This window comes from Peromyscus californicus, unplaced genomic scaffold (genome assembly GCF_007827085.1).
Source record: "Peromyscus californicus insignis strain IS unplaced genomic scaffold, ASM782708v3 Scaffold_3__1_contigs__length_106647218, whole genome shotgun sequence".
NCBI lineage: Eukaryota > Metazoa > Chordata > Mammalia > Rodentia > Cricetidae > Peromyscus > Peromyscus californicus.
In genome coordinates, this window is record NW_026294551.1 from 68,310,866 (window position 1) to 68,380,576 (window position 69,711).

General features: G+C 51.7%; 2 protein-coding genes across 4 annotated transcripts; one reads left to right on the top strand and one right to left on the bottom strand.

Moving 5' to 3' along the window:
• Nucleotides 1–284: 284 nt before the first annotated feature.
• Tnip1 (TNFAIP3 interacting protein 1) lies at nt 285–45,437 on the top strand. 3 transcript variants are annotated; one of them, XM_052757689.1, is made up of 18 exons: nt 285–398; nt 14,780–14,951; nt 15,941–16,078; nt 17,785–17,912; nt 19,675–19,758; nt 22,100–22,291; nt 25,437–25,531; nt 27,206–27,329; nt 30,211–30,300; nt 32,219–32,284; nt 32,430–32,561; nt 35,992–36,120; nt 37,803–37,934; nt 38,469–38,594; nt 39,017–39,082; nt 39,341–39,535; nt 40,756–40,846; nt 44,642–45,437. In XM_052757689.1, the coding sequence occupies exons 2-18, from the start codon at nt 14,816–14,818 to the stop codon at nt 44,674–44,676; spliced, it is 1,959 nt and encodes a 652-aa protein (XP_052613649.1). In that variant the 5' UTR covers nt 285–398; nt 14,780–14,815; the 3' UTR covers nt 44,677–45,437. The 3 variants fall into 3 exon arrangements, with proteins under 3 accessions (XP_052613649.1, XP_052613650.1, XP_052613651.1); XM_052757690.1 differs by having other exon boundaries at nt 44,716–45,437; XM_052757691.1 differs by lacking the exon at nt 14,780–14,951 and having other exon boundaries at nt 377–398.
• A 450-nt stretch (nt 45,438–45,887) lies between these two features.
• On the bottom strand, nt 45,888–54,257 carry Gpx3 (glutathione peroxidase 3). Its single transcript, XM_052757692.1, has 5 exons — nt 53,990–54,257; nt 49,362–49,515; nt 47,624–47,741; nt 47,170–47,269; nt 45,888–46,844 (listed from the first exon to the last, which is right to left on the bottom strand). The coding sequence occupies exons 1-5, from the start codon at nt 54,074–54,076 to the stop codon at nt 46,623–46,625; spliced, it is 681 nt and encodes a 226-aa protein (XP_052613652.1). The 5' UTR covers nt 54,077–54,257; the 3' UTR covers nt 45,888–46,622.
• Nucleotides 54,258–69,711: the final 15,454 nt, after the last annotated feature.

Genomic DNA, 69,711 nt, shown 5'->3' on the forward strand with positions numbered 1-69,711 from the left:
TCCGAAGGTGGCCTCGAACTCAGAATCCTCCTGCCTCAGCCTCCCGAGTGCAGAGAGGGCAAGTCCTGCAGCTGGGAACTAGAACAGACCCGGCTCTTGCTTCCCTGCAGGGGCTTAGTCACACAGGAGGTACGGACCGAGCTGGACTTGGGAGGTCGGTTCAGTGCCCGGAGGCCGCCTAGGTTTGAGCCATGAACTGCTCCACCCAGTGGCGCCGAGGCCGCTGTTTACATCGCAGGCCACACCCCCAGCGCCCAGCGCGCAGCGCCATTGGACGGACGGCCCGTCGGTCTCCGGGGACTTTCCCAGGGGCGTGGCGTGGCCCCGGCATTTCCTGGTACCGACCGGAGCCTAGGGCTGCTGAGTCTGGCTCGGTGCCCCGAAGCTCTCGTCCTAGGGTGAGCGGGGCCGCCGGGGGATGGGCAGGCGGGAGGAGACGGGGGCCTGCGCGGGGCGCGAGGGTTAGTGGCGGGAGTCCCGGAGTCGTGAGGTGTCTGCGTCTTCGTCGTCAGGCTTCAGAGGCTCCCGGCCCGGGGAGCTAGCCGGGCGCGCATGCGCACCGCTTGCGGAGCGCGCCTGGGACCGGCCTGCGGACCCCAACGCCCAACGAGCAAAGTTTGGGGTAGCGGTGTGCAGACGTCATAATGACGAAAATCATCATCGTAGCCACGCTTATTGGTCAATTTCCAGATAGTCTTTTCTTGTTTGTTTTGAGACAAGGTCTCGCTGTGTAGTACTCTCTGGTCTGGAATTCGCGATATAGAACAGGTTGGCCTCGAACTCACAGAGACCCTCCTGCTTTATTCCCGAGTGCGAGGATAAAAGGCGTGCATCCAAGGGTTGATCTAAACTTTTAGTGTGAAACTCATCCGACTGTGACATTCTTTCCAAGCATGACTGTTACTTCTTTTAAAAATACATTTATTTTATTGTTTGCATGGTAAGGTTGTGGACAGACAACTTGCCCGAGTCATTTCTCTTTTTCCAAACCTTGTGGATTCCCGCCAGGGACTGAACTCGGGTGCTCAGGCTCTGTGGCCAGCGTCTTTACTGGCCATCTAGCCAACCCTTCTCCATGAATGTTACTTTGTATCTTCACCTCACCAGTGAGGAGCACAGGCAGCTTGCAGATCGTAATCACACAACTAGTGAATTGCAGAGTCGAGATTCGAACCCAAATGTTTGTCTCTAAAGCCCCCCTACTCCATCCTTAATGAGCTCGATTTTGCACAGCCTGGAAGGCATTTGTGTACACAGGTGCCGGGTAGATACAGTGAGTTTCTGGGAATGATTATGGAGGGATAGCTTTTATGCTTTGGGTTGTGTTTTGCACCGTGGGAAGTTTCTGTGCCTCTGTGTGAGATCATGTGTATGGAAGTGGTTTGCTGTGCATGTATTCATCTTGTGCCGGGCAGTGGGTGGGAATTTGGTGCTGTCAGTGAGGAACTGTTTTGGTAAAAGGGAGGGAGGGACTTTCAGGGATGAAGCAAAAGTCTCAGCAGTAGCCGTCCCCACCCCCTTGCTGAATGACAGTGTGGGAAACGTGTGGATTCCTGATGCATCATTTTGATTTCACAGTCAGTCAAAGTGGGATTTGATCAGCTCTTACTCATACTACCAACAATGAGGGGTGTGGTAGAGGGGAATTCAGACTCATGAGTGGACAGTCAGGGGACTCTCAGAATGGTTTTTTTTTGGTCCTTGACGGAGGACATTGTGTTAGGAGAGCGGAATACTCCCACTAACTAAGCAGGCTTAGTATCCCTTTGTCCCTAGCAAATGGCCTGTGAAACTAACCCATAATGATAATTAGTAACTTTATACTTAAGAGATGAGTTTTTAAAACTTTTTCTTAATTTCCTCCTTTCTTTCTTTCTCTCTCTCTCTCTCTCTCTCTCTCTCTCTCTCTCTCTCTTTCTTTCTTTTTTTTTTTTTGATAGAACCTTGTAGTCCAGGCTGACACTCTGTGGCTAAAGATGACCTGGAACTCCTGGTCATCCTGCCTCTACCTGCTGGCTTTGCAGGGGTGTTCCACCATGCCTGGTTCTCATTTGTTCTTCTGACCACCCTGATAGTAGTGTTCAGGTTTAGAAGTCATCCATTTTCAGCTAGGCCTTCGTTGTTGTTGTTGTTGTTGGTTTTTAGTTTTACGTTTGTTTGTTTGTGCTTCTATGGGGGTGAGTGCATGCTAGGATCCCCATGCCCACGTGGAGGTCCAAGAACAACTTGCAGGACTTGGCTGTTTCCTTCTCCCGTGGGGGTTTCGGGGCTTGAACTCGGGTTGTTGGGCTTGGTGGCAAACCCCTTCACTCACCGAGCCATCTCAACAATTCTAAACTCTGTTGTTTTAAGTTATAACGGGGTCTCCATAGCCCAGGCTGGCCTTGAATTTACTTGTAGCCGAGGATGACCTTGAACTTCTGGTCCTTCTGCATCCACTTGAGTGCTGGGATTAGAGGCCTGCCCTACAGTGCCTGGTTTATGTGGTACTGGGGATTGAACCCAGGGCTTTATTCACGCTAGGCAAGCACTCTACCAGCTGAGCTACACCCCTTCCCCCAAGGACCCTCTTCTTTTTCCACTAGCTTAGACTGTCATCATTGCTGTGTCCTTGGAAAATATTTAGGGCCCAGCCCTTTGTGGACGCATTTAATCTTGTCCCTCAGAGTGACAGATGGGAGTGTTCTGCGTACTTATGTGTATGATCATGTTGTCCCCTCCACGTGGGTGTCCTGTGAGTGTGGGTACAGTATAGCTGGGGGTGGGTGCCTGTCCCTGGATGCCCATAGCAGCTCCCTTGGGGCCCCAGGAAGCCATGGGTCTGACTCATTCCTTCACCCCCAGTGCTGCTGTGTCTCTGGCCCGGATGTCCTGGCTGGGTCAGGCCGACCTGGTTTGGGTCTGATGGTGCTCTGAGAGGTTGTCTGCCTGCCTCCCTCCGCTGGTTACCAGCTCCCTTCTGTGCCCACTGTGATTTGGCAGGCCGTGCTGCCCGCTGTTTGCCAGCTGTGTGTGCCCAGCTTGTTCTCATGCTGACTCCCCCCTCCTGCCTTCCCAGCGCCCAGAACACAGTTCCCAGCCCTTCCTTCCCATGGCTGCCTTTTCCTTATCTGTCGAGTCTCAGCTCAAATGTCACCTTCTCAGAGGGGGCCTTCCCTCTTCTTCCTATGCAAAATAGCCCCCCTTTCACTTTCTGTCATATTACTACGTTTTTTTTCATTCATTTATCATGATCTAAAATAAGTTTATGTGTGCACCAAATGTAGTGTGCTGGTGCAGGCTTTTGCTCCCTGGCCTCAGGAGGCAGAGGAAGGCAGGTCTCTTGAGTTCAAGGCCAGCCTGGTCCACAGAGTGAGTTCTAGGATGGATCACTGGAGGGTAAGTTTTCTGATGTTCCTGTGAGCTTTCAGCTGGGAGGTGTTCAGGCCTCACCTGTTGTGAGGGCCTGGCTTCGCCTTTCAGTCCTTCTGGCTGAGAGCTCTTCCTGACAGCATCAGGAGCCAGTGGACAGTGAATAAGGCTAGCCATTGTGGATATAGCTAGGATGCGAAGTCATTTGGGGGCACCTGAGGGTTAAGAGGGACTCCCAGAGGGCGGTGATGTTAAGGGTAGGCCCTGGAAAGATGGTGATGTACAGAGTAGGGATTGGGGTCTGAATGGACATGGCAGATATGGAGTGAAGCTGTGCTTAGTTGGTGAGTTGTCAGCTGGACTGAGCAAGACCCCCAGAGATCCCAGGCATGGGAGTGTCCATTTGGACACTCCGATGGCTGGGCTGCAGCAGCCGAGCTGATGGGTGCCAGTGTTGGGTGTAAGGCTGGTGAAGTCTCTACCCCACTGTGACAGCTCCTGGTGTAGACCAGGTGGGTGCTGTATCCCCTCGCTTCCTCACCCAACTCCAAGAGATGGCAGTATTACCCGCAACATGGTGGGAGATCTCTCTATGTGTACTGGCTGTGGTTATTGCTGAGGCTGTTGGAATCTCAGCCACAGGTGGCAAGGGACCCCACTTCCCAGGCTTCTGAATAACCTACCTCCGACCCTCTACTGACCTGTGTCTGTGCTCTCTGAATGACTTGTCCTTTGCTCTATCCCAGGTGTTGGGGGAGGGTGTGGTGCAGTTAGTGGACTGCTTACCTACTGTGGGTGAATTCTGCTTCCATTCCGTGCTGCATAAATCAGGTGTGTTAGTGAACACCTATAACGCCAGCTCTCAGAAGGTGGTGGCAGGAGAGCCAGAAGTCCAGCATCATTCTTTGCTAATGTTTTAAGTTCAAGGCCAGACTCTGTCTCAAAAATCCAAATGAAATGAAATGGTGAAATCCAGCCATTGGACCCTCCTTGTCCATTCATTGGGTGGTCCTCGTTGACTCCAGCTGGGCCAGGTCTTCTGCCTCCCTGCTGATGTCCCCTATGTGCCCCTTGCTCCCTGTCCACCTTGTCTCTCAGGAGGGGTGTCTCCAGCCACAGGCAGACCTTGGCAGCCAGCAGGCTGCTGCAGGAAATTAGTTTTCTGTGTTCTTCCTGTGACTTGCACTGGACGGACGGTCACCCCAGTGACTGGGAAGGGTGACTACTGAGGAGTGGCGGGCTCCTTTCTGATGGCTGTCCCTGCAGGGCTGCTTTCCCTCACTGACCTTGTCCCCAGGGTGTTCCCTGAGTTGTGGGACATTTTCTCTGCAGAGCACAAGGGTGGACAGACCACTGCCCCAGCCTTGGCAGGTGAGTGGGGGTAGAGATGAGGAGGCACTGGAGCCAGAGTTGGCCTTTGTAGGGTGGCGGAGCCTCTAAGTCAGGGGCCTCAGCTTGGTCCCCACCCCTTCTATAACTCCCCTGCGCTAGGTCCCTCAGCCCTGATTGATCTTTACCTGGCTAGCCTCTGCTCACCACCAGTCACTGTGTTTTTTGAGACAGGCTCTCTCCCCGTGGCCTGGGACTCACCAATTAAGCTAGACTAGCTGGCTAGTCAGTTCTGGGGATTTACCCATGTCCACCTCCTCAGCTCTGGGGTTGCAGGCTGTGCCCCAGGCGGCCTTGCTCTCATGCCAGGATTGATTGCTGGTGTGGGCCGTCATGCTGGGCTTCTGGCTTTTTAAATGTATTATTACATTGATTTAGTGTGTGTGTGTGTGTGTGACAGTAGAGGACAACTTATGAAGGAGTCCGCTCTCTCCTTCTGTCATGTGGGTGGAATCAAAGTCAGGTCGTTAGTTTAGGGAGCAAGCACCTTACCCACTCAGATATCTCACTAGCGGCTCCCCCGCCCCACCCCTACCCCCTGTAAATGTGTGTTCTGAGGCTCAAATGAAGGTTTTCATGCTCCTGTGGTAGCACTTTAATGACTGAGCCCTCTCCCCAGCCCTCTCTTGTGTTTCTTCCAACTTTAGCATGAACGTGTGCGTCTCTGACCAGTGTGTAACGTGGTTGTATGTTGTAAGATGTGCTCTGTGCCCCCTCACTGTCCCGTTCTCACACAGCTTGAATGTGAAAGAGAGCCATCCACGTTTGTGTCTGCTGCACCATTCATTTTCACTCCCGAGGCGTCTCCACCATGTATTGATCCGTTTTCTTCCTTTTGTGGGCTGTTTGCTGCCCTTGGAGATGAGCATCTGGCCTTCCTTTCTCTGGCCCTTTCCTAGCCATGGTGACTCCTGTTTGGGTTTCACGTTAAGGTTTGTAGACAGCTCTGTGGTTCCTACTTGGTTCACACAGCGTTTCCCATAGGGAAAGCAAAACGACCAGCCTTGGGGAGGCAGCAGAGCCAGGCTTGAGTCTGAAATTCTCTTCCCACCATATTTGGTATAAGGAGAATTCACAAAAACCCGCATCTTCCTCTGAGAGGGGAGTTACAGGGTTGCATAAGCCAGCTGTGGCATTTGGGTGCTGAGAGACAGCCTTCTCCCAACACCATCCTTTTTGTCCTAAGATTGGTTATTCTCAGCTGATAGTGGAGGCCACCCTGGCTCAGTGACATCCCTTGTCAGTCCTGGGCCCTAGCTGAGTGGGGAATGTGGGTATGAAGGTGACAGCATTGCCGAGGACACAGCCGTCCTTTAAGGAGGACAGGTCTGCTTTGCTGCACAGTTTTGGTGTTTTGGGCACTGCTCCTGGCCAGCTGTGATTGCCTTGGGCCTGTGGTAAGACAGCATAGCACATGGGCGGGGATAGAGAGCACGTGAGGAGGGTTACTCACCTCCTCCGTCAAGAAGCGGGAGGAAAAGGGAGAACGGGGCACCCTGGAATCAAGCTTTGTAACGTGGGGCTTTGGGGGACGTTCACTGTGCAACTATAGCAGAGACTTTTTCATGTATGTGTCCCAACTGTAAGAAACATGTGAGTGCCAGGGCTCTGTCAGCAGATGCATAGTATCTGAAAGGGTGGAAGCGAAATTGATCACGAGGCAATACCTGAGTGTTGTGTCCAGTTCCAGGGCCTGCTGCAGCTATAACAGCGGATTGGCAGATGATGGGACAATGCCAGGAACAAGGCTACGAGGCAAGCCCTGAGGTTTCAGACTTTTGGGGCTGGCGTGGGAGGAGTGACATCTTGCTCCTTCCCTTGGGACCCAGCATATAAAGGCCATCGGAGGTAGAATTGGGAACACCATTGTGCCATGTGCCAAATTCAGTCTTGCAGAACCCCGTCTCTGCTGCCCTCCAGCCCGAGATGCTGAGCCCAGGTGACTGCAGGTCAGGGCAGACAGAGATGGAAGCCAGGGCCTGGGCTCTTGTGGGATTCTGCCTCTTTCCTCCCGGGGCACTGGAAGCTGGATTATTTGTTGATACACAACAAACTGTGTATCCTCAGGCAGATAGCTTAACCCCTCTGAGTGTGCTCCCACATGCTATCTAGGCAGGTGGATTGACCTCCTTGCTGGAAAGCAAGAATAAGCACATTTAGCTCTGGGTGAGGTGATGTGTGTGATAGTTCAGCTAGCACTTGGCACATGGTGGAGCTGAACTAGCCATTTCGTTTCCTTACCTCACCCTTCTGAGTACTGCTTGTGTATGTCATTTTTACCCAGCTGACCTTCCAGCTCCGGTGTCAGGCAAGTGCTGTGAACCCTGTATCAAGGGACACTAGGGACTCCCTCTGTAGTGACTCAACACAGGAGAGGGAAGAGGGCCCAGGGAGGGGTGTGTGCTGCTGGAGGGACACAGTCCCCAGGTTTGGCTGGAGCCCGGCATGTCTTGCAGTAGCTGGGCCTGCAAAGAGCCATCAGCCCAAGGCCTTTGCTTCCTTCCTTTCTCTCTCTGTCTCTGTCTGTCTGTCTGTCTCTCTCTGTCTCTCTGTGTGTGTGTGTGTGTGTGTGTGTGTGTGTGTGTGTGTGTGTGTGTCTGTGTCTTGTGTGTGTGTGTGTCTGTGTGTCTGTGTCCCTGAGAATAAACTCATGGGTAGACTGCTGAGTTGAGAATCCCCCAGGCTACTGTAGAGGCTAGAGCTGGGGACAGATGATAATTCTGTTAAGGTCAGATAAGGATGGGCTGTGGAAGTAGTAATCCTGAACTGTTAGAACTAGAAAGAACTTTAGAGAATGTCCAGTCCAGTTAAGCATGGTGACACATGCCTGTGATCCAGTACTAGAGAACTGGAGGCAGGAGAATCAGGAATTCAGCATTGTCCTTGGCTATGTAGGGAATTAAGGCTATCCTGGGCTACATGAGACCCTATTTTAAAAAAAAAAAAAAGGCTAGGTATTGGTGGCACGTGGCTATATCCCAAGACTCAGAAGGCGCAGGGAGGTCTGTGAATTTGAGGCTAGCTACATAGTAAGATCCTGTCTCAAACACCAAGACCAGCTGGGATATATTTGAGTGACAGAGTGCTTGCTTGGCATGTGGGTTCCATCCTCAGCACCACAGTACCCTATAAATAGCAGGGCCCGGGGAAACAAAATGCTTGCTCCACCAACATGAAAGGGACTGAGTTTGATTTCTAGAACCCACATAAAAAAACAGATGGACACGGTGCCTCATACCTGTATTCCCAGTGCTGCAGAGGAGGAGGAGGAGGAGGAGGAGGAGGAGGAGGAGGAGGAGGAGGAGCCAGGCAGATCCCTGGGGGTTCCTTGGCTGCCCAGCCTAGCCAAATCATTGAACCTACAGGTTCCAGTGAGAGACCCTGCCTCAAAAAAAAAAGAGAAAGTAGACAGCTCCTGAGGAATGAATGACACAGAAGGTTGACCCTTCAGTGCATGCACACACCGGTACACACACACACACACACACACACACCGGTACACACACACACACACACACACACACACACACACACACACACAAAGGCAAAATAAAAAACCAGCCAAGGATGGAGTGTCAGGGGACAGTTCTGAGGTCAACTGGGCACAGTGGTGGGATCCCCTTGCCCTTTTGCTGAATACCTACAGTGTGCTGCATGCTGAGCTGGGAACCACTTACTCATTATATTGGGTATTTCATCGTGAAACATGTTTTCTTGTTGAGTAAGTCATGTTTGGGAAATAAAGTTAGAAGTGAGAACCGCTCACCACTACACACAGACACACCATTGAATGTCTTCCCCTTAGCCTGGTGGGTTTTCATATTCCTGTTTTGCAGATGAGCAGCTGGGTCCCAGAATGGATAAGTGACTGGCCCAGCATCTCACAGCTGCAGGGAGGACAGAGCTGGGCCTGGTACAGGTGAGGCCCCAGGATGCACTGTGATACACAAGAGCTTGCCAGTGCCTGGCCTGTGTCCTAGGTGAAATCTTCTTCCTGATTCTGCAGCTGTACAGCTGTACAGCTGTACAGCTGTACATCTTGTATTCCATCTCCTCTGCACTCAAACCTGCTCTTCCTCTCCAGGCTTGGGTCCTTCCCATCCTTTGGCCATTAGAATGGAACCCAGCTTTATCTAGTCAGGCAGCTTCTGTCTCATCCAGGCTCCCTCCCCTTGCATCAGAGGACAGGAGACCAAGGTCATAGAACAGAGGAGGAGGCAGGCTTTTTTATTCTTCTGAGCTTCCTTTGTCCCTGTGTTCTGGCCACACCTGCTGACATATCTCACAGCTCTGCCTCTGCTGAGGACATAGACCTTTGCCACCATGATGTGATGTGCTGGAGCCATTCCTTTGGTGCCAAGAGACCTTTGCTGCCTCCAGGGCTGTAGGGTGTAGCTGTCCCCTGATACAGCCAGAAACCAGAGACATTGTGGGGCTCAAGTCCCCAAGCTGAGCTTGGTGATCTTGTCCCTCAACCATGCCTTCTCCCCAGGGCTACTGGGACAGTCAGGTGAAAGAATGCCTGAGACTTCGTTCTTTATAAACGCGAGTGACTATGCAAATGAGCATGACTTGGGGGGTCATGGAGCCTTTCCCTGTGGTTCAGTACCCTATCCTTCCTGACCTGCTCCCACCTCCTCAGCCATTAGAACATGGCTGTGGCAAGGCAGCCTTAGACAATCAGGAGCTGAGTGTGAATTTAGCGTGGCTCTGGCCCTTCCAAACCTCTCTTCCAAAAGTGGGTCAGGAATGGGGTCTACTCTACTGCCTCAGCCCCGCTCCAGTCCCATGTATGCCCCTAGCTGCTCCCCAGCCACAGTGCGTTCAGAGTCACAGCATCACTTCATCACATGCTCTGTGCTTGTGGACTGACCTGTGAGTCTAGGTCCTGTGCTGTCCTCAAACCAGGCCTTTCTAGTTCCATCACTTAGCCAGATCTAATCCAGGGAGGGACATGGGGAGCTCCTTACTCACCAGCTCAGGGCTTAACTAGAAGGTGTGAGCTGGCTGCCTCTTTCTCAGTGTCTGTCTTTGGTTTGAGCAAGGTGTTGGTGGCACCTTGCAGGAAGGCCCCTTGCTGAATGATGGCATCTATATAGGTGGCCACTACAGCTTCCTCCTGGGCCCTGGTTAATAGAGAGTCTACAGCCAGACCCACAAGGAAATGGGCCTTTGTGTGGCCTTGGCCTCCCAGCTCCAGGCTCTGCATGGACCCAGAGGGAGAATCACATGAAGACAGGCTCTGATCTTCCTGTCTGTCTCCTGCTCTGGTCCCTGGGGACCACACTATCTTCTCTTAGGCAGCTTCTCAGTCTCCAGCAGTTCCCCGTGCCTTCTGCCTGGGGGTGAGATTGACTTTGTTGTATTGGGAGAGCCCTCCTGGCGCTAGTCCTTGGAGGCCCCTGTGGTGATAGATTGTGCATCCTAATAAACTTATCTGGGGATCAAAGGACAGAGCCAGCCATTAGATTAGACATAGAGGCCAGGCAGTGGTGGCACACACCTTTAATCCTATCACTCAGGAGACAAAGATCCATCTGCATCTCTGTGAGTTCAAGGCCATACTGGGAACAGAGCCAGGCTTGGTGGCACACACCTTTAATCCCAGCACTTGAGATCTCATATCTTTGCTTGGAAAGAACACACGCCTTTAAACCCAGGAAGTGATGGCAGGGCAGAGAAAGGTACAGAAGGCCTGAGGAAACAGGAACTCACCGAGGATTTTGTAGAGGTAAGAACTTGTGGCTGGTTTGTTCAGCTTCTCTGATCTTTCAGCTTTCACTTCAATGTCTGGCTCCAGGTTTTTTATTAATAAGACCGTTTAGCAATTCGTGTTTCATCCCCCCGATCCTTGCACACCATCAGAAGCCGTGCTGGAGGTATACTAGCCACTGGTCCAGAGCTTGGCTGAAAGCCCCTCAGCTCTCACCACTTTCCTCCTGGCATCTCTCAGGCCACTCCTTTCTGGGGTTCCTCCTGGGTCTGCTACCTTGCAGCGAGCCTGACCCCTGCCCCAGCTTGGCCATTCCTCTGTCCACTCTGGTCATGTTTCCTATGAACCCCTTGCTTGTCAGCCCCTATATACCAGTTTGCCACCTGTCTGGGCATCTCTGGGCGGCAGTGGGGGGAGTCTAGTTTTGATTCTAGAAGTGTTGGGCTGCCTGGCTGGTTTCAACATGGTCTCTCGGGAGGTGGGGTAAGTCCTTTCAGGCTCTGGGCCTTGAAATGAGCGGTGTGTGTTGGACCTGTGGGATCACTGCTTTCTGAAGAAGCCCTGGCCTTGGTCTCTGCCTCTGTGGAGTTTCTGTGTACTGAGAAAGCCACACGGAGAAGAAAGGGACCAAACTGCCCCATAACTGTGACTCTGAGTCTACTGTGAACCCTAGTGAGTGGGGCTAGGAGCCAGGCCACCTGCAGCTACTTGCCACTCAGGGTGGCTCCAGCCTCAGTTTCCCCGTTTCCTTCCTTTGGGATGACCCTCCTTCCTTTGCTGGTGACAGGAACAGAGATATGTAAAGCTTTTTTCTGCCCAGGAGGGTGTTAGGCTAATGGACAGACACTGGCTCCAGCCGGGTGCAGTCACGTGGTGGCACCCGTAGGTGAGCGGAGGAGGACCCTCATGTGGGCTGGTGGTCTGAGCGTCCAGCTGTCTACCTAGTACTTCACCCACACTGTCTCCTTTCGCTCAGCGGTGCATCAGTGTTTACCATTCTGCAGTGTATGCTGACCTTTCAGAAAAAAATCCCTCCTAGCCAGCGATGTGGGTGTGTGGGCAGCTGTCCTCTGCCTCACAGGGCCCAGCGGGGAGTGGGTACCTCTCGAAGTGGGTGTTCAGCTGGTGTTTGTCAGCCTTGGGGTGGGGTGGGGTGCTTGTCGCAGCTTCGTTTTTTCCTTTTGACCCAGTGTGTTCCACAGATACTCCTGGTAAAGGGAGCTGATGGCTTATGGGGCTGTGGGTGTGGCTGTGTTGGTGGTACTGGTCCAGTGGACAAGGCCCTGCTCCGTCCCCAGCATAAGGCTGATGGCTGCCAGGCATGGTGGTGCACACCTTTAATCCCAGCACTTGGGAATTTGGGAGGCAGAGGCAGGTGGATCTCTGTGAGTTCGAGGCCAGCCTGGTCTACAAAGCAGCCAGGGCTACACAGAGAGACATTGTCTGGAAAAACCTAAAGAAAAAAAAAGGCTGTTGGTTCGTACACTGAAGGAAACAGCTGGAGCAGAGCAGTGTTTTTTGCTGCAAGCCACAGGAAAATGTAATGGAATTCAGCTGCTATCACAAAAGCTACTACTTGGAAAGGTCAAGGACTTTTCCCAAGGTCAAGCCATGGCTTAAGAAGTCTTGGTGATATTTTAGCTTTTGTATATAAATTAATCGATTCCTGCAGTGATTTCCTTGTATGCTATGTATGCTTCCAAGAACTCATAACTGTATTTTTTTTTTTTTTTTTTTTTTTTTTTTTTGGTTTTTCGAGACAGGGTTTCTCTGTGTAGCTTTGCGCCTCTCCTGGAACTCACTTGGTAGCCCAGACTGGCCTCGAACTCACAGAGATCCGCCTGGCTCTGCCTCCCGAGTGCTGGGATGAAAGGCGTGCGCCACCACCGCCCGGCTCATAACTGTATTTTATCTGAAATACCTATCAAGCATCCAAGGCCAAACCATCTCCTGAATTAAGGCAAATTAAGCTCAGACCCTCCTTTCTTATACAGCCTTAGTGGTATTTATACTAACATTATAGACTCCTAACATTTACCTCACCACCTCTAGGAATGTCGTTTGAGCACATAAATTCCCTTTTTCTGATATATTAACAGATTTCAGCTCTTAGTTGACCTCCTCCTTTACCACGCCCCTTTTGGGTTGTAAAAGAAAGCTGGGCGTGGTGGTGCACACCTCTAATCCCAGCACTTGGGGAGACAGAGGCAGGCAGATCTCTGAGTTCGAAGCCAGCCTGTTCTACAGAGCGAGTTTCATTCAGGACAGGCTTCAAAGCTACACAGAGAAACCCTGTCTCAAAAAACAAACAAGCAAACAAAGTCTGGTGGTCACTGCCTGAGGAAAACTCTTGTCTGCCTTTATGGCCTTGTGAGAATTCAAGCCTGGTGACCTTGCTTTAGCTAGAGCACGGCTATTGCATGGGTATATAACTGTAAACCTCAGAGACTGAGGGAGGATTTTGACTGGAGAAGTTTTTTGACTTGAGAACTAGATGGAGAACTAGAAGAATGAGATGGAAGATGAGGAAGAGCCAGATGGGTAAGAATGAGATGAGAAAGACCAAGATGGGGCAGAGCTAAGATTAGAGAATTAAGATAGAACTTAGAGGGGACAGCAGATAAATGTAGAGAAATCAGGCAAGAAAGGAGCTAGGCATGAGAACAGAATTGAAGCTGTGTAGACAGAATTTTATCCCAGAGGAATAAAGTAGACAGACTAAAGAGCTTGGTGTACTTAGATTCTTTTCCCGAAAACAATTCGTGCTGTTCATAGCTTCTCTTCTGGGCCCCTGGGAAGAAGACTATTAAGGCTGGACCATAATAATATTCGAGAGATTCTCAACCTGTGGGTCATGACCCATTGGAGGCTAACAACTCTTTCACAAGGGTTACCTAAAACCATCTGAAGACACAGATATTTACATTATGATTCATAACAGTAGCAAAATTACAGTTATGAAGTAGCAATGAAAATAATTTTATGGTTGGGGTCGCCACAACCTGAGAAACTGTATTAAAGGGTCACAGCATTAGGAAGGTGGAGAACCACTGAGCTAGAGGCTATTCAGTGGCCTGAGACTACCCTACAAATGGGCTTGAACTCTGCCATTCTGGCCCGTGTTAAGGGAGCTATGGGTCATGACCACCATGTGTATCTAGCAGGGGTAGGAACTGTGGTCCTTCCAGGCAAAGCTCTGCATCTGATGCCCACACACTGGCCTTGCCGCCTGGCTGAGGTACTTAGGCTCAATGGCCTCTGTTGTTGATTTATAAAGTGAGGATTGCTGGGCCCCCAACAGAATGCATCAGACAAACATGCAGTTCGCACATGGTGGTGAAGTCACTGTCACCAGCCCTGCTGCATGCTTGCCTTTAGTGGACAGTGTGGAGGTCAAAAGGGCTGTTGAGGTTCTTACTGTGGGCTGATGATCTTGGGAGGCAGTTTCTTCAGTACCCCCAAATCCTGAGTTTCCCATTCCCCGTGGAAGTCTTTGGAGTTATGGCCCACCACCCCAGACTGGTAACTTGTACCCAGACCCCAGACCCAGACTACTATCCAGCACCCAAACCCCAGAGGTCGTTGTTGAATGAATGCAGGGATGAATGAATGAAGGCTGCTAAGCCACAGGAGTCTGCAGTACTAGCAGAGTGGTTTCAAACGAAATAAAGCTGATAAACAACAGCAACTTACAGCAGGAAATGTGCTCCACAGGGGTGTGATGGGAAATTCTTCTGCTTAGAACTGAATGGGACAGAGCAGTCATGACCTGAGACCCAGGGAGGAGGTTGACAGTGTGTTCGAACCTAGCCAGGGTCTCTTCCTTACCTTAGAGATCATTGTTTGAGTTTAAGGCTTTCGTTTCCCCTCCAGCAGAGGGAGAGGAGCTCCCCCAGCCCCATAGTGGGTTTGTGACCAAGCCATTTACTCAAGTGCTGTATGTTCTGGGTGTTTACTTTATCACTGGTATGTGATAGGTGTTGGGAAGGGCCAAGCAGGCGGCACTCAGGCCTCTCCTGGCTCCTTCCGGGTTCTCTGTCACACCCGGCAGTCCATGTTACCGCCGTCACAGGTGAGCCACAGGGCAGCGCACCTGCTAAGAGAAGCGGCTGCCGCGCTGCTTACTCTCCTAGCATCAGAACGTGTGTATCGGAGGAGATGTCCTATGCAGTGCTGTGCTCACACCAGCCTGACCTGAGTGAGGGGTTCTGTTCTGGGTCGTGGGGACTACTTTTTGGAGCTGTGGCAGACTAGAACATCATCATCCCCAGAAAAGATGACTTAAGGGCCTGGCCAGCCCTCTGATGTCTGCCATTGTCCCTACAGCCAGGTGGCCGTCTCGGCAGGGGTTGAGCTACCCTCATGGAAGGGAGAGGACCCTACCGGATCTACGACCCAGGGGGCAGCACGCCTCAGGGAGAGGCATCAGCAGCTTTTGAACGCCTAGTGGTGGAGAATACCCGGCTGAAGGGGAAAATACAAGGGATAAAGACGTTAGGTAAAGCAGACCATGCCCCTGCCCCGTCCCTCTTCCCGCAGCCTGCAATGCCAACCCCCTCACAGAGGCTGGCAGGTGCCTCTGCCCATCACGCTGCTGTCCCTGTGACCCAGTGGTAGCCCCTGCCATCTTTGCATTCTGTAGCCTGGTGATGGCATTCCTAGCCCTGACTTCTCCCACCCCAAAGGGTGGTGTCCTTGAGGGGCCAAGAAGGAAGCATGCAGGGGGAGAGGAGTACAAGGCCCAGTTTGTGGGCCTGGAGCCAGAATGGTCTCGACCTGTTGGAGAAGTGAAGTGTGCGAGATGAGGAGAGCCAGTGTACCAGGGCAGCCCCAGAACCCAGGGCTTGCATGCCAGGCTGGGAGCAGAGCTGGCCCAGAGCTCAGTGCAGCAGGGCCCTCGGCCCTGTTCCTCCAGCTTCTGCTCAGGCTCTTCCCCACTGTCCAGCCACCCCTCCCTCCAAGCTCGCCTACCCCTGATCACTGCACAGCATGCTTCTCCTTGGTGCAGAGCCTTCAATTACTTCCTCTCTTCACACTGTGTCTGGAAGTCACTTTCTCTGTGTTCACGCTTGGTGTGGAGGGCCTGGCACCCTGACTTTCCAAGTGTTTTCTCCTTGCTTGGCAGAACCCACATGGGATAGGGTGGGTGGGGGTGGGGGGTTTTCCATTCTCCACCTGCAGAAGGGAAAGTGAGGCCTAAGATGCAGGCAGTCCCTCAAGAAACCCTCACTTTCTGCATGGGGGGAGCAGATATGAAGGGAGAGGTGGGCAGGAGGAAGAGGCCAGAGGTAGGGCGTTTCCTTGGGCTCCACTGCCAGACTCTTCTTACGATGGCCTGTTTGGGGCAGGGGGACAGCACAAGCTTGGACTTAGAGCCCACGTAGCCCCAGTGGGAATGAAGTCAGTCCATGGCCAGGTTTGGGTCAGGGATGGGAGAGCCATGCACTGAGCTGGGTAAACCTGTGTGCTTCTCCACCTTGTCTCTAGGGGAGCTTCTGGAGGAGTCTCAGATGGAAGCGTCCAGGCTCCGACAGAAAGTGGAGGAACTGGTCAAGGACAGTGAGCTGCCTCCACCACCACCTGCCCCTTCCTTGGGCTCCTTTGATCCCCTGGCTGAGCTCACAGGTACCAAGAACATCCAGAACCCCTGCCTTCTCTGAATCTAGACCGCCCAGGCCCCAAATAGCCCCTTCTCCCACAGACCATCTTCCCGTGCACATCTTTTGGCTACAGCACCTGTAGATGGTCAGATCTATAAGGGACCCCAGAAGACTCTAGTGACTCAGCACTCCTGATGCCCTGGCAGGCATTAGTGATCCATCCCAGTGGTCCATGGCACCAGGGATATAGCCTTAGGACTCTATCGGCATGGTTATTGAGTCCACAGCTGCTGTGTGGCAGGCCCAGCCCCCAGGCATGGGAGCTGGATGTTCCGCCCCCTCTTCTCCCCGCTTCTGTTTCATAATCAGGAAGGCTGACACCCAGAGAAGAACCTGGCCTTGCCTCTCAGCCTTCAGCAGTCTGTCTACTACTACGCTGTCTGCTAAAGGAGAGGAGGACAGTGACTAAGGGTCGGTCTCTGTGTGATCACTTTGTGGTACTCCAGAGTGTCTCGAGTCCAGGGCGAGGTCTAGAACCAAGAGAAGATCCCACACACACACCAGACTTGGGCACTTCCTGCTGCTCCTCCTCAGACTCAGCCCAGGCCCCTGTGACACCTTCTTTTTCAAGGGTGATGGGACTTGCTGGACAGATGAGAAAAGTGGGGGTGTCAGAGCCCGTGGTACTGTTGTCAGAGGGCCATTCTAGTCCTCACTGGCCCGGTCCTCTGTTAACTCTCAGGGTCTGATTGGTGCCAGGGCCACTCCCAGTGCAGTGGGGAGACACTCATAGGCTTCTGCAGCAGGGGCCTCCTCCAGTGCAGTGGAGACACTCACAGGCTTCTGCAGCAGAGGCCTCCAGTGCAGTGGGGAGACACTCACAGGCTTCTGCAGCAGGGGCCTCCTCCAGTGCAGTGGAGACACTCACAGGCTTCTGCAGCAGGGGCCTCCTCCAGTGCAGTGGGGAGACACAGGCTTCTACAGCAGGGGCCTCCTCCAGTGCAGTGGGGAGACACTCACAGGCTTCTGCAGCAGGGGCCTCCATGTAGGGGAGTTGAGCCATTTTTGAGTCCAAGTTTTACAGTTTGCTAACAAGAGTGACTAGCCAAGTTGATGACCATGACAAACCTTGGCCTCCTTTCTTTAAAACGAGAATAATACAAGCTGTCATGAGGACACCATAGCGGGTGGGGCTGTAGTCCAGAGGGCAGAGTGCTCACCCAGCGCATATGAAGCCCTGAGTTCCGTCCTCAGCTGCTCTGAGTAAACTGTGTGGTGGCACACACCTGTCATCCTGGACTTTGGAGTTGGTGGCAGGAAGACAAGAAGTCCAGTGTCATCCTCAGCTGCGTTCTGAGTTTGGGGCCAGCCTGAGCTATATGAAACCAAGTTTGAAGTCAGCATAAGAAGCTACATGAGCCTCTCTCAAAACCCAAAAGAAAGCACTCGGTTAACTGAAAATTCTGTCTATATCCCCGAGGCAGGATATGGAGGGAACAGACGGCCGTGGACACCTTGGAGTTTTCCTAGGAAGGTCTGGGGAGAGGGTCTCTGCCCAAGCTCTGTCCCCATTACCCAGGCCAGTCATTTCACCTGGCTTCTTGTCTTAAAGGGACAGACCCCCTTTTCTCCAGATCAAGAGAGAACTCGGTCAGAGGGCTTCCATCCCTGTGGGCTGGGTTCAGGCTTCTTCCCTCTTGGGTTTCTTTAACCACAGTCTTGATTTTCCAGGACAGGATACACAGGTCCAGGTAGATCCTAATGCCGCTACCACCACCACCACCACCACCACCGCCACCACCACCGCCACCGAAAACTCCATGGAGAAGCCAGCACCAGCCTCCAAGCCTCCATCCAATGTGAGTTGCATTTGGAGTTGTGACTGGCTGCCTGAAGCTCTTCTCTCCTCGCATTAGTCTGGAGCGCTGGCAGGGGGCAGCTTGCCATTCTGAGATGGAAATCATAGTTAATGTGATCGGGAAGGCGAGGAAGTTCTCATCTACTGAGCTGTGTGATGTGATGTGCTCACCAGTGTGGCACAGACACAGACTGCCAAGAGGCTCAGAAACCATAGCCTGTGGGCTCAGTGGGGAAGGTTAGCTTGATGTCGGAGGATCAGTTCCTCCAGGGACCCTTCAGATATCTGGTCATGTGTGGAACCCAGAGAGTGGAGACTTGGGGGAGGTCTTCTCTAGCAGGGCTGAGACCATAGATAGGGTCATGGTGGCTGTGACTAGGTGGTGGCCAGCTGGACTGGCTTCTCCCATCTGTCCTTCCCCATCTTAGGGCAGGGAAAGCTGGATAGTCCCTGCAAGTCAGGAGAGTTTTGTTTTGTTTTTAGTTTTGTTTTGGTGTGTGTGGGGGTGTGTATATGTGGGTGTACACTGCATGCATGGGGGGAGTGTACACCAGTGTGTGCTTGTGAGGACAGAGGAGGACATCAGGTGTCTTGTTTTATCGATCTTTTCCTTGTCCCCATAAGTCTCTTCATTGGACCTAGAGCTTACTGTTTTCAGATAAGCCAGCTGGCCAGCAAGTTCCAGGGGTCCCCCTGTCTCTGTCCACTCTAGCACTGGGGTTACGGGTCATGGATGCCCAGCCATGCTTTTTACATGGGTGTGGGGGAATCCAAACATAGATGGGTCTTCCTGCTGGAGTAGCAAAGGCTCTACCCACTGAGCCATCTCCCTAGCCCCTGGTCAGCTTTGGGGAATCTTAGAGCCAAGTGCAGTTCAGATGGACTGTGGGCTCATCATGATTGAACAACCAGTAAAGTCTGCTCGGAATGTCTAGAGGTTTGAAAAAATAGAAGATTGGCTAGCAGATTGGCTAGCCACCACCTCAGTTTGGGGTGCATCCCGAGACACTTTCTGCGTCGTCTACCCATCCTCGGTGTTCTCAGAGCAGTTCTCTTGGGGACCCTTTGGGCGGGACCTTCCTTAGTGGTGGCTGTAGTGGCTGCTGTCACCAGGGGTGAGCTAGAGGCACTTGAGCCTAGGAGATGGATTGGCTGCTTAGGCAGGGTCTGTCGTCTTGTGCAGAGTCACGCCTGTGTGTTAACTGACTCTGTGGACTCGGTGTCTTCGTCTGTCCAAAGAGAACATGAACCTCGCAGCCACTCCATGAGTGACTGGGGAATAAAGCTCGTGAAACATTTTAAAACACAGAGTCCTTGGGCCCGTGAGGTGGCCTGGTGGGTAAAGGCGATTGCTGTCAAGTCTGAACTAGAAACTTCAGTTCTGGCCCCAGAACCCATCGGGGAGAGAGAAGCAACTCCCAACACTCTTCTCTAACCTCCACACGTGTGCTGAGGCACACACGCGCGCACGCGCACACGCACACATACACGCACATCAGTGAACAAATAAATAAGTAATAGTGGTTCAGGGTCAGCTCACCCCACACCCCTTTCACAGATAAGGTGACGGCCATGGAGGGGTGTGACCTCAGATCACAAGGAGGGTGGTGGCAGTTGTGTGGGGTCTCGGTGGTCTCATGTGAGTGGTGTGTGACTGGTCGCCTCTGGGAACTCTACACTCTTTGCCCTTCTGTCCCCTCACTGCTCTTCGTTGGGGGCAGAGTGCATTTCTTTTGGGCAGCCTCTAACTCTCTTTTGCACAGGGCGCCTCCTCTGACTTTGAAGTGGTCCCCACTGAGGAGCAGAACTCCCCACCCAAAACTGGCAGCCACCAAAGGACCATGATGGTGAGCACTGGCAGGCCCCCTGAGCACATCCTCTGCTCTCCTTTCTGTCTGTCACCTGCCCTACGTGACAGACCCTGGGGCCATTCAGATCCCTTGAGTCCCCTGGAGTTATGTGGGGGACACAGAGGGGCTGGAGCATGGGGTGCTTCTCGTTCTCATATGCAAATCCCCTGTTGGTGACTTCCCCGGCTTGGGGCACCCAGTACCCCACTGTTGTGAAAGCCTGGGCCATTGCCAGCCCCACTGGCCTCTGGGCCAATCACCTTTCTATCAGTTATGATGACTCAGCCTTTTAGGTCTGTAGGCTCCAAGCCTGGGGGTGTGGAAAGGGTCTGCCTGGTGCTTGTGGTGGGGGTGGGGGATGGGAGTAATTTACCCTTTTGTGCAGATCCTTGCCTCCCCAGGAGCATTGGGTTGGAGGTTAAACTTTCTGTTCACATGTGGGGCGGGGTGCACACACTCCTTCAGCTTCAGAGGGCCGCCCTTATCCCTGTTCCTACCCGTGCAGCGCTTGCCGCCTTGGTCCCAGCCATGTAGTCTTGTTCTTCCTTAAAACGCCAGACTTCTGGGAGAGCTATTGTGAAAGTTCTGGAAGATTCGTCAGAGACCTTCCGTTCCTACCTTCTCCTCGTCCCTCCCTCCCTTCCCATTTAATGTTTGCTTTATTCTGTTTTGTGTGAGAGAGAGAGAAATAAGGTCTCACTCTATAGCCCAGAACTCAGGGCAAGCCCCTTGTCTCATCTCCTGAGTCCTGGCAATGCCAGGCATGCCCCACTGTAGACCAAAGTTCTTTTTAGATTGTTGTTATGCTAGTGCTACATGACCTCGACGTCACGGATGCTGCAGCCTCTACCGCCTCCAGTCATGAAGGGTTGAGTGGCTGGTGCACTTTTGCTCACCCACAAACAGCAACCCACCTCCTGCAGCATTTAACCTTTAGTGCTGAGAGGATCATCCTGTCAGACGGGGCTGAGTGTGAGACAGAACCTGTGTTTTATCTCCTGGGACCTTATGTCTCGTCCTGTTCTGTCCCCGAGGAGAAGACACAACTGAGGAGGGAAGATTCCCTTGTTCAGAGAGGTTTCACCATGCGACCATGGGCCGGTAACTTACCTCTTGAGTCAAAAGTCCCTGCGTAGTCAGTCTGTCTTGCCTGTGCCAAGCCAGGAATGCACCAGCTCCTGCTGGTAGCTTGGGGGCTGGTTGGAGAAATTTGAGGGATCTGAAGAGCTTTATGAACCTTCAGAGAGCAGCCTTGGCCACCCCTGGCCCTTCGTGGGAAGAAGTGGTGGGGAAGGGATGCAGATTGGAGAGTGCCGCCTGTCTCCGAACATGGTGTTGACAGGGAACAGGCTGAGTATCCAGTTGCCACAGAGCTTAGTAGCAGGTCCCCGAGGCCTGGATTGCAGTCAGAAGACGCCGGTTGTAGGACTGGCTCTGCCGTGTACTGACTGGGTTGCTGTGAGCAAGTTCTGTCACTGTGCGTCACTGTCCCGGCCTGAACCCTGACGTCCCTGTAGCTCTGCTCTGATTCTCTGAAGTGTGGCAGGAGGTCTGTTGTGGGAGTCTCTGAAGTGTTTCGGGGGAGGGGGTCTGGAGGAGCTGAAGCATGGGAGCATTTGGGGTAGATGATCAGGGTACACAGAAATGAGGCCTACAGAACCCTGGGGTCTGGCACAGGGCCTTGGGCACGAGGAGGTTGGGAGGCCAGGATTGGTGCAGTGAGAAGGGAAGGCCCACTGGCATGGACCCTTAAGCCTGATGTGGGCATAACCAGGGCAGTGGCTTCAGTGGGAATGTTCTCGAGACAGTGCAGAGAGCAGTACTGAGCTGCTCTGCCCAGGCTGCTGTGTCTTGGAATACTGCACTGTGTTGTATTCTGTGGAGGGTTGGAGCTGTGGTTCTTAGAGTCAGATGGTATCGCATCCACTCCCAGGCAGACCCCCTCCCCCGTGTGGAGCCTCTCTGAGCTCAGGAAGCAGGGTGTGTGCAGCTAGAGACACTCTGCCTTCCCTGCTGCAGTAAAGGAGGGAAGTGATAGACACACTGCGGAGAGGATGCCCGGCCTGGGGGAGGGTGAACCGACTACTCTCGGGCACGCAGTAAGACTCAAAGCATAGGAGGAAGATGGCTCTGCTGCTTAGGCCAGTGAGTGGCCTGGAAGTTCTAGGTCCTGCCCTGTGAGTCAGCTCCAGATGGGGAACCTGTGTAACTGGAAAATTTCCCTGGGCTAAGCAGAGGCCACAGGGGAAACTGAGTCATGAGGAATGGGGAAGCAGTGGGAGAATTGACTGGCATCGCCTGCTTAGGCTTGGTGAAGATCATGCCCTTGCTCTCACAGGAGCTGGGGTCCCCGCCCCCGGAGGACGGCAATCTCATGCTCCACCTGCAGCGCCTGGAGACCACCCTGAGCGTGTGTGCCGAGGAGCCTGACCACAGCCAGCTCTTCACCCACCTGGGCCGCATGGCCCTCGAGTTCAACAGATTGGCCTCCAAGGTGCATAAAAATGAGCAGCGCACGTCCATCCTGCAGGTGAGGCAGGCCAGTGCCCCTCCCCGCAGCTGTTCGTGGGTCCCAGGGGTTAACTCCGGGGACTTTGGAGGGCTGGATTCCAGGCCTACATGGGGCCTCTTATTCACACTGGTGACTGCAGTACGGAAGTTGTGGGAAGGTGTGTGAAAAAGAAGGAAATGGGGAAATGGGAAGTGGGTGAACTCATAATGGGTGCCCTGCGGGCCGTGGCTGGCCAGCTGGGTATGGCCTGCTTTGTTCTCGTCTCTCTTTGGCTTTTTGTTTGTCTTTGTTGTTTTTGAGACAGGGTCTCGCTGTGTATCTCCTGCTGGCCTGTGCTTCACTACGTAGACCAGGCTAGCCTTAAACTTAGAGATCTACCTGCCTCTGCCACCTGAACTCACCCTGAGACTTGCTTTGCTGTCACTGTGGCTCTTTGTATGTTCTGCCCCCCAGAGTAAGAGCTGTTCATATGACCCCTTCCCAGATAGGCAAACAGCCCTCAAAAAAATGTCTTTTTTAAACCCCAAGGTCACCCAGCTGGTAAATGATGGGCTGATATTAGAACCTCAATTCTTATTTTCTTGCATTTGTTTGTTTGTTTGTTTATTTTTGAGGCAGTCTCACTCTGTAGCCCAGGCTGGTCTCAGACTCACATCATCCTCTTGCCTCAGCTACCTAAGTGTTGGGATTCCAGACATGAGCTACCACACCCCACTTTAATCTGTCATATTTTAAATCTCATACCCTTAGCCACCCTCCCTACCCACCTTCTTTCTCAAATCCCTCTTAAAAGGCTCCCTGTGCTGGGGAATGGTCAGATTTCTTTGCTCAGGTCAGGCCCTTGGTTCTTCATTACTGAGTGGTCTTGGACAGGTCACTAATCTCTGTCCTGGAGCTAACAGTGTCCCCCTCCTGGGGCTACTGCATCAGAGGAGGCCCTTGTGCAGTCTAGAACCCAGTGCTGGGAGAGGTCACTGTCAGCTTTGATGGTACTCATCCCCGTGGGCAGGCCGTCTTCACTTGGAGGGCTTTGCAGTTACTTATGGTCCACTTACAGTTAATTGGTAACCATTGGGAAGATGGTGAAAGTGAGTTCCTAGAGGGCCCGCTCAGGACTTGAGCAACCCTCCTTTTGGGCAGAGCCCTCACCTGAAGGCTCCCAACTTTTGGGGAGACTCCTCCTTCTGGGCCAGTCGACGCTGGTGAAAGGAGGGATCCACCCTGTGTGTTTGAGCAGCTGAAGTCTTGGCTGGTTCTATGGCAAGGAGCATGCAGGACATCCTTTCATTGGAGGCTGAAGAAGCAACGGGAATGTGTGGTGGAGGGCCCACAGGTCTAGGCTGGGTGAGGGGACCTCTTTGAGAGGCTGCCAAGGCTTTGGGGTTTTCAAGCTGAGCCCTGAGAAAGAAAATCTGGCATGGTATGGGGGCTGAGATCATTCTGAGCATCAGCTTTTCAGCACTCAGATGGGAGTGTGTGCTGGCTCCTGACACCCACCAGCCTCTTACACCAATTTCCTGATTATTCCCGTCTTGGCTCTAACAGTTCCCAACAATTCCATCTTATTAGGTAGTTGATTGGCTTAATCTGTTTCCCTGCTGAGTGATGTCTTCAGAGAGGGAGTGTACCCACCATGGTGCCCCAGTGCCTGGCACTTCATCCACAATTGAAAGAATGAGTGAGCAAGCCAGGTGTGGAGACTCACACCCAATAATGCCAGCTCTAGGAGCTGAAGCAGGAGGATCTCAAGTTCAAGTCCATCTTGGGCTATATAGCTAGATCCTGTCTCAAAAAAACAAAACAAAACAAAAAAAACCCAAACAAACAAAAAACAAAGTTGGAGAGATGACTTAGCAGTTAAGAGCGCTGACCTGGGTTTGGGTTTGGTACCCAGCACCCACATAGCATCCATCTCACATTCTATAGCTCCAGTTCCAGGGGATCTGATGCCCTCTTCTGGCCTCTGTGGGCCCTATGCACATATGGTGCACAGACATACATGCAGGCGAAACACCTGTATACATAAAATAAAAACAAACCAGTCTTTAAAACAAACAATAGAGGAGCTCACTGCTGTGCTCTTGGGCTCTCTGATGGGGAGTGCTGACCTTTGGCTGCAGCTGATCCTGCTTTGTATCAGGGCACTTACCTAGAGATTCCAAGAACAGCCCTCTGGCCCGGAATGACAGTGTAACAAATGAGCTGTCATTGTGGCCTTCCCTTAGGACATAGAACATTCTGTTCCCTGGAGTCCCCACCCAGAGCCACAGCAACTCCCTGTGTCTCAGCCTCTCAGTGGAGGAAGCCGAGTCCAGCTCCACCTCATTCTTATCTGGTTTGTGTCTGGTCCACACAACAAACACTGCAGGCTCGCACCTGTAATCTCAGCACTTGGGAGGCCGAGGAGAGGATTGCTGGAGTTGAGTGCTGAGAGGTAGAGTGAGTGAGTTTCAGGCCAGTCGGGCTGCGGGTGAGGCCTTGCCTAAAACAGAAAAAGACATATGTATATATATATATATATATATATATATATATATATATATATATAGAGAGAGAGAGAGAGAGAGAGAGAGAGAGAGAGAGAGAGATCAAATGTGGCACAGGGCCCTCTGCTGGACCTTGAAGAAACCAATAACAAGGTTTCTGTTTTCTCAGCCTTCAACCCACAGTGTCCAGCACCCGCAGTGCAAGGCAGCCCTCCCATCCATCCATTCTTAGGCTGGTCAGAAAGGAAGCCAGCAGCTCTGGTCTCCCTGGGTGACATGACACAATTTCCCTTGTCTTCTGTGTAGTAGGAATTCGTTTCTGTGCATACCATTCCTAGAGTGGATATAAGATAACTACTCTAGTTAGAAAAAGAGACCAGAGAAGTGAGCCAGGGAGGGCTGCCAAGGAGGAGCAGTCTAGGTAGGGAGAGCCATGAAGGGAAGAGGGAGGGAATTCTCACTGGGAGGACCAGGACCCCAGTGCATCCTCACTGCTGGCTCCCATGGAAGGGAAGCCTGGATGGATGGGCCTAGCGGCCTGGCTCCCAGATGTCCTGCCAATCAGGGGATACAGTATGTAGTGCTGCCTGGTCCACTCTCCGGCTGATACAGTATGTCAGCCTGCCTCGGGCCGTACTCCCTCCTGACCCTCACCCCGTCCACCATCTGCCCCACAGACCCTGTGCGAGCAGCTGCGCCAGGAGAATGAGCTCCTGAAGGCCAAGCTGGACAAGGGCCTGGAACAGCGGGATCAGGCTGCTGAGAGGCTGCGGTAAGTCCAGGCCACCTGGAGACTGGAAGAGGAGGCAAAGGGCAGGAGGAGTCATGTGACACACTGGTTCCCGGGATGGGGCCATGTCTCAGAGCTCTGTTCTGACAGCAGATCTCTTGGTCCTTCTCCTTGTATTTTGTTCACCTTGGGAGGGGATGTAGACAGCATTGAGAGCTGCCCTTCTCCATTGGGGCAACCGCTAACATTTGTTAGGAGCTGACTCAGGACTCCCATGCCCCCTGGTGGTCATTATCATTCCCTGCTCCCATTTTCCTGGGATCTTTGGAAGTCCCTCACTGGACTCAGGCCTATGGGAAGGCATACGTGTTTACTCCAGTGTCTCTGTCCTTGGCAAGACTGAGTTGGGATGTCTTAATGAACCATCTGAGTTGGGATGTCTTAATGAACCATAAGGTCTGCCCATCACCAGGATCTCTGTGACCACAATGTAGGAGGCCTGGGGAAACAGGAATTTGTGATTGCTGGATCTCAAAGGGCCTTTGTCCTCATATCGTACAGACTAACTGCCATTGAGGGGAGACAGGCCCAGAGAGAGGTGGGCTTCCTAAGGGTCTCACATAAGGACCTAGGCATTCACTGGAGTAACAACAGTTCCTGCTCACTGTGGTCCTGGGTAAGGGTGCTGGGTTAGAGCCAGGACTTGCCACTCTTGTTCCCTCTTGGTCATTGTGGCCACGGGCCATTTTGCATCAAGGTGCCTTGCTTTACTTTTGGATGGCCTGGTGGTTGGAGCTTTAGAGCCATACGCCATTATTCATGGAGGACATGGATAATGTCAAGGGCAACGATGCCCAGAGTAAAGGAAAGGTGAGTGGGTGAGAAGGGAAAAGCCTTCTCCCAAGGGCTTATGTATGGGTAAGAAGGCAGGAATTCAGGTCCTTGCTGAGTGGCCTGCGAAAAGCCATTTGACTCCATGGTGTTCCTGCAATTATGTGGAAGCTGAGGGAGTGTGTCCATGTTTCAGGCATCCTGAGACCCCAGCACTAGCTGCCTCATGAGCTTAGGATTTCACTCTCATTTAGTTAGATTTCTGCTTGTTTGGTTTGGAACAGTCTTGCTCCATAGCCCAGGGAACTCACTATGTAGCTCAGGCTGGCTTCAGCCTTCTGAACATTGGGGTTGCAGGTGTGAGCACCCACACTCAGCTTTGCTTGGCAGCTGCCCCTACTGTGAATTATAAAGGTCTCCCCTGGAGCGTCACCTGTATTCACCAGATGAATACCTTGGAGAAGCAGATACAGTGACAGGTGTATACAGATTCACTGACGGGTGAGAAGATGGTTCTGCCAGCAGCGGCTCTGAGGCAGGAGCCTGCTCTTTCTGTGTTGATGAAGGGGAGTGGCAGGTGCTAGTGAATGCTCAGGACCTACTATCACCACACAGGACGCTCGGCTGTAACCAGAGGGACAGAACTTTCTTAGGAGAACAAGATGGTAGGATCTGAAGACGTCCTGTGTGCAGACAACACACAGACAGGGAAACTCTGCTAAGGATTCTCAAGCTCGCACACCCTCTAGGTGGCTCGTGGATGCCCTTTCGGTCTTGTCACACTTCCCAGAACACTGCTACAGTGCCGGTGACAGCGGGTCGCTGGCTTCAAAGGCTCCTTAACCAGGGCTGACATTGTGACTTCTCCACTTGCCTCTTACCCAGGGAGGAAAACATGGAGCTCAAGAAACTGTTGATGAACAGCAGCTGCAAGGAGGGCCTCTGTGGGCAGCCCAGCTCCCCAAAGACAGAGGGTGCTGGCAAGAAGGGCATGGCCGGACAGCAGCAGGTGCGTGGCGGGAAGTTCTAGTGTCCCAGGCTTCTCAGGCCCGGGATCTGCTCACCTCCTCAGAGTGAGCCCACCTCCTCCTGCACAGTTCCAGCGGCAGAAGGTTCTAGATAGACCACGTTTCCTAGCTCAGCATCCGCCTCTGGGGTATGACCACTCCTTAGCCTTTTGTTCTGCCTTCACTCCCTGTGGAGTGTCCCACTCCCTGAGACACATGCTCAGAACTAATGGCAAGTCACGTGGCTCTGTGACCCCTCCCACCCCAGTGGCTGCTTCTCTTGCTTGTTAGCTCAGATATCCAGCTGCTGCTCATGGGAGTTGGGTTCAGTGTTTTGCTCATTCTGGGTACTAGCACCTTAATGCATACACCCTTTTTTTGAGGGGATGGGGGTCAAGGTCTCTCTCTTTCTCTGTCTCTGTCTCTCTCTCTCTTAAAAGGTGACTCCCAAAAGTCAGTGTAGTACCTCAGACACTGCATGGCAGAACTGAGGTGTCGGGCTGAATGAGATCCTTTGGGGATTGTGTTAAGCTTGTGAGATTGCACCTTGGAGCCTCTGCATGGAGAGGAAGACATTGGCAGCATCGTTATGGTCTAGGGATGCCACAGCACTGACCCACACCTCCCCACCTCCAGGCCCAGCCTTGCCACACAGCCAAGTCCCAAGTATCCCTTGCTCCACTTTCACCAGAACCTCCCGTCTCCTCTCACCCAGTCTTTAACAGAACATGCTTCCCCACCCCACACTTGAGTGAGTTGTCATCAGTTGTAGCATATAGAACATGCTTCCCCCTCCTCCTTACGTGAGTGTGATCAGTTGCAGCATAAACCCTAATGCTAATAACTTTATACTATGTAATGTAATTATCCTGGTCACTTACTCCTCTTCACTTGGTGGAGATGTACTTTACCCAGGACTTACAGAGCCCTGAGCTTATTCAGGCTCTTCCTAAAAGGATGTCTCTTCCATGTACACCTCTGGCAGGAGTCTTGGAGAGGTCATGTGCCATCATGTAATTAAGATTCTTCTGGCTGGGCATTGGTGGTGCACGCCTTTAATCCCAGCACTCGGGAGGCAGAGGCAGGCGGATCTCTGTGAGTTCGAGGCCAGCCTGGTCTACAGAACAAGTTCCAGGACAGGAACCAAAGCTACACAGAGAAACCCTGTCTTGAAAAACCAAAAAAAAAAAAAGAAAGAAAAGAAAAAAGAAAAAGAAAGATTCTTCCATCAACTCCCAAGCAAACGTGAGTTTGGCCAGCTGAACAGCAAACTTCCTCACTCCCATTCTCACTGGCATCTGTGGCCCCCTCTTTTAATTTTTTTAAAGCAGGATCTCATTGTATAGCTACAGTTGGTCTGGAACTCACTGTGTAGACCAGCCTGGTCTCCAGCTCACAGAGATCCTCCTGCCTCTGCTGGAATTAAAGATATGTGCCACCACACCTAGCCTTTAGCTGTTGCTTTTAACAGTAGATTTGGGACAGGGGTGCCTCTGTCTGCCAAGGTAAGGGAGTCCAGCACCCTCAAGTAGACAGTGGGCTTCCTGGAAGCAGGCATCCCTGCCCTTACTCACGAGGCCACCTTATACATACACCTTTTCCTCTCCAGGTGCCGTGGTGTGCTTACAGTTCATAGCCTGTAGGGGGCACTAGAGGCCCACAAACGCTGCTTCCAGCCTCTGCCCAGCCTGTGATAGGGAATAGAGAATGTGAGTAGGAGCAGCATGACTGCAGGGCGGATGGACTCACCAGGTGGGCTCCAGTCGATGGGCCGTGCAGACCCCACAGTCTTGGTCACACACTGAGGGCCTTGGTGACAGTCACTGCATCTGCACTCCCAGCCTTGTTCTGTGGCTGTCACCTCAACACTTACTAGTTGTTTAATTTCAAAATACTTTATTTTGAAGTAACTTGAAACTTAGGCAGAAATGACTTCTGTCCCCAAACTCCCTCTGACTTCCCTGGCCAGCTTCCATAACCGCAGAACCACTTCACCAGCCATCTTACATAACTCTGGTTCAGTCACCAAAGTAGGAGTTAACATCAGCATTGCAACACTCTTCAGATGCCACACGTCCTTCCCTCCTGTCCTTTCTTAGTTCTAGAACTGAGTCCAGGACCCACATGGCAGTCAGTTGTCACAGCTCCTTAGTCTCCTCATGCCTGTGACATTGCTCAGCTGTTCCTTGTTTTCATGACCTTGACGCTTTTGAGTTATGCTGGCCAGTTTTGCAGAATAGCTTTGGGTTTCAGTTAGATTGTGGGTGTAGAATTCGGAAGGAATCTCAGAAGTGGCTGCCACGTGCACACGTCTGCACAGTGCTGGACTCTCAGCACGTGCATCTGGGCTCCATGTCTGCCGAGCTCCATGAAACTTACTTTTGTCTACTTTGTGTTGGCGGTTGCATGTGTGCGTGGAGGTCATCAGGCAGCCTGGAGGAGTCAGTTTTCTCCTTCCATCACGTGGGTGCTGGAGATGGAACTCAGGCCATCAGACTTAGTTTCCTCACTGAGCCGTCTCACTGGCTCCCGATAGCTTTAGAAGTATGTACTCACACCTTCCAGGTCAGGGGATTTGGGGTTGTTATGGGGTTTGACCAGCAGTGCCTCAGAACTAGGACTCAAACCAGAAAGATGGCTGTGGAAAGATGGGGTTGGGATGCTGAGGCTGGCAGCCATAGTACACATCAGCAAAGGAAAGAAATCCTTATGGGCTTCCAGAAGGAGGTCATGGCTGTGACACCTACCTCTCCTGGTGCTGCTGCTGGGTAGGAGGAGCAGGGCGATTGGAGACAGGGCTGGGCCCTAGAAGGGCAGTGGGCTGGGGAGTGACACTGTATCTGAGACTTCGGTTCGGTGAAGGCTGTCTCTGTTTCTCCCCAGGCCAGTGCGATGGCGGGTAAAGTCCCCGAGGTGGGGGTCTTGGGTACAGCGGAGAAGAAGGTGAAGATGCTGGAGCAGCAACGCATGGAGGTAGGTGGCTGGACAGAGTGGTCAGTGAGCACCCTTCTCCCCTCCTGGGCCCGGAGGGATGAAGGCCCCACTTGGCTCTCTGGTTCCCACTGGTCCCGGGTCATCTTGGAGAGTTATCATGGAAACCATTGAACCATCTGCCCATGGGAAAGGTCTCTCTTGATCCACCACAGGCACCACTGAGTACACTGTATTTGTGGTACAGCCTGAAATTGTTTGAGCAGCTTAGGGAGCTAGCGGGATGGCTCCGTGGTAGGGGTGCATGCTGCTCTTGGAGAGGACCCTGGGTTCAGTTCCCAGGACTCCATAGGGCAGCTCACAACTCCACCTCCAGAGAGTCTGACCCCCTGTTCTGGCCTCCATGGGCACCCACACTCATGCAGGCGCACATACATATATAACTTAAAAGGGGGAGCTTAGGATGGCTAAAGTAAACTGAATAGCCTGGGGAGGTCGTGCTAAGTCAGGCCAGCATCAGCGTTGGAGACTCGTGCTGCAGTGTAGGGAGGGGCCGACGGGGAAGCAGCAGCACTGTGTGTCTCACAAGCCCCTCCCCACCTCCAGCCCAGGGCCGTAGTCTGTCCCTGTGCCTCTTCTCTAGGGCTCTTCTCACAGCTGGGTCCTTCCCCAGCCTGCCGCTCCGTCACACACATCTGAAAGCTTGCTTATGTGCATACTCTAGATTTATCTTACTCATATCTCACAACTAAAGAATGCTCACTGTAAAATGAACCAAGAATCTCCCTAGTAATAACTACAACTGACTTCAGCTCACTGCATTCCTGCGGGGTTGTTTTGTTCCGGTTTTTTGTGGTACTAGGAACTGGACCTATGGCCTCACCAAGTTGCCGAGGTGAACCTTGAACTCATAGTCCAATTTCCTCAGCCTCCTAAGTAGCTGAGGGCACAGAGGTGCAAACCCTGTATTCAGGGTTTTTAATGCAGAAAATAAAATGACACATACTGCTTTTCAGATTAGTTTTTTCTTTTAAGATTATCTCAGGATATCTGTTCAGATCTACAGCGAAGGCCAATTCCTTTGTTTTTTAGTACTTTTGTCTTTTGTGGTACATCTGAAATCAGAATATCCTCTCTCGTGGTCTGTCATTTTATTTTCTTAGTGATGTAGAGTTGTTTTTCTTCCCCAAGTAATTGCTCTGTCAAGAGTATGGCTTATAATTAGCATTATCTTAAAGCTGAGAGAATGTATTGTGTCTTTTATTTTCTTAATGACTTTGCATTATCTGTTTATAGTGTAATTTAATCCATGTCCTACACTACGCTGACCTTTGGGCGCACACACACACAAGAATATCATTTTATTTTTGGTTTTGTTTTGAGATAGGGTCTCTCTGTGTAGCCTTGGCTGTTCTGGCTATGTAGACCAGGCTAGCCTCAAACTCACAGAAATCCTCCTGCTTCCTTAGTGCTGGAATTAAAGATGTGGCCACCATGTCTGGCTAATTAGTCTTTGTTTTTGCACTTGTCTAAAGTGTTTTTCTTTCCTTTTTTTCTTTTTGTACCAGGGAATGAAAACAGGGCCTTGTGCATGCTTGGCAAGCACTCTCCTACAGAGTCACACCTCAGCCCCTGGTTTTAGTATTTCCATTGGTTACATTTTTCAGAGTGAAATTTAAAGTCAGGGAAAACCTGAGATTGTCACACCCCTTTCAGATTGCCCTTTGAAGAACCACGTTTGTCCTTCGCAGTGACTGTCTCATGGTCTGCGCTCCCTGTTGCTTTCCCAGCAAGGGTGAAATGCAGCTGGGGAGCTGCAGGGAGCTTTGGATCAGCGGCCATGGAGGCAGTGTTACAGCTCAGCCCTGCATGTACTCTGGGCACCTGGGGAGCTGGGACATGGGGTGGGTATCGGGCACCCCTTCCCCAGGTTCCTAACCCGGCACCTGCCTGCCCACAGCTGCTGGAAGTGAACAAGCAGTGGGACCAGCACTTCCGGTCCATGAAGCAGCAGTATGAGCAGAAGGTAATGGAGTTCCTGGGAGCCGAGCGGAGGATGGCTCAGGGAGGAGGGACGAGAGGCTTGTGGCCAGGCTGAGGTGGGGTGGGGGAGGGACAGCTGGGGCATGCTGCCCCCCTGCCCTCACACTCCCTCTCTGCCACTCCTCCAGATCACAGAGCTCCGCCAGAAGCTGTCGGACCTGCAGAAACAGGTGACTGAGCTGGAAGCTGAGCGTGAGCAGAAGCAGCGGGACTTTGACCAAAAACTCCTCCTGGCCAAGTCCAAGATCGAAATGGAGGAGGCAAGTATGACCAGGCTCCCAGTCTCTGAGGTCCCAGAGTCCCTGGGACCAGTGAGCCAAGGACAGAGCCAGGTGCTCTGTGACCTTCTTAAAATTGAGAACATGGGATAACTATTGCTTTTCAGTTTTTCATGCTTGCGTTTTGCACAGCTTTTTGATCAGTTGACTTTATTTTTAAGATTTACTTATTTTTATTTTATGTATATAAGTGTTTTGCCTGCATTATGTCTGTGTACCATATGTGTGCTCAGTGCCTGCAGAAGCCAAAAGAGGGCATCACATCTCTTGGAACTGGAGTTACAGACAGTTATGAACCCACCATATAGGTGTTGGGAACCAATCCCAGGTCCTCTGCAGGGACAGCCAGTACCCTTAACCACTAAGCCATCTCTCTATCTGCTGATAAGTTAAAATCTTAAATCCTAAAGAACTATACAAATAATATAAAAATATAAAAATGGGACATGGTAGGCTCACACCTGCAAGCAATCCCAGCACTCAGGAGACTGAGGCAGGAGAATAGAGTTACAGGCCAACCTGACACAGAGTGGAGCAGGCACTCAGTTGGTAAAGTGCTTGCCTAGTAGGCATGAGGCCCTAAATTCAGTCCCTAGTACTCTATAAATCAGGCATGGGAGTATACAGAGGGAAGTACAGAACTTCAGGGCCATCCTTGGCTACATAGTGAGTTTGAGGCCAGCCTGGGCTACATGAGACTCTGTCAAAATAAAATAAAAAGACCCTGTGTTCTGAAACAGATAAAAGCAGGCCTAGATGGGGTGAGGTGCTGTTCAGAGTAGAGTAGGGCCTCAGACAGAGGGGATTTGTTTATCCAGGCATCTTTCCAGCCTGCTCAGGCACTGTACCAGATGGAGTCAGGGGACACAGTCAGCTCTGCCCTGGCTGGAGAAGAGATATTGAGCGACTAGATGGAGGCTGATAAGGAAAAGTATGTTAAGTCCCACAGCAAAGAAGGGGCAGCGACCAGAGACTGGGCAGCAGAGACCTGGGCTGTGCTGTGCTGTGGAGCAGCACTCTGAAGAAATAGCATCTGCTCTGCCATGTGGGACTGGTGCCAGCCGCGGCCCTCCAAAGTCCTGAAGCAACTGAGTGAGGAAAGGCCACCTGCCTCCCAGACCCTTGGGGGTTTAGTGACAGAACCACTCTTGGTGGGAACTGTGCGCGGGCCGCTTTGCCTAGCTTTAAATCGGATATTTCAACACAGATTGCATTTCAGAGGCCCTCCACCAGCACGTGACACCCAGGTCTTATCTGAGCACTGTTCTGTGACTACCCCCTTCCCTTGAGGATTGGTTACAGAGACACTGTGTACTTGCTTCTGAGTTCATCAGCATGGCTCTCAAGCCAGATGTCCCGACTCTGTGGTTTCTTTTCCTCACTCATGTCTGCAAGGGAGCCAAATCCCTGGAATCTGACCTTCTATCCTGTCTGCTGGGGGAGGGCAGGGCCTTTCCAGGTTCAGCCTGGCCTTGCAGATGGGGACCCCGTGGTCCAGGACGTGCCTTGTCCTAGAGTCTTCAGCCTGGCCAGGACATCACCCCTGTGTCTTGGCCCAGGCTGCCCAGGAGCCACCTCCAGCTAGAAACCACTCACCCATTGATGTGTGGAATATTGACTGAAGGTCACACAGGAAGGGATGAGCACTGATCCTCCTCAGTCTGTCACTTGATCCACATGACACACTACAGATAAGCTAAACACTTTCCCGGAATACCTCCGCCCCCTCCCCAGACCCTGGTCCTCCAAGAAGTAACCATGGTTACATTTTTTTTTTTTAGATTTATTTATTTTATGTGTATGATTATTTTGCCTTCGTGTATGTGTGTGCACCTCATGTGTGCCTTGTCCCATGGAGGCCAGAAGAGGGCATCAGATCCCATGGAATTGGAGTTTTGGATGTTTGTGAGCCACCCTGAGTGCCACGAATTGAACTCAGGTCGTCTGCAAGAGCAGCGAGTGCTTGTAACCCCTGAGCCGTCCCTCCAGTCCCAGACCTTTTTTCAGATCAGACATCTGCTGGCATACAGTTTTTAGCTGTGCCTGCTCTTTATGCTGCACTGTTTTAATTTACTTTTGAGATGGGCTTCTTGCTATGTAGCCTAGGTAGCCTTGAACTCACTATGTAGACCAGGCTGGGCTTGAACTCAGAGATCCATCTGCCCCTGCGTCCGGGCTTTGGGGATTAAAGGTGTCCACTGCCACTTTCCCCCAAACACAGTTTGACACTGCCTAGCTGGCCCATGGTGCAGGCCTGCAGCACCAGATTCTTGGAAGGCCGAGTCAGGATAATCACCAAAACCCAGGGCCTCCCTGGGCTGCAGAACGAGTTAAAGCTTGCCTAGTCAATTTAGTAAGACCACGTCTTGAAATATAAAAATAACAAAAGTCAGGGGCTGAGGAGTTGGGGCCATAGCTCAGGGCTAGGACAGTTGCTTAGCAAGCATGAAACTCAGCCCCTGGAAAAGTAAACAGTTCATTTCCTGGCCTGGTGAGCAGCGTTTACTCTCACCCCTACAGCCCAGTTTGATTCCCAGTCAGGGAAGTATATTTGGGCCGGCGAGATGGCCGAATGGATAAAGTACTTGCCGGGCCCCATATGGTAGGAGGAGAGAACCGACCCTCATTAGTTGTCATCTGACCTCCATATGTGAATACCCACACAGACAATAAATAAATAAATGTCAGAAGTGAGGAAGCCCTTCCTTTGATGTGAATGGATTAGACATGAGGGCCTTGAATTCTGCCCTAGCTCCCTGTGTGGTCTGCAGGAAGTCACCGCACGTACACATGCACACATGCATACACACGCACATGCACACATTGGTTTCCCATTGAATAAAGGGCCTTGATGCCCTGCTCCATCCCAGCTGTGACTGTGATGCTTCCAGGTCTCTCTGCTCCACTCTGGAGGGCCTCCTCCTGTCCCATTTATGTCTTTGAGCATAGTCTCTTCTATTCTTAGAAGCTTGAGGTCCTTAAGGGGCTGAGTTATTTATTCTTCATACTTTGAGAATCTGGTGGAGACAGGGCTTTACTCCTGAATTTCACAGACAACATTTTATACCCAGTTTGGGGACTCACAGCTCTCATGAGGTCCCTCTGTGACTTTTGTTAAGGTTCAGTTAGTCCCAGGATTTAGAAAGCTTACTTTAGAGGGCCTGTGTGGTGCCTGCCCCAGGTCTCTGCAGTTGGTCTCTGCAGAAGCGAACATCAGAGTTGAGGGCCTTACACTCTGCCAGGCTTCTCTTCCTCGAGAGCAGGACCAATGGGCTCTCAAAGACACCAGCCTCTTCCCAGGTTCTGTGCAGAAAGCGCTAAGATGGACTGAGGGCAGGAGAGCCAGGGTGGGGAGTCAGACAGTCCAGGCCTCCTGGAGAGTCCCTGTTTACCAACCCTGCACTCTCTGCAGACTGGCAAGGAGCAGCTGGCAGTGGAGGCCAAGGAATTACGCCAGAAGGTCAAGTATCTGCAGGATCAGCTGAGCCCACTCACCCGGCATCGAGAGTACCAGGAGAAGGAGATCCAGCGGCTCAATAAGGTGGGCACTGAGACACGCTCCCACGGGGGAAGGCTATGGTGAGCTCAGCTGCAAGGCCCCCCCACCCTTCTGCTGGCACCCCCAGTTCAGGAGAGGTGACCCCTTTCAGTGGGTTAGAGGTCCAGTTCCTGTCTCCCCTGCCCCCACACACCCTGGGTGTCGCAGCCCCAATGGGAGTCTGGACTCATTCCTGCCTCCCATGTAGCCTTTGTACATGGTGGCCTCCTCTGAGGGCCTCTATCCCCTGACAGTACCTGGCCTACCCAAGCTTGAATGTCAATTGATGAGCAAAACTATCTCTTTTTGGTGGCCCCATTTTATGGTCCTGGGGTAGCAATAGCTGTCTTCTCACCCTGCTGATGGGTTGTCCTGTTTATGCATACATATACACAAACTTGTTGAAGGCAGTGTAAGAGACCTTCACTGAGAGTCCCTGGTGTCTAGGCACTGAAGTCCAGGGAGGCTCCTGTGGACAAGAAAGAAAGAATGAGAGGGTGTGGGTGACTAGGAGCACTTTGCTGGTTTTTGGTTTTTCAAGACAGGGTTGCTCCGTGTAGCCCTGGCTGTCCTGGAACTCACTCTGTAGACCAGGCTGGTCTTGAACTCAGAGATCTTCTGCCTCTGCCTCCCAGGCACTGGGAGTAAAGGCGTGCGCCATCGTGCCTGGCTCCCCCGCCCCGCCCCAGCTTTGTCTGCTTTTCAGGGTCGGTAGGTAAAATAGAGGCGAAGTGGGATTTGCCATCCAGGCTCATGTAACTAGAGACAAAGTGGGTTGCTGAGGCTGAGAATCCTGAAGAATCTGTCAGACAATGCAGCGTTTCTTGGAGAGCTAGGCTTCTTTCTAGGTCTTGGGTATGGAAAGTTGAGCCAGGCCTGTTCAGAGAAGGTCTTTGTACATGAAGAGCTCAGGTTAACCTGCAGGTTAAGAGCACGGACAGGCTGGGTTGAAGTCCTTGTGTTCACTCATTAACTGTCTCCGTTTACAGTTTCCCTCAGCAACAGAAACCCTCAGCAGTCTCCATTAGGGTTTCTGTTGCTGTGATAAATCACCATGACCAAAAGCGACTTGGGAGGAAAGGATTTATTTCATTTATAACTTTCAGGTCCCAGTCCGTTACTGAGGGAAGTCAGGGAATCTGGAGGCAAGAACTGAAGCAGAAACCATGAGGAGCACTGCTTACAGACTTGCTCCTCATGGCTTACCCAGCCTGCTTTAGTGTATACTCCAGGACTACCAGCCCAGGGGTGGCCCCACCCACAGTGAGATGAGCCTTCCCCTATCAATCACTAAGCAAGAAAATACCTCAAAGGCTTTGCCTATAGGCCAGTTTGGTGGGGACAGTTTCTCAATTGAAGTTTCCTGTCCTCAGATGACTCTGGCTTGTGTCAAGTTGACGAAAAACCAACACAGGACACTCAGCCAAGTCACAGTGGGTCCCTGGGCCTCAATTTTCACATGTGTAAAGTGGGGGTGAGGGTCTAACCTCTACCCCGTGGGATGACGAAGAGGCTTCAGTGCGGTGGCCCAGGTCCAGCCCTGCTGGGCAGTGAAGGACCACTGCTGCTGGGGTTACACTTAGAGTCACTGTGTTACCAGAAAGGCTCTCCAGGAGTGGTCTTCAGGGGGGTCTGACTTCCAGGGAGGCCTGCTAACGACCCTGTCTCTTCTCTCCTGACCCCAGGCCCTGGAGGAGGCTCTCAGCATCCAGGCCTCGCCATCCTCTCCACCTCCAGCTTTTGGGAGCCCAGAAGGGGCTGGGGGCCACCTGAGGAAGCAGGAGCTAGTGACGCAAAATGAGCTGCTGAAGCAGCAGGTGAGGCTCGGAGAGCTGATGCCTCCCTGGGAGCCAGCCGACCTTCCCCAGGCTGGCTCTGCTGTCCCTTCGCTGTGGGCCTGGCCGTCATGTCTCCAGCCGACCTTCCCCAGGCTGGCTCTGCTGTCCCTTCGCTGTGGGCCTGGCCGTCATGTCTCCAGCCGACCTTCCCCAGGCTGGCTCTGCTGTCCCTTCACTGTGGGCCTGGCCGTCATGTCTCCAGCCGACCTTCCCCAGGCTGGCTCTGCTGTCCCTTCGCTGTGGGCCTGGCCGCCATGTCTCTCCTTTTTAACGTGAAGTCAGTGATTCCTTTGTTCCAATAAAGTCCTGTCCCAGAGTCCCGAGTGTAAGACAGGAGAACGCAGACTGACTTCCTCTGGAGAAGTGGGATTTGGGGCTCGAGATGGCCTGCTCCAATCTCCAGTGTCTCCAGCTCTTCCCCGACAGCCCAGCAAGAAGCCTGGAGTCCGGGCCTGAGCAGTGCAGCTTCCAGAAGGCCCCTCACCTGACCCCTCACCTCCCGATCCCCTCCAGGTCAAGATCTTTGAGGAGGACTTCCAGAGGGAACGGAGTGACCGCGAGCGCATGAACGAAGAGAAGGAAGAGCTGAAGAAGCAGGTAGAGAAGCTGCAGGCTCAGGTCACCCTGACCAATGTCCAGGTGAGAGCACTGCCCTGGCCTTACGGGGTTCAAGGACACTGGGGACCTCCTAGACTCCATCCAGCTCTGCTGCCCCTGCTCTCTTTTGACCCTGCCAGCCCCTTGTCCTCTGAACTTTGTAGTGTCTGGTCTAACTCTGCGGCGTTCTAGCTCTGACTCTCCATCAGAGTTGATGCCCAGAGGAGCAAAGTTAACGGGGGAATGAGAGGACGCTAGCGGGGAAGCACTTGACTGCCCTCCTGACCGGTGTTCGGGCCACCAGGAGGGGTGGGGGCCCACAGCTAAGAGCCCAGCTTCTGCCCTTCCTGGAACTTCCCATGCCTGAGTGGTCTCCTGGGCCTCAGCCATCTGCCTCAGGGTGGCGAGGCGTTTTGCCCACACCTGCCTATGACCCGTCAGGCCTCCCTCCCTCTCTCCTTCAGCTCAAAGCACTCAAAGATGAAGAGAAGGCCAGAGAAGCCCTCAAGCAGCAGAAGAGGAAAGCGAAGGTGAGCCGCTGGAGGGAAGGGGCAGATGCATTGTCTGACCACCTTCAGGGAGTGGGGTCCCAAGGGAAAGATTGCAGACACTCTGCTAGGTAAGTGCCAACAGAACAGTCCCCATTAACTGTCATTATCAGTCATCCGTGACCAGGTCCCCAGTCCTGCCTGTGTCCCAGCCTCCCTTGCCCTTGGAGAACTAAGATTCCAGCTACAGGGCAGCGGGGTGGATGCCAGGCCAGAGGCAGATACAAGCCTTTCTTGCAGGCCTCAGGAGAGCGCTACCACGTGGAACCCCACCCTGAGCACCTCTGTGGGGCCTATCCCTATGTCTACCCTCCCATACCAGCGGCCATGGTGCCCCAGCACGCCTACAAGGACTGGTCCCCGATCCGCTACCCTCCATCCCCCATGCCCATGGAGCACCCGCCCCCACTCCCCAGCTCTCGTCTCTTCGTCATGGTGAGTCTGTGTCCCTCCTTCCAGCAGATTCTATCTAGAAAGGAAGGCCAAGTGAGGGGGTGGGAACCTGCTGTCCCGGCGGTTTCTCAGAGACAGGGTGGTTGTGGGCAAGTGCCCAGGCCTGGCCCTGGGCTGCTCTCCCTGGGGTCAAGACTCTGCAGCCCCTAGCTGCCCTAGTGTCAAAGGGAGAAGGCCCGGTAGGAGTACAGATAGGAAGGACTGCCATCGTGCCCCTAGCTGGGCATCCGAGTTGGCTCTGCACTTCATCCATCACCTTCAGTGGAGTCAGGGCTGATGTCACCGTAATTCCCTTCTTTCCTCCTCTTAGTTCAGCTCCTCCCCCTCCCCTCCTCTTTCTCCCACCCCCAGCGTTGCTGTCCCCTCCCCTCCTCTGCAGTCTCTGTCACAGCCCCTTCAGGTGTGCCCAGCCCTCCCCTCGGCAGGTACAGTGGCTCCGGTCCGGCCTCCTGTCTAGCTTCTCCCCTGTGCACACTTCAGTGGTGGCCTTGAGAGGTTGTCAAACTGGGCTGCCTTAGGCAACCCCAGCACAGCTGAGGGAAGAAACCTGCCCACAAGTTTGAAGCCAGCCTGGACAACACAGTGAGATAGAGGCTATCCTGGACTACAGAGTGAGACTCTATCTCTCTCTTTTTTTTTTTTTTTTTTTGGTTTTTGGTTTTTGGAGACAGGGTTTCTCTGTGTAGTTTTGCGCCTTTCCTGGATCTCACTCTGTACCCCAGGCTGTCCTAGAACTCACAGAGATCCGCCTGCCTCTGCCTCCCGAGTGCTGGGATTAAAGGCGTGCGCCACCACCGCCCGGCGAGACTCTATCTCAAAAAACGAGAGGGAAGGAGGCATGGACTCAAAGCTACACTTGGCCATTTTCTCAGCTGAGCGACACGTACCCTTAGGATTTGGTACTTTGTTCCTGTACATTTAGGACTGTTCTGGCTGAGGCTCCTGCTGTGGCTCTGGAACGTGGTTGTGGAGTCCTCCTTCCTTTCTTTTTTCCCCCCTGGGATGTGGGGGTTAGTTTTTTTGTTTGTTTGATTTAGCATAGTTTTAGTTTTCTGAGACAGGATTTTTCTGTATAACCTTAGCTTTGTAGATGAGGCTGGCCTTGAACTTAGAAATCTACCTGCCTCTACAGTACTGGGATTAAAGGTGTGTGCCTCCATGCCTGGCTCATTTGTGAGTTCTTAAGCACCCATCTGTTGCAGCCGGAGTACCCCTGGCGTCCACCCTGTGCAGGGATCCAGAATCCGACCTCCCAAGTGATGGACCCGCCCCCCGACAGGCCTTCAGAAGCAGGTGAGTATGAGTCCCCTGGTAGAAAGGACATTCACCCACCGACATTGACCCAGTTTGCAAATGTTGGTATTTTGTGAGCTTGGTAACATGGAGGCCCAGCTTCCTGAAACGGTACTGAGAGAGGAAAGATGTGGACTGCAATTAGAAATGATTGGAAAGAGCACACATTCGCTTTCTCGTACTGTGCTGGGAGCTAGCACTGCTCAAAAGTGGAAGCAGGCGTGTTCCTGTCCGAGTGAGGCAAGCAGAAGTGAATTCAGTACTCACGTAAACAGACGGGTTGCACTACCAGAAGAGCAAGTTTCTGTGAGAGAGGTCAAGGGGCCTGACCTGGAGCAGGCAGGGCCAGGGGAGTTTTGTGGAGGCGGTGACATCCTAGCTGAGAAGCCAGAGGGGTAGAGGATATTCCTGCAGAGAAAAAGGACAGCCACAAAGACCTCATATATTACTCAGCTTTCTGTGTCTAGGACAAAATGCCTGAGACAATCAACTTCCAAGGAGGGAAGATTTCGGTTTTGGCTCAAGGTTTCACAGATTTCAGTCCCTGGGTACCTGGTCCCATCACTTTGAGCCAATGGCTGTCCAGTGCATCATGGCAGGAGAACACACCAGAGGTGGTCTCTTTACCTCCTGATGGCCAGGAAGCAAAAATAGAAAGGAGGAGCTGGGAGGCCCTGTATCCTCTGCAGGGCTGTACTTGTAATAACCACACTGCCCCCCCACCTCCTAAAGGTCCACCACTCCCGGAGACCCCCAGGCTGGTGACGAAAGCATTTGGGGCCATTCTGCCTCTGGCTCCTGAGGCTTGTGTCCCTCGCACAGTGCACAGTGCACGGAGGCAGTCTCCCAGAGTCCCCACGATCTTGACTTTACTGGCATTGCTTAAAAGCCCAGTCTCTAAGGCTCCAGGCAGACTCATCTGTGAGCACTTGCAGAAACGAAGAAGATAGATATGGTGGCACACACTATATTCCCATCACTTGGGAGGTGGAGGCCAGAGGATCAGGAGTTCAAGGTCATCCTTGACTACATAACAAGTTTGAAGCTAGCCTGGGCTATGACCCTATCTCAAAACAAAACAAAAATCCAAAGAGGATGTTTCATGCACTAGTATACAGTATTGGGCCAGGCATAGAGTAAATATCCCTGTTTCGGAAGGGAGAGAGAGTGTCATAGACAAGAAGGAGTAGACCGAAGGAACACTAAAACCCAGAAAAGCAAACAAGCGCTCCATAGCTCTGGGCTGTCTGTCACCTTGGCTGGCTGTGCCTGCTGCCCTTCGCTCCCTGCTGGTCCACATTCTACACTCCTGGCATCTTTAACTTCCTGGGGTCTCCAGTACAGCTTAGACGTCATCATCACAGTTTCACCTACTACCCTGTCTGGGCTTGCCCACTGGGACTTGGATCCTGCCACACATACTGCCTGACCCCAGCCCTTCCTTTGAAATCTGGGTGGAAGCCATGACCCCATAACACTTGGCATTATGCATACTGCCAGACTACCATCATGTGGACAAATGCCAACATCTACTGCCAATTAGAGCTATGCCAGAGCCTGCTTGAGTCACAGCTGCAGTGGTCAAGAGTCTATGAGTATGTTGAACCTGAACATGGCAAAGAAATCTGAAAGTAGTTCTCTAGGTGGCCCCACCTGAAGGCACACTGGTGCTCTCATCTCAAATCAGAGAGTTTACATGTCTAGGCCTTCTGGCCTGGGACTGTGTAATAAACCAAGTTGGACTCAGACTTGTAGTAATCCTCCTGCCTCCGCCTCCCAAGTGCTGGGATTATGGATGGAAGTCACCACCAAGATGGGGTCTTCCTATTATGGAGATACCCTCAGTACATCTTTCTGACTATTTCTTGGCAAAGCTTTGCTGCTTTTTTTTGTTAGATTTATTATTTTTAATTATGTGTATGTAGGTATGTGCATGTGTGAGTGCTGGCGCCTATGGAAGTCAGTTATCAGATCCCCCTTGAGCTGGGCTTACAGGTGACTGAACTACCTGATGTGGTAGTATGTGCTTTTAACCACAGAGCCATCTCTCCACCCCAAATTGCTTCTTTTTAAGGGTCCCCCTTGGTGTACACTTGATGCCGCTTTTCCAGCCAAGCTACAGTACTTTTTAATCTGCTCTGCCTTTGCTCCTGTTCTTAGAGTAAATCTGGCTGAAAGCAGTCAGCAGTAGCCATGACACTGCCAGAAAGAACGCTGTGTGACCTTGACATTTAGTCCACCCGATTGTTACTTAAAACTCCACCTCACACAAGTGTCAGGGCCTGGACAAAACAGACGGGTTCTTGCTAGAGTGTAACACAAGTGGCCTGATTTCCAGAAGGATCTTCATGTCTAGCCAAAATGTCATGAACCTGGCCTCACTGCCCACACACCAGTCAGTATCGAGCTTTCTGAATCCTCACTACAATTGCCCATTTAGTCTTGGTTATAGACATCTAGGTGGTATCTGCGGCTCTGAACTAACTGCATCACAGGCTCCGTGATGACTGATCCCTCTCTTGGTCAGCAATTTCCTTGGTTGGCAGCTTGCTTGGTGGGCAATTTTCTGTGTTACTCAGCTTTCCATCCCTTGGCCCAAACCCTCAAGATAATCAGCTTACACAAAGGAAAGATTTTTTTTTTTTACTTAGAATCTCAGAGGTTTCAGCCCATGGTTACTTGGCTCTGTCATTTGGGGCATGGCCTCTCGTAGTAGGAGTATATAGCAGAGTAGGCCTGTTCACCAGGAAACAAGAAAGGGCTGGAGTCCCAGCATCCCCTTCAAGGGTGCTTGCCTGGTGACTTTGATTTCCCCCATGGGGCCCTACCTCCTAACTGTCCTATCCTGAGAGCACTGTGGGCTAGCTGGTGCCTAAGGTCTTAAATGTGCCTCTTGGAAAACATTTAAGATCCAAGTCATGGCATTTTAATAGGAGTGAAGGAAAGTGGCTGATTTGCCATCTGAAGAAGGTGTGAGATCAAGGAGGTGTGAGAGCTGGGGGCAAGGTGGGGTGAGAGATGTCAGAGGTCCCCAGGTGTGGGGCCTTTGCAGAGTGTGGTCGGAGGGCCGGTCTGAATCCTGAGAGTAGTGTGGAGTCCTGGGATGTTGTAAAACACAGTGACATGGCCAGATTGACACTTTGGAAAACTCCACCTGGCCACAGAGTGTGCCATTGAAGAGGTTACAGGACCTGGAGCTACAAGCTAGTCGGGGACTTGGGACCTCCCTCTCTGCATTCCCCCTGAACCTGTGGGACTCTGGGAAGGCCATCGTGAGAAGTGGGTGCATACACTAGGGAGGCCATGTCCATTGCTGTGCAGAAATGAAGCCAGCTCAGTGAGGAGCTAGTGCAAGCAGAGGCCGCAGACAGAAGCCTCGGGTGGGGCTGGAGAACTTGATGCCTGGAAGGAGGGATTAGGCCGGCTGGTCATTTCCCCAGAGGGTCTTGAAGTCCTTTGGGGCTGCTTTAGTGAGTGGCAGAGGGTGGCATGGTAGGGCAGGGCTGGACCTCTTCTGGTACGTACTTGTGGGATTTGGAGATGGACAGACTGAGGACGTGGGGCAAGCTTGTGTGACTTTGTCCTAGTTCCCTCCTGTTGCAGGGGTAACAGATGACCTGCCCCTCGGGGCTGGGTGCAGATCACATGATGAGTGCCCGAGACATCCTGGCACTCAGTAGCATTCAATAACCAGCTGTTGTTTACTCTGGTGAGGAAGCCTGAGTTGGTGTCTGTGAGACTGTGAGGCTGACCAGACCACATGATCTTAAAGCTTCAAAACTTTTGTTTATTTAGAGTCTGCAAAAAGTGGCTGTGCGGGCCCTCAGTGAGACTGCATTGGGTCATTTGGCTCCACCTTCATCTTGCAGAGCCAGCTGACCTCAGATTGCCGAGAAACTAGAGGCCATGTGCATGTTCGGTGTGGCCCGAGCCTTGGCTGAGCAGAGACTGGGATGAGCAGGCGGCCCACGTCACAAGCCCCACCTCGAACTGTTTACAAGACTAGGGAGACTCTACCCACGAGGTCTCTACCAGGTTCTTCTGGATGCAACTAGGAAAAACTTAACCCACCCTGCCTCTTGCCAAGACAAGGGGGCCTCCCCTGGCTTTGACCTGCCCTCTTCTGCTGAGGCCACCGGCTGTGTTCGTCCTGAGAGTTGGGTGCAACCAAGACCCCTTCCTCTCAGAACCTTGAAGCATTTGTTCCGGGCTCTCCAGAGACCACACCCAGGTCATGTGTGTGCGTGTGTAATTTTTGCCTCAAGCTCAGCAGCAGGACCTGCCCCATACCCCCTCCTTGCCCCTCTGTGAGGAGTTATGGGAGGGGGCTTCTCTCCAGCAGAAGAGAACGATGGGATGTGAGGATGTCAGCGTGCTCTCCACTGCGCCCCTGGCAGCCGCCTCTTGAGAGTCACCGTGATCTGGGACGAAGGCCACACCAGCCGTGTCTGCTGAAGGGCCCCAGCCTTGAAGCGGCCCTCAGCCACCACAGTTAGATGTTTATGGCACCAGAGGTCTGTATTAAGGTAGCTGTCTGTTGCTAGGCAGCTGTTTGCACAAATCTTGGACATAAATCCAACTTGAGGATCAACATTTTGTGACTGGTAATTTTTTCATGCCCTCATAGCCAATGGGAGGCTGTGTTTCTGGTTCCGGTCCCTCCTTCAGCATTCCTTTCCTGCATACCCCTGAGAATGTTGCTAGCATCTTAGAGGCACCCAAGGGTGGAGGGAAGATCCTGGGCAGGGAATCAGAAGTCTTGGGGCTGGGGCGAGCCTTAGTTCGGCCCTTCAGAAGTGACACTCTCTGAGCCCTTGATGCCCTGGGAAAGGCAGGTAAGACTGAGCTGATGTGAACTTGGTTATAGACTCCAGTAGCTGGGCAAGGGCTGCAGTATGGGCCTAAATAGAAGCCAAAGCTTTCACAGGCCCCGAAGCACACCCCACACACCTCATTTCTTTCTCCTTCACCCTCCCTGGCTCCATCCCCAGTCCCCAGTCCCCACCTCCCATACCAGGAAACTACCACAGGTAAGCTGAGCTGCTGTAGAAAAGCCTTTACTGGGCAGATGGGGGTGTGAGATGCCAGTGGACAAAGTGAGAGAACAGCATGTCCTCCAGAGGAGCAGGGGGAGTATCCCTGCCTGAGAGCCTAAGCCTGAATGCACTAAGGGCTGGCCCCACAAACAGGTTCAGGGGAGGCCCGCCCACGAGGGCTTCGGGCCCCTCCTTCATGGAGACACCACCCCTGACTTGGGGTACATGGCCATCACACTCACGGTTGCCTTGGCTATTCTCAGGAACACTTTGGGATGGGGTTGGGGACTTGGGAGGGCCCTTCAGGAAGGATGAAGGAGGCTGGCAGTGTAGTGAACCCAGATGTGTGTGAGGACTTCAGTGTGGGCATGTGGGGGCTGCTGGCCCCAAGGATGATGTCCAGGTTTGAGCGGGACTATTGGACCCAGCACTGGTGTTTCCGCCGGGCTCATTTGGAACAGAAAGCTGGAAAAAATAGAAGTGTATAGTTCCCCAGTACCAAGCTGTGAGCACGGGTGGTCGTCCCTGGGTATCAAGCAGGCAGGCACACGGCTGTGTAGCCATGCACACACGGGCACACGTGTGCACAGCGGCACAGACAAAACAGTTGTGCCAGGCTTGTCTTACGTAATAAGAAAGGGGTCTGGGGTGTGTGTAGAATGATTGGGAATGTGGGTTCTTCCTGAAGAGCCCCTCTCCAGCCCTTGCATGATGGACGGGATGGGGGTGGGGAGCGGCAGTTACTTCCATCTGTTCCCCAGGGCTGCCTGCCGCCTCATGTAGGATAGGATGTCCATCTTGACGTTGCTGACTGTGGTCCGGTGGTACCAGCGCATAACAGGTATGCCATCCGGCCCCACCAGGAACTTCTCAAAGTTCCAGCGGATGTCATGGATCTTCATGGGTTCCCAAAAGAGGCGGTCAGGTGAGCCCAGGAGTTCCGCAGTAGGAGGACAGGAGTTCTAGTGTAGGAGTGAGAGGGGTGTCAGCCTGTCTCAAAGCCCCCTCCTCATCTCCCCTCAGCCTTCCTGGGAGAAAACTGAAGGAAGGGCCCCAGTTTGGGAGCTGGAACACTTGACTGCCCATGTCTGCAGTGACTGGAAGGTTGTAGGCCCCTCGGATGCCCCTGTGGGGCCTGCCTTATCTGTCCATAGGCCGAGGGACCAGAGGGTCTGCCAAGCCCTCTCATGGGAGTCCTAGACCAATGCCAGGACATTTCTAGGGGCTGAGGTGTGTGGGATGGGCCCGAGCAGCTGGGGGGAGGTCCTCCAGAGGACCCACTCTCACCTTCAGGAAGGTGTAGAACTTCTGCTCCTTCTCCCCATTCACGTCTCCTTTCTCAAAGAGCTGGAAGTTAGGGACGAAGCCCCCACCTGGCCGGACATACCTGCAAGGAATTTGTACTTGGTGGGTCCAAAGGAGCCCCACATGACTCCGAAGTGAGGCCAAGGAACTGAGAGGAGAAGAGCTGGGAATCTTACCCAGTGGCAGCTCATTACTGGACATAGACAGGCCCAGTGTGTGTTTGCCATCTCAGTCTCTTGTGCGACACCTCACACGCCTCAGGACTCCCAACCAGTTACCCATGGCCTTCTGTTTCCTATCCCCTCACCCTCATTCCATTAAACCCCATCCTGGGATGGGCATGAGGGAGTAACTGGCATGGAGACAGTCAACAACCTCTGCAGCCTCCCACGCCTCTGCCCCATAGAGGCCGCCATCTCCAACCACAAGAACTCACTTGAGACTGGGTAGGATCTCCGAGTTCTCGCCCGGCTCCTGTTTGCCAAATTGGTTGCAGGGGAAGCCCAGAATGACGAGGCCGAATGGCCCAAGTTCTTCTTGTAGTGCATTCAGTTCTTGTCAGGGAGAGAGCAAAGAGCAGGTAAAGAACCTGCCTCATCGCCCTGCTCCCCACCCACCCTCCCTCCAGATCACGGGAACCTCTGAGGCCCAAAGGAGGGAGGATTTCCCCAGAGTGATCCAATGAGTCAGTGACAAGGCTGGGACTCAGGTCCTGTCCTGATTCCAGTTCTGGGGACAGTGAGGTTTGGGAGAAGAGTCGGGAATATGCTTCCTCACATCAGTAGTCACAGGGCCAGTGCCTGGGTTAATCAGCTAAGGGCTCTTCCATCTGCCCTGGGCAGATTATGAGGACTTCTTAGGGTGGTGGTGAGGGCAGGATTCACACACACACACACACACACACACACACACACACACACACACACACACAGTCTGAGAATTCAGGAACCCAGGAGAGGCCTTGGCCAGCTCTCCAGTTTCCTCAGTACCCCTGGACTTGGGTGCAGTGTTAGCACCCAGCCCGTGTCTTCAAAGATGTACTGCGCTGTTCAAGGAATGGACAACGGCATGGGCACAGAGCTTCGGATTCTGCAAATCCAGGAACTCCCCCACGGGTGCCAGACAGGGTCTGCTTGGCTTCAAAACATTGCCCAAGAGCCATCAAGCTTTGACCTGATTGTTCCCTTGGGAACACTGAGAAGAAAGGATAGAGGACATTGACTTAAGGAGATTGAGCTCCAGGCAGGTGCTGGGGTCAGCCATCACCAGCCTTGTGGCCCTAGTTTACACATGCTGGGCCTTGATGCCCTGTCCTGTAGACTGAGTTAAGAGGAGGGCTGAGCTGGACTTTGAAAAGTTTGCTCAAGAATGAACTGTTTAACTGGTGTGGTGGCGCACGCCTTTAATCTTGGCACTTTGGAGACAGAGGCAGGTGGATCTCTGAGTTCAAGGCCATCCTGATCTATAGATTGAGTTCCAAAAGAGTCAGGGCTATGTAGAGAAATCCTGTCTCCAAAAGACAAACAAAAAACGAACAAACTATTGGGTGCCACCAGCACTCCATACCTCTTCCTTATCAACTCCCTCCAGGGCTCCAAGCTAGTGGGACCCACTCTCCAGAGTGGGGCCAAGAGAAGGGCACAGATGGAGGACTTGAAGGAAGAGGAGGCATTCTCACAGTGAGCTGCAGCCATGGTTTCTTACTCCAGTCAAGGAAAGCAAGCATGCAGCCAAGATAGCTGAGGTGCAGGGGTGTGTGTGTATGTGTGTGAAGAAGGGTAGCTGGGAACTTCCCAGAATACGTCCCTCAGACCTCAGGCTTATATAATTATCTCCAGAAAATATGAAATACAGTGGAGCTGGGATATGGACTTTGGTCTCAGCCACCATCACCCCTTTCTCCTTACACCCTATGGGATTAAAGTATACCCAAGTGGGCAGGAGAGATGGCTCAGTGGTTAAGAGCACTGGCTGCTCTTCCAGAGGTCCTGAGTTCAATTCCCATCAACCACATGGTGGCTCACAACCATCTATAATGGGATCTGATGCCCTCTTCTGGCATAATGGTTAAAGTTAATTCTGGCATAAAATAAATCTTTAAAAAATAAAGTGTATCCAAGTGACCAAATTGGCCCCAAATTAAGCAGCAAGTTAAGGCATAAGGCAGCTCTTACCAAGGTATTGGTCTGTCAGACCTCAGTAACTGGCTACGTTGACAAAGAGGACATATTTTCCGGCATATTGCTTAAAAGGAATGTATTCCTCCCCGTCGATGGTGAGAGCCCCATATTCATAGATGGTACCACTCATGCCTCCATGGCAGTCCATCTGGAAGAGAAAAAGATGGACACCAGGGAACGATTAGAGTGGAGACATTTAAGAAACAGACATTTCTCCACCTCCCAACAGGGAGAGAGAATTACCCAGGATAACAGAACCTGGAACTGGACTAAAACTGAGTCTCCTAATTCCTCATCCCCTGTAACACTCAGTATTTGCATTAAGCACTTACTGAGTGCTGTGGAACCCTGAGGTTAGCAGTAATCACTTGTGTATTGTATAGGCAGTTGGGCTAGGATGAGGGGCAGAGTTGAGTGACTGCTGCAATAGTCCCGGCAAATATGAAGAGGCCTGTGCCTGTGCTAGGTAACTGGGGAGGAGATCTGGACAGAAAGGATGTGTCAAGATGTCGAGAATGAGTCAGAGCCTCCCAGTCTGGAGGACGGGAAAGATGAAGTATGAGGAAGCAGGGATAGGAGACCAGGATCCGGGAGTATGGAAAGGTTTGTCACGAGGCCACAGTGTGAGACAGAATAGTCTGCAGAGATGAACAGTATGATGGTAGCCGTACACCTTCCTGTCTGTCCAGCTGCCACTCCACAGTCTGCTCCAGGAAAATAAGGGGAGCCCAGGGCACCCAGGTTCCACTACAGCCCTGCACCAGCTCAGTGCCGTCCCAGACTTCACCTCACCCTGAGAGAAGGAAAGGCCCCCAGTGCCAGCCAGCAGAATGTTGCCCTATCCCCACCCCCACGCCACCTCACCCCCAACAACAACCCCCCAGGGCTGCTATTGAATGAAGTGGGAGAGGTCATTGATTCAGTAGGTGAGAGGGCCACATGGGAAAGGAAGATCACTCCCTCTTCCCTTTGGTTCTGGAAAACATGCTGCCAAAGTAAGGTCCTCAGCCGGACTGGGTGAGGGAGCCCTCCGGGCAGCAGGGCAGGGGCCCCTAGTGGGATGCAGCCAAGTGCCTCGTCATGGAGTCGCTGCAGACCTGACTAACAGTGAATCTGGCTGCCTTTGCTGGGTCACCCCTGACAGCTAACAGCTCTCCAGGCTGTGGTGCAAAGCCCCTGCTCTCCATGGGTCTAATATTCCAGGTACTGTTACTGGGTGTTGGACTGAGTCCTGAGCTGGCTAGCCCTGCTCCAGGCTCCTGAAGCCCCAGCTAGGATCACTTCCACCCTCAGGGGCAAACAGTACCAGGCTTGGGGGTGAACATCCGTAATGCCAGCACCTGAGGCAGAAGCAGGAGGTGGAGAGTTCAGGGCCAGCCTCGACTCCATAGGGACACCCTGCCTCAACAAGAACAACACAACACAAACAGCAGGGTACAGCCCCTGCTGCCTCCCTGCAAGTTGCCCCACCTCCCCCACACCACCCGGATGCTGAACCTCAGGTGTGGTGAGGAGAGAGTCCCAGGAGTTGACTGAATAATGGGAGCTTTGAAACAATGGGAGGGATAGTTTCGAGGGGAGGGAACCTGGGGAGCCCCCTGAATTCTTCACTGGCTGTGTGGCACTGAGCAAGCCGCTTTCATTCTTCAGGCTTCAGTCTAAGAGGATAACCCCTCTGCCTCTCAATGCCTGTTTCGGTTGTTTTGTTGGGCTGTGCGGGTGCACGTAGAAGTCGAAGGGAGAGCTGCGAGACTGTCTCCATTAAAGTATTTCGTTACATTTACCCACCTATTTGTGAATGTACGCCGCAGCACCCATGTGGAGATCAAGGGACAACTTGCCGAAGTCCGTGCATACCCACCATGTGAGTCCCAGGAATCAAACTCGGCTCGTCAAGTTTGGCTACAAGCATCCTGGCCCACTGAGCTATGTTGCTGGCCCTCTCCAGCTTGTGTTCTGTTTGGCTAGGCTGGCCAGCGAGCCCCTGGATTTACCTGTCTCTGCCCCTAACAAGCCCCCCCCCCATTGTTAGCATGTGTGGCCAGGGCTGACTTTACATGGATGCTGGGGATTTGAACTCGGATCCTCTTGCTTTCATGACAGTGATTTTACTCACAGAGTCAGCTCCCCAACACTTGAAATGATTTTGAGAAACTGTTAGCAGGTCAGCACAGGCTTGGGCTAGCAGGACATGGAGCTTGCTCTACCTGCAGCAAGGACCAAGAGCCTGTGAGGCCCCTCCGTCAGAGTAAGGGGCCGCCTTAGGTGTTCGCTAGCTGCCCGAAGAAATGAATAGCAGCTGGGTGGCAGTTGGCGGCACATGCCTTCAATCCCAGCACTCGGGAGGCAGAGCCAGGCGGATCTCTGTGAGTTCGAGGCCAGCCTGGTCTACAGAGTGAGATCCAGGACAGGCACCAAAACTACACAGAGAAACCCTGTCTTGGGGAAAAAAAAAAAAAAAAAAGAAATGAATAGCTACAACTGCCATGCTTTCTATAGGGAGGAGAATGGGGCTCATTCTGGGAGCCCAGGCTGGGAGGGTAGTCTGTGGTGAGTGGTGAGTGAGCCATGGATGGCGCTCACCAGCTCAGTCCCCACAAAAGCCCCCTTCCTTCCTCTGGGTCCAGAGTCCCAAAGCCCTGTTCCTCTACCAGAGGGACCAGAAAAGAGTACTGAGTGGACACCAGGAGTGGGCTGAGAGCTGGAGGCTGGGGTGACACTGGACCAGGCACCTGGCTGCCCAGGACTGCTGGTCCATGCCCTCCCCTCTGCCATCTTCCCACGCCCATTGATGTGATGTTGTGAACGTGACAGGTCTGAGAGGTAGGAGACCAGCAACTGGGCCCAGCTGTGCCTCTGGCAGTGTGTGACCACCCCTCCCCTCTCAGGATTCCAGCCTGTCTGCTGAAAGAGTGGGATTCAGGGCCACTTATGGCCCTTCAGCCTTGACGTCAGCCTGTGGTCCCATGATGCTCTCTGCCTTGTGCAGTCACCTAGAAACCAGCGGTTACTAGGATCCCACGTCAGCAGCTGTTAGTCCAGAGCACTGCAAAGCGGTTTGCAGCTGTAAGCTGGACCAGACAGAGCACTTCCCCTCTTGTTGCCCCTCCTTTTGAGTCAAGAGGACATCGTCCTGTGGCTGCGCCACCTTGGGTCTGTGCATGTCCCCTCCCTGTTCCCTTGTCCTGAAGTTGGGCCAAGGCAAGCCATTGAGTTCCAGAAGCCAGAGCGGTAGCATGTGAACTCTAAGGACCTGGGAGACCAGATGGGCATGCCTGGGCTGTCATGAACCACACGCCTCGGCTGGTTGTGAGATAAGATCACACCTCACCCTAAGACTTTTCTAGACCATCCTCTCTGTGTTCTCTCTGAACTCACCCAACCCTCCCTGATTCCATGGATAGCTGTGATGAGTATCAGGGCCTGTGCGCTTACCTGCAGCCCCCTTAGGACAAGATTCAACCCACCCCCCACCCCAAGCTATTCCCACACTGAAGGCACAGGGTTGGTGCCCCAGTCCACCCCCACCCCTACTCCACACCCTAATCTTGAACTCCATCCTGTCTCTGTCCTAGAAAATGTCTACTGAGCTGGTGATCAGGAATGGAGCTGGAGAGAAAATAAAGGCTTTTCAGGGACCCGGTCAGTTTAGACTAAGTAGCTGAGGGCAGAAAGGGCCTTAAAAACAGGAACCACTCTTGGGGCTCTAAGAGGTAGACAGAATCTGGAAACAGCGTTTTAGACTTACAAGATCTTAGAATGAAGACCTAGAGGATTTTAGAAACCCAGAAACTCAAAGCTAGAGCTTACCCAGGGAGGTGGGGGGGGAGAGGAGTTGGAGACACCTCGGGTCTGGCTCTGCTGCTTTCTCCTCACCCTAGGGAGAGGAGAGGTCTGCAGAGCCCACCCAGGCCTGACCAAGGAGATAAGCATTCCGGGTCATCTGCCTTCAGCCTCCCCATCCGGACACCGGCTCAGGGTGCCACACCTGGAGCAGCATGGACAGTGCTCCAGAAGACTCTGCCTGGCCTGGGTTGGCTTCTCTAGCTACGGTGTTTACTCCGTGGCTGGCCAGTGGGCTGTGAATAGATAGAGAAGCTAGAGGGTTCCATAGCCTTCCAACCATTCTCTCTCCTCTCCAGGTATGCCCTGCTGATGGAGAAACTGAGGCCCAGAAAGAGATGTGCCTCCAAGCTTTCAGCCCGCGCCCCCCGCACCCCCCCCCCCGCACCCCGCACCCAGCAATTTTTCAGGATGGCCACCAGCTGCACTTCTCCTGCTGCCTGGTGGGGTAGGGTGGGAGTGGAACCCACACCCTCTCCAAAACCCGCTGAATGGGACAGTCGGTCCCAGGTAACTGAATGTGGCAGGGCAACCCCGAGATGACGGTGGAGCACATAGGAAATCAGGAAAGACTGTCCTCCCGGGTTCATTCTGCCCGCTGAAGCACGCGGGTCTGGGTTTGATGGAGGGGCGCAGAGACCGGGGGTCGCAGGGTGGGGTCCCCGCGGCAGGGCGAGGTTGGGGGCACCCGGTGCCTCTGGGGAAGCGGTGGCTCTGCCAGCGGCGCGGTGGGCACCTGGGCGCAGTGAACTCGTCTTGCGCCCTGGAGGTTCACTCACCTTGGACTTCTCTTGTCCCCGGCCCGGCGGAACGAACCCGGCCAGGAGCAGGGACAGAAGGCAGGAAGCCCGAAGGAACCGGGCCATGGCGGGCTGGAGCGCGTCTCAGGATGGCCACCGTCCGTCTGAGGTGTCCGAGGCGCTCAGCCACCTTTCAAGCCCTCCTCGGTAGCCAATCCGCAGCTAAGCCGGGGTCTTCCTAGCCAATGGCAAGGTGGCTGGGATTTCAAGGACGAGACGTTCCCGCCCCCATTTTCCTCCCTCTCCCCAGGCCCGGGGCACCAAGCTTAGGAGGGAGAGAAGGGAGTCAGCTGCCAGGGAGGTACTAGAGATGGGCGCGGCCCGGGCTCCAGACCGCACCCAGGACGCAGCTCTTTCCCCAACCTCTAAAACCCAGGGACCTGCCCTGGGTACGGACCCATTTAGTGCAGAAGAAGCAATGTGTAATCCCAGAATCCAAAGGACTGAAGCAGGAGGATTGCGCAGTAATTCAAGACCAACAGTAGCTACAGAGTGGGACCCTATGTCAACTGGAGGATGTAGCTCAGTGTTTATTGCTTGACCAGAATGCATGAGGTCATAAGTCCAATCAATCCCTAGCAAACGAGAGGAATGTGTGGATGCGTTGGGTTTTGAATTCAGCCTTCCCTTTGGTTAAGTTATGGATAACGACTAAGGTGGGTGGGGACCAGAAAATATATCTCCCGCCCCCCTTTTAATTAGCACATAAAAACTATGTGTTCATCCCTGTGGTCCTAAACTCATTATTTTCCCTCTTTGAGCCTCTGTTTCCCCAACTGTAATGATGGAATTAGTTAATGATCTCTCAGGTCCCACTGACTCTGACTGAACGATGAGCTTCTATGTGGTGGACCTAGCCCCTGAATCGCTGAGGGTATACAATAGGTGTATAATATTTGTTGAATCAATCATTAAATTCATTTGTGCTTTCGTATAAAGTCAGGCCAGGCAGCTCTGGATAGGGGCTTTAAGGCTTAATCAGGCGGCAATAGGGAATCGGTGCTTCCTGCCTTGTTACCCCAGTGGGCTGGGGAGCGGTTAGGATAGATCCCTGCGACAGGGAATAGATTCCTAGGGCTGCACATCAGAACCACTATGATGTAGTCTCTAAGGCATCTGCTGAGCCTCTGTCTTCAGACACCTTACAGAAGGGATTCTAAGGCACCTGACCTCAGTCTTGGTCAATGAGTCCTAGGATTGGGTGCCTTCTAGAAATTTCCTGACCCAGAAATGCTTGGAGGTACTATATTTTTATGATGATTCAGGAAGTTAATGTGACCTGTGGAATTTGGAAGGTGTTTGCTGCATTCATAAAGCTTCCCTCAAACCTCATGATGGGGCTGGAGAGATGGCTCAGTAGGTAAAAGCCCTTGCTGTGCAAGCCTTGATGACTTGACTTAATCTATGGAACCGAGGGTGGAAGGAAGGAACCAATTTCTGAAAGTTGCCCACTGACCTCCAGCACAATAATAGATGATAGATAGATAGATAGATAGACAGATAGATAGATAGATAGATGATGGATAGATAGATATGATGGATAGATAGATAGATAGATAGATAGATAGATAGATGGATGGATGGATGGATGGATAGATAGGTAGATAGATAGATAGATAGATAGATAGATAGATAGATAGATAGATAGATAGATGGATAGATAGATAGATGATGGATAGATAGATATGATGGATAGATAGATAGATAGATAGATAGATAGATAGATAGATAGATGGATGGATAGATAGATAATAAACTCATTGTGTTGAAGTAGAAAGAACTTGGAACCAGAAAACCCTTATAACACATGGAGAAATGCGACTGTGGGTGACACAATAGGTTCTCAATTAATGTCACCTCAAGTCCCTAAGGCCCAGTGACACTGGAGTCTTTTATGAAAATTCCCACAGCAACTTCATGGCAAAGAAGGTCCCCGAGACCAGTCTCTAGTCCATGTTGCTCTGTCTGGCATATACTACAACCCTCACACTCTGGGCTTTGAATGACTGCGTTTAGTAAGTGTGCTGCCTGGACTGGGTGGTTTTTGTTTGTATTTTGCTTTTGTCAACTTGATCTGAACTGGGGTCATCTAGGAAGAGGGAGCTCAGCTGAGGACTGCCGCCATCAGATTGGCTGGTGAGCCAGTCTGTGGGGCGTTTTATTTTTTGTTTTTGTTTTTTGTTTTGTTTTTATTTTTGTTTTTGTTTTTTTGTTTGTTTGTTTTGGTTTTTAGAGATAGGGTTTCTCTGTGTAGCTTTGGAGCCTGTCCTGGATCTCGCTCTGTAGACCAGGCTGGCCTCAAACTCACAGAAATCCGCCTGCCTTTGCCTCTCCAGTGCTGGGATTAAAGGCGTGCGCCACCACTGCCGGCTTGTGGGACATTTTCTTGATTGATGATTATAGAAGGGCCCAACCAACTGTGGGTGGTTCGACCCCTGGGCAGGTGCATGTATAAGAAAACAAACTGCTTTCTACAGTCTACACAGAGGAGGCATGAATCCCAGGGATCCTGAGGTGGCTAAGGTAACTAAGGAGGCTGGGGTGGTAGGTAGCAAGTTCAAGGCCAGTCTCACTTGCACTATACAGTGAGACCCTGTTTCAAGAACAAAAGAAAAATGAATTACCCCTCCCCCACAAAAATAACTAATAGCCTGAGCTACAAAGTGAAACCCTATCTCAAAAAAAGCCCTTCCCCCAAAACCAACCAGGTAAGAGATGAGCATGGAGGCTGGTGACAGGACCTATGGCTCCATGACTTGGGGAGCCAGGGGAGGAGGATCACAAGTTCAAGGTCAGCCTGGGCAGCTTAGTGAACGTCTGACTTAAGTTACAAAAAATAAAAAAGAATGGGGAATATAGCTCGGTTTATAGCATGCTTGCCTGGCACCATGAAGCCCTGGGTTCCAGCCTCAGCACCACATAAATGGGCAGGAGGATCACACACTCGAGACCAGCTTGAGCCATGGAAGACCCTGTCTCAAAAGGAGGAGGAGAAAGAGGAGGCATAAACAGCCGGATTAGATGCGATGGCTCGTCCTGTAATTCCAGCACCGGGGAGGCTGAAGTAGAAGGATCACCCATGTGTGTGAGGCCAGCCTGGTCTGCAGAGGGAGTTCCAGTACAGTCCCGTACTTAGTGAGAGCTTGTCTAGAAGGGGGGAAAATATCATAGAGTGCTTGCTTCGTAAGTGCCAAAGCCCTGGATTTGATCCCCAGTGAAAGGAGGAGAGGGAGACCTTTGAAGCAGATCTGGTAGGTTTGTTCCTGAGAGATGCTCTCCACCAAGCAGCTTCCATTTGCCCTCAGGTTAAAGTTCAAATTCCTTTAGGGACTTGGAACTTACCCATTTCATCTTCCGGCCGCTCTTCTGATCCTGCCTTCCTCAGCTGGATAGAAGGGTTTCTGTTCTCAGTCTGCAGTTCATCTGCACCTGCAGGCTTTCTCTGTGCGGTGTCCAACACCACCCCTACCCCAAAAACCCAACCTTCCACTTTAGCTAGTTTTCTTCTACCAGTTCAGGACTCTGGTAACATTATTTCTTGAGTGCTATTCAGATCCACTGGGTTGGTTTGTTTGTTTTTGAGACAGGGTCTCACTATATAGCCTTGACTGGCCTGGAACTCACTATGTAGACCAGGCTGGTCTCCAACTCAGAGATCTTCCTGCCTCTGCTTCCCATACCTGACCCCTGGTTTTATTAGTTCCTAGAATATTCAACACTTTCTGCCTCAACTCTATTACACTTTTTTTTGAGCATAGGGAATGTAGATTTATTAAGAAAACATTAAAAAGATCTCCCAAAGGAGATTTGATTTTCTTTTCTTTTTTTTTCTTTCTTTTTCCCCAAAAATTTGATACATAGTCTTTTGTTTTAAAACTTTAACTTTCATTTATTTGGAGGCAAGGCACATGCACCTTCACACACCTGTGGAGGTCAGAGGACAGTTTGCAAGAGTTGGTTTATCTCCTTCTGCCATGTGGGTCCCAGGAATCGAACTCAGGTCATCAGGCTTGTCTGCAAGTGCCTTTCCCTGCTGAGCCATCTAGCCAGTTCTCAAGGATAATGGATTTTGAACTCTTGATCCTTCTGCCTCCACTTTTCCGAGAGTAGCGATTATAGGTGTGTGCCCAGCTAACGTAATTTCTTTATTTGTTTTTCTTAAAACAGCTACCCATCCCATGATCATGTCCTGCTTACTTTATACACTGGATTATAAGGTCTACAAAGTCTTCGTTTGCAGCAGCTCAGATGAGGCTTGATACTTGTTAGCTTGGTAAATATCTATCACATAGTATCAAATGAAGCACACTTTGGCAACCAGGAGGAGCAGAGTGGCAGGCAGCCGTTGCTAACCATTTGAGCCCACAAGACTAGCCTGATGCTATGTGAGACTCGAGGCATGTGGGCTGTTCTGAGGAGGCTTGTTCAGGAGAGTTGACCTGCAGTGGGCTGTGGGAAGAGCGTGATGGAAACAGACGTTCTAGAGCCGTAGAGGAAGCGGTAGTAGGTTTTACTTCCTGTCTGAGAACATGGTCTCCTTCATCTCACCCCAAAGAGCTGGGCACTCAGTACCTTTTATCCTCTCCTTAAAAAAAAACAAAATTTAAGGGGGCTGGAGAGATGGCTCGTTGGTTAAGAGCACTGGCTGTCCTTCCAGGATTGGGGTTAATTCCCAGCACCCACAGGGCAGCTCATTACCATTTATAACTAACTCCAGTTCCAGGAAACCTGATGCCATCTTCTGGTTTCTGTAGGCACCAGGCATACAAGTGATGCACAGACACAGATAAACGCAGGCAAAGCACCCATACCCATAAATGAATACAGGAAACTGAAATGGAACTTAAAATGTCGTCTTGCCAAGAATTGTGGTGCACACTTTTATCCCAGCACTACAGAGACAGAGGCAGGTAGATGTCTAAGAGAGTTCAAGGCCACAGTGGTCTACATAGTAAGTTCCAGGATAGCCAGAGCTATGTAGGGGAACCCTGTCTGAAACAAAACAAGAAGAAGAACAAAAATGTAATTACATTCATTTCTTCTCTCCTTCTACCCTGTGGGTCCCAGGGATGGAGCTGCTGTTGTCAGGCCTGAAAAGCCAAGCCTCTGCTTGCTGAGCCAACTTGCTGACCCTACCTTTCTACTTGGTTGGTAAACAAGGCCTAGAAATGATGGAACAGGAGATTTTTGTTTAAGTGCTGATGCATTGTGTCCTCAAGGAAAACAGACCACAAGTTAATGAACAAAAAGGGCCGTGACAGCCGGAACGCTGAAAGTCACCCCGTTGTTGCTGAGTAAGTGCTTTAGGTTGGGAGGCCAGTGAGGGGTCAACAAGCCCAACATATGCACCTAGATGGGCTGGCAGGAGAGAGGCCCAGCTCCGAACAGCGATCTGTTTTGCAATCAAGAAGAGTTTGCAGAACTGGGGGGGGGGGGGGGGGACTGGAGCTTCTGGTTTCCAGAGTAATTGGCAGATGGAATCTCCGAGTCAGCTCACAGGCAGCGAGTCAGTCCATTAAGAGTGAGCGAGGTGCCCTGGCGGTGGTAGCGCACGCCTTTTTTTTTTTTTTTTTTTTTTTTTCCGAGACAGGGTTTCTCTGTGTAGCTTTGCGCCTTTCCTGGAACTCACTTGGTAGCCCAGGCTGGCCTCGAACTCACAGAGATCCGCCTGGCTCTGCCTCCCGAGTGCTGGGATTAAAGGAGAAAATAGTTTTTAAAAAGGGCTGGGAGCCAGGCATGGCGGCAGATGCCTTTAATCCCAGTACTTGGGATGCAGAGGCAGATGCAAGCAGATCTCTGTGAGTTCAAGGCCAGTCTGGTCTACATAGTGAATTCCAAGGATATATAGGGCTATATAGAGAGATCTTGCCTCAAAACAAACAAACAACAACAACAAAACAAATAAATAAAAAGGGTTGAGAGCCAAGTGCAGGGGTGCATGCTTGAAACCCCAGCTTTTGAGAAGTGTAGACAGGAGGGTCAGAGTTTAGGGTCATCTTTTTTTTTTTTTTTCGAGACAGGGTTTCTCTGTGTAGCTTTGCGCCTTTCCTGGATCTCGCGCTGTAGACCAGGCTGGCCTCGAACTCACAGAGATCCGCCTGGCTCTGCCTCCCGAGTGCTGAGATTAAAGGCGTGCGCCACCACCGCCCGGCTAGGGTCATCTTTGATTATATAGTGAGTTGAAGGCCAGCCTAGGCTATGTGAGATCCTGTCTCAAACACACACACACACACACACACACACACACACACACACACACACACACACACACACACGCTAGCACATGGGAGACCCTGGCACCAGTCTCCAATATTGAAAAAAAAATCATGGGATTTACTTAGTATAGTCTTCCTCTTGAGAGGGCAGGTACCATATTGTCCTGATCACTACCACATCCTCACTGCCCAGCCCAGGTCTTACAACAGCCAGTGCCCAATAAATATTTGGAAAGTGAACGGAGACTGGAGGGGCAGGAGGAGCAGCATCACGGCCTAGGTCATCTGCATCATTAGCTCAGTGGCTCCTTAGCATGTTGGGTCAGTTCACTGTGACCCCACAGCCTCCGTTCCCATAACTGTAAAACACACCTTGTTTAGTTTCTACTTCACAGGGCTTGGAGAGCGTTTTGATCTATCTGTGTGTGGTGCTACAACCCGAAACCCCAGCATTTGGGAGGTGCAAGCAGGGCGATTAGGGGTTCAATTTCATCTGTGGTCGCACAGTGAGTTCCAGGCAGCTTGGGCTATATGAGACCCTGACTCAAACGAAAAGAAAGAAGGAAGGAAGAAGAGAGTCTGATGGGGAGAGTATACAAAAGTCATTGAAGCCCAGGATGTCAGCATGAGGACTGTCATTCTTGCTTTGGAGTGAGGCTGCGTCGAGCAATCCACTCCAGGAGCCTTGCTGAACCAGGGCCAGACGAAGGCCGAAGACCAGAGGTGTGGTTCTGATTCTGGAATGGGGACTAAACCTGAGACAGGGAGTGAGGCTGCCTGAAGAAATGTGACACTCAAGGGGGTACAATAAGCCGGTCAAGGAGGACAGAGACTCTGCTCCAGGGAATCCCCAGCTTTGCCCCTTCAAGGTCAGCTGGCATCAGCATAGGAGGCTTAAACCAGAAGACGGCATAAGTCACCTAGTCCAGGTTCCTCTTGATGCCTTCAGATAAGAAAATACCTGGAGAGAGAATTAAGAGTGGGATGTGTCAAGGACCCAGATATGCCAAGTCCTAGCCCAATGCTACTTCTACTACACCATGATCCAAAGCAGGGATAGCATTAGGAAGATTCCAAGAGAAACGGAATGCCTCAAATAGGGCGGGGGGTGGAGCTCAGTGGTAGAGTGCTTGCCTAGCACAGTAGAGATTTCGACAATCCCCAGGGCCACAAAAATGAATGAATGAATGAATGAATGAATGAATGAATGAGGCATCTTGTTAGAATGTGGGGGCTAGTGATGTGCTCAGTTAGCAGAACTCTTGCCTGGCCTGCATGAAGCCTGTGTTCCCTAGCCTTACATAAGCTGGGCATGGTGATGCCCACCTATAATGCTAGTGAGCAGAGGAGTATTGGATGTTCATAGTCATCCTTAGCTGTATAGACAGCTCCAACTGGGAACCTGAGATCCTGTCTCAGGGTTGGAGTATGTGTGGAAGGGGGTAAGGGGGGAGCAGTTTCAGGAGGAAAGGAAGAAAAGGTTCTTTCTCTCAGAGGGGAAAGGACCACGCCTCTATATGAGTTAAGACTCACACAGAGCGGCTTGTTGAATATGTGATAGTACCAGCAGGACATCGGGGAAACCTAACTTCATCACTGAGCTTTGCTGTGAACTAGCTCTGTGACCTTGGGCACACGCTGTCTTAGACCCTCAGAATGACCATTTGAAGCAGGAATGCAACAGTGAGTGCCCACAGAGCTGACCCTGGGGACAGGCTGGAAAACAGATCAGAAAGAGCTCGTGTAGTCCATCAGATTCTCGATAAAGGGGTGGCAAGTATGTGGGTTAAACCCCTGTGCCTCAGTGTCCACATCTGAAATGGGCGTGGTGGGGATCAAACTGGATGATTCTGGCATAGTCTCCAGAGCTTACTGAGCCCTATTCATTACTATTACTAACTCTCATTTAGAACTCAGTAGTGTCACAGGTAGAAGGAAAGTATCATTAACTCACCTAGAGAGAGGCAAACTAAGGCAGAGGAGCATTTACCAAATAGCAGCAGCAGGAGAAGGGCTGGGGCCACACTAGGCAGAAGTCAGGACTCGGGAACAGGGCCGGCAGCTGCGTGAACATCTGTCAGCGGAGCTCAGGGGATGGCACAGCCACACAGCCAGTCTACAGCTCCTGATGCTTTTCCAGCCTGCAGACTCAGCCTGTTTCCTCTGGGGCGTTAAGAGCTGAGAAAAAGAAGCCCTGGGAAAACACCCTGGCTCCAGACGCCTCGGGTTTGGGCTTGCTGTTGTTGTTGCTGTTTTGTCTTAAGAATTTCGTGTTTTGTTTTGTTTTTATCCATGTGTATATATGTGTGTCTGCCGAGTTTATATGCACCACATATGTGCCCGTGCCTGCAGAAGCCAGAGGACATCAAATCCCCTTTAACTGGAGTTACTGACAGTTGTGAGTGTGGGGGCTGCAAGGGCAGTAAGATCCACTGGGCCATCTCTCCAGCCCCTGTGGGTTTTGTTTTTGTTTTTTTTTTTAGACTATTATTATTTTGTGTATACTTTGTGTGTTGTGGGGAGTATGCATGTGTGTATATCTTTGCCCACATGCAGTCAGGGTCAGAGATTCACTTTAGCACTTTCCTCAACCAACCTCCAGTTTATTTATTTACTTAAAGATTTATTTATTTTATATGTGTGTATACAGAGTATATTGCCTGTGTGTATTGGCTGTACACCAGGATATGCCTGGTGCCAAAGGTGGCCAGAACAGGGCATCTGATTTCCCGGAACTGGAGTTAAAGGCCGACTTTGAAGTAAGCTGTCCTACCTCATTTAAAACTCACACTAGCTGGATGGGTGAGACGGCTCTGCAGGAAAATGGGTTCGCTGCTAAGTTTGACTCCTGGGACCCCCATGGTGGAAGGAGAGAACCAACTCCTGCAAGCTGTTCTCTGACTCCACATAGGGTCACTGGCACACAATAAATAGATGAATAAATAAAGGAAATTTAAAGCAATTAAAATGTTTTTGAAATATCCATTTGAGGGGAACAGAATTAAGAAGAAGAAAGGAGCCGGGCGGTGGTGGCGCATGCCTTTAATCCCAGCACTCGGGAGGCAGAGCCAGGCGGATCTCTGTGAGTTCGAGGCCAGCCTGGGCTACCAAGTGAGTTCCAGGAAAGGCGCAAAGCTACACAGAGAAACCCTGTCTCGGAAAAAAAAAAAGAAGAAGAAGAAAGGGCCGGGCGGTGGTGGCGCACGCCTTTAATCCCAGCACTAGGGAGGCAGAGCCAGGCGGATCTCTGTGAGTTCGAGGCCAGCCTGGGCTACCAAGTGAGTTCCAGGAGAGGCGCAAAGCTGCACAGAGAAACCCTGTCTCAAAAAACAAAAAAAACAAAAAAACAAAACAAAAAAAAAAAAAAAAGAAGAAGAAAGGAAGAAAGAAGGAAAGAAAGAAGAAAGGAAAGAAAGAAGAAAGGAAGGACATGATTTACCCATAGTCCACCTTCAGCCTCTGACCCACTCTCTACTGGGAGGGGCAACCTCTCTGGAGCATCAGCCATTTGCTCTCAGGACTTCGGCCAGCTCCTGAGAAACTGAATGCCCCTAGACAGACTGGCAGGAGTCAGCTTAGGAGCCCAGTTTTCGTGTTTCAAGCTGAGGGGGACCCAAGGCTTATCGGGAATGGACTAATTCACTACCTTCCTGAGGTAGGGTAAGGGTTCTGGATTCTGCCCAGAACTTGAAGTCTGAGCAGGAAAGAGGGTAAGACACAAGTGAGGCGGCCTGACCTGGCCGTTCGACGACAATGGCTAACGCCCAGAGAAAGGCAGGAGACGTGGTGACTCAGGCCCTTGGGTCGCTCCCCCTCTGTCCTCAAAGGGTTTGTATGCAGGTGACCCGGAGGTCTTGGCTGTTTGTAAAGGCAGTTGTTGAAACTAGAACAATCTGGTCTCCCAGGTGAGCCCTAACCTAGAAAAGACTCAAAGAAGGCGGAGGGTAGCTACTGGAGTCGTTCAGGCACCATCAGAAGGGAAGGGACATTTTGACGGAAAGCTTGGAGCCTTATCCAGCCTAGAGGTACAGTCCACAGATGACTGTATTTTCAGTGAGACACGGAAAAATACCATCCAGATGAGAAGGATGAATGAGATTGTTGTGAGGGACACCTCCCTTGCACCTTTAACTTTTTTGTTGTTGTTATTGAATGTGTGGGTTTGGGTGTTATTGTGTGGGTGTTTTTTGTTATAGGTGGGTGTATGTGTGCCACAGCATGCGTGTGGAGGTCAGAGGACAACGTTCGGTAATAGGTTCTCTCCATCTTTCTGTGGGTTCTGAGGATCGAACTTGGCTTGTTGGGCTTTGAGACAAATGCTTTTACCCTCTGAGCCATCTCTCCAGCCCCGCTCACTTTTATAACCCCTTCAAGCCATGGGAGCTTTAGTGCATCTCTCTTACCACAGCCTGTTGAAATCCTACCCCCTCAAATGATAGCATTAGGAAGTGTGGCTGTGGGAAGGTGCTCCCGTCATGAGGGTGGGGCCACCATGAATGAGATTAGTGCCCATATAAAACGGGCTTCACTCATCATTGCAGGCAGCCTGAGAAGTCAGCCACCTCTGAGAGAGCAGGCCTCTCAGACACTGAATCTTTTGTCACCTTGATCTTCAACATCCCAGCCTCCAGAACTCAGGGACAAAGGCTTCTGCTGACTCCGGGCTACTTAGCTCATGCATGGGGCTTTGTTATAGAAGGCTACGCCAGTCTAAGACTGTCTCAGAGAAACTCGACAAAGCCCATATTTGCTGGGCCAGTCCCTGGAAGGGCTGACGTACTAGCAGGACTGAGTCTGCTCTCCCTAGGGAGACCTGGCCTGCTTCATCCTCAGAATGAAGTAGTGCGGCTCAAATGCACCAACAACTGAGCTTATGCACAATACCTGGCAGTCGGAAATGTTGATATGTGTTTAGTGGAGGGTGCTTTCTTGATGAGCCCCCAGTAAAATCCTGGGGCACCAGGTCTCGAATGAGTGTCCCTGTGGAACAGCGACTCAAGTGGTTTTTGCATTTCTTCCCTGGAGGAACTGAACAGGTCCCGTGGGACTCAGCTAGGAGGGGACCTTCAGGGGCTTATGTCTGGCTTCCTCTGGACTTTGTCCCAGGTGCACTCTCTGTGAGCTGATTTTGCAACTTTTCAATGGGATAAATCATGTCCTACGCTAGCTTCTGTGGCTCCTTGGAGTAAATCAATGAACCAAGACATGGCCTTGGCCCCTCTCAGGAGGTAAGGCTAGTCTTCCCAGAAAAAAACAGAACCCAGTACCATCTTTTATGAGTAAATAAACCAGTGCTGGCCAATATGAGTCACAATTTTAAAATTTGCTATAGCCACTCTGAAATGATTTCTTTCTGAAACATGGTCTTGTTATATAGCTTTGAGTGGTTGGTACTTACTATGTAACTAACCCTGGCTGGTCTTAAACTCATGGTAATCCTTCTGTTTCAGCCTCCCAAGTTCTGGGTTAGAGATGCACACCACTGGTGTTAAGTGGGCTGGTGTTAAGAGATGCTCTTGGCTAGGCAGTGGTGGCACATCTTTAATCCCAGCACTGGGAGGCAGAGCCAGGTGGATCTCTGTGAGTTCCAGGCCAGCCTGGACTACAGAACAAGTTCCAGGACAGGTTCCAAAGCTACACAGAGAAACTCTGTCGAGAGAGAGAGAGAGAGAGAGAGAGAGAGAGAGAGAGAGAGAGAGAGAGAGAGAGAGAGAGAGAGAGATTCTCTTTGGTGATGGATCGTGGAGATAGAGCTGGTAATGGACTGACTGGTTAGCACCGGTTTTGTTTGTAAGGATTAGGCAAGGAACTTCATTATCACAGACAGAAACTGGCCTGTTTGGAAAGTTCTGAGTTTTTTTTTGTTTTGTTTTTTTAAGATAGGGTCTCACTCTATAGCCCAGGCTGAACTGGACCCAGGATATCTCTATGAAATCCAGGCCAGTCATAAACCCCCAGCAATCTTCCTGCCTCAGCTCCCCACCCTTTCACCCCCCAGTGCTAGGATCCCAAGCATGAGCCACTTCACCTAGCTGTCTGGATTTCTTTCTGTCTGTTTGTCTATCTATCTTTCATCAATTTATTAATTTATTTTTGGTTTTTTGAGACAGGGTCTCACTATATAGCTAAAAAAATAGTTTTAGTTTGTTTTATTTTGTTTTTCAAGACAGGGTTTCTCTGTGTAGCCCTGGCTGTCCTGGAACTCACTCTGTAGACCAGGCTGGCTGCACATGGAGATCAATCTGCCTCTGCCTCCCAAGTGCTGGAACTAAAGGCGTGTGCCACCATCACCCAACTAAGAAATAGTTTTAAAATTTATATTGTTGTATGTGTCTGAGTGTTTTGCCTATGTGCGTGCGTCTGTGTACTTTGTGTGTGCTTGGTGCCTATGGAGGCCAGAAGAGAGCATCGGATCCCACGGAACTGGAGTTACAGATGGTTGTGAGCTGCCAGGTGGGTGCTGGGAACTGAACCCTGGTCTTCTGTGAGAGCAGCTAGTGCTTTTACCCTCCCCTCCAGCCCCTGTATTCTGGTTTCTTGGTAGTTCTTTTCAGTTTGAGAAGTCTGTGGCCCGGGGCAGGAACCTTGTCTAGAACAACGACTTTCTATTGTTTATTTTTGGTGCCTCCTTCCCTGTGTCTCCAACCATCTTTCTGCTCTTTCGTGTTCCTCTGTCCAAATCAAGGTCCTTCGTCACGTACGGTGCATGCATCTCTAACCCCAGCACTCCAGAGGCTGAGATAGGAAGATTACCACAGTCTCAAGGCCAGCCTAGGCTATGGACTAAGTTCCAGGATAGCCCGTGTGTCAGAGCAAAACAAACAAATCAAGGCCAGTCTGGGCAGATCAGAGTCCTGGGCCAACAGCTTCTCCACTGGATTCTGACCCTCCTTGCCTGCCTCTGGGATTAGTTACTGCTTCCTGCCCAGACAGTGGGGGCAAATGGCCCAGAGGCAGGGTCCCCAGGATGGGACCTCCTTTCCCATAGGGTCTTGCCTTTCTCATGGTGGCTTGTGGATCAAGGTTGGGAAGATGACTGGGAGTTCAGGATGGCCCACTGCTGTTCCCTGCTGGGCCAGCTCCCTTATACAAATATAAAACATATGCAGAACATGCATGACTCAGGCCTCAAGGTGGGGCCTGGGAACCCTGGCCCTGGCTTCTGAGAGTCATGGGTCTCCTGTCCAGTGGTTTCACCATGGGCAAAGCATCTTACCTTGTCTACAAAAAAAGGGGGTTTTGTAGTGACCAAGATGATACATGAGGACTGCCACGGTTTGAATCTGGAATGTCCCCAAAGGTCTCAAGTTTTGAACTAGCTGAGGGTACTGTTTTGGGAGGTCCCGGAAGTTTTGGAAAGTGGATGAAATGGATGTGGCCTTGGAGGTATATTCTCCCCAGCTGCTTCCTGTCTTGCTCTCTGCTTCCTGGTCAGCCATACAGTGAGCAGCTGTCCTCTACAACATGGTCCCGCCTCCATGATGCTGTGCCCAAGTGCACAAGACCATAGTGACCATGGACTGACCCTCTGAAGCAGGGTGCTAAGATAACACCTTCTTCCTTTGAGCTGCTGTGGCTGTTGGAATGAGAATGGCCCCCATAGGCTCACATACTTGAAGGTTTGGTCCCCAGCTGGTGGACTGTTGGGAAGGGTTAGGAGGTATGGCCTTGTTGGAAGAGGTGTGCCACTGGGGGTGGGCTTTGAGGTTTCAAAAACCCATGACAGGCCTAGTGTCTGTCTGTCTGTCTGTCTCTGTCTCTGTCTCTCTGTCTGTCTCTGTCTCTCTGTCTCTGTCTCTGTCTCTGTCTGTCTCTCTCTCTCTCTCTTTCTCTCTCTCTGTCTGCTGGCCGCGGATCAGGATATATCTCTCAGCTCCTTCTCCAGCACCATGCCTGCTGCCTTGCTTCCTGCCATCATGATAATGGACTCACTCTTGGAAACAGTAGGCAAAGTCTGCAATTAAATGTTTCCTTTCCTAAGAGATGCCTTATTCATGGTGTCTCTTTACAGCAACAGAACAGTGACTAAGACGGCTGATGGTCGTCAGGTATTTGGTCAGAGTGTTGAGAGAGAACTAATATAAGGAAGGATTTGATTCTGGACATGGAATCCAGTCCCTCCTTATTCTGTGGTTATGATTGGTCCAGGTGCTGCAGTGAGGCTGGGGATGTACCTCAGTTGGTAGGATGCTTGCCTGACATGCACAAAGCCTGTGTTTGATCCCCAGCACGACATAAACCGAGTATGGTAGTACATGACTGTTACCCTAGCAGAGACAGGAGGATCAGAAGTTCAAGGTCAGCCTCAGCTACAAAACAAGTTGGAGACATTAGTCTGAGCTAATTAAGACCCCATCTCTACATCAAGCCAACGGCGGTTTCCATGTAGAGATACAAAATAACTCTCACCTCAAAAAAGCATAAGAATTTATTCTTATGCCAGTATGAGCGGCTATGGCTAGGATTCAGTTGCCCTAAGTAACATGTTCTTCCTTAGCAGTGGTTCTGTGAGAGTTCACTAGTTACAGAACAAAGAAAGTCGTAAGTCAAGGCTTTATGGAAACACTCGAGAGAGGACCCAGGGAGGCAGGCTACTGCAGAGGAGGGAAATCTCTGGCAGAGGCTTCAGGTGCTGTTTGATATCATGCTTAGCTTTTGGATTAATGGAAACTAGTGCTCTGCTAAGAATATAGATTTAAGATGTTTTTCCCTAAGGTTGTTGTTAGGTTTTTGTTTTCAATGTGTGTGAGTGTTTTTGCCTGCTTGTATGTCTGCAGAGTGGCCAACGGTGGATAACTAAACCCCTGGGACTGGAATAATAGACAGTTGTGAGCAATGTGGGTGATAGGAATTGAACCCAGGTCCTTTGGAAAAGTAGCCAGTGCTCTTAACCACTGAGCCATCTCTCTAGCCCTGGTTTTGTGGGGGAATTTGGGAACATTTGTTTATGACACCATTGGTTTGTGACCTGGCCCGTAGCTTACTGTGTAGACTCTGCTAATCGGGAACTCACAGAGCTCTGCCTGGCTCTGCTTCCTAAATCCTGGGTACTGGTTTACCATTAAGGAAACCGAGACCTAGAGATGTGAAGTAATCGCGGCTGCTAAGTAATGGAGATGGAGTATGTCCTAGTTAGCTTCAACCGTCAAGTTGACACAGCCTGAGTCAACTGACCTGAGAAGGAAATCTCGACTGAAGGACTTTCCAGATCAGATTGGCCTGTGGCCACATCTGTGGGGGATCATCTTAATCTTTAATTGATGCAGAAGAGCCAGCCCACTGTGGGCAGCACCATCTCTAGGCAGGTGGGCCTGGGCTGTATATGAAAACTAGTTAAGCATGAGCCTCAGGGTGAACCATCAAAGAGCATTCCTCCTTGATTTCTGCTGCAAGTTTTTGCTTGAGTTCCTGCTCTGATTTCACTCAGTATTGGATTATAAACTGAAGTATAAGCCAAATGAACCATTTCTTCCCTTAATTTGCTCT

Bases quoted from the DNA above. Each gene is read 5' to 3' on its own strand.
- Tnip1 (XM_052757689.1), top strand. From the start codon at position 14,816: ATGGAAGGGAGAGGACCCTACCGGATCTACGACCCAGGGGGCAGCACG. The intron at 32,285-32,429 runs GTAATGGAGTTC...CCACTCCTCCAG, and splicing joins AGCAGCAGTATGAGCAGAAG to ATCACAGAGCTCCGCCAGAA. The intron at 40,847-44,641 runs GTGAGTATGAGT...TTGTTTATTTAG, and splicing joins CGACAGGCCTTCAGAAGCAG to AGTCTGCAAAAAGTGGCTGT.